Consider the following 72,089-nt stretch of genomic DNA (forward strand, 5'->3'; position numbering starts at 1 on the left):
TATATTAATTGCTAGTTTGCCCTCAGAGTGTATTTTCTCTCTCTTTTTATGGAGACACCTCTTGTTGGATTTTAAAACTTCCCAAATCCTCTCCCTTACCATTAAATATTAGTGCATTATGTGCTCTTCTTTCTTTTCCCAGATGGCCACTCCTGGCACCTTGTGATATTTAATACCTCTACCAGGTGCTGAGTGAGGGTTGCTCGAGGTATTTTCTTCCATCCACCACCCCATGTCTTATGAATGGAGGTTACACTATCTTAGAGTGTCTACAGAAAAGACACTAATCATAGATAAGGAGAAAATTTATTGCAAAATAGCATGAAATATAACTGTATTTGGTCAGGAACAGTTACTAGGACCTTAGGGAGCTGGTACAGCTAAAAGCAAGAGTTAGAAGTCCATGTCTAATTACTGTTGTAATATTGGTAGAGTGGATGCAGCCAATGTAACATCACCATTAAATCTTCAGAAGTGGTAGTTTGACAAAGGCAGGATCAGGGTGTCCATGGGTTAGGCCGTGACTTCATGACTGCATATTAGCAGCTACGTCAAGCTAGCTTTCTTTACCGAGTAAAAGTCTACTTCTTAAAAGTTCTATGTATGACTAGTCAATGAGTTTACATCTGCTTTTATAATGGTATATGTCATATAGCATATTTCCATGTCAATATATATAAAATCACTCTCAGAAATTTTAAGAGGATAATTTTGAATGCTTGAAGCAAATTTGTACTCACTGTCTACGTCATTACTTCATTACAGGAGTCTAAGATCCCCGATAGAACGAACCACTTCTTCACATCGATCCCAGTCCATGGGTTTAATTTCATCAGCACAAAAAATGTTTCATGTTAAACAAGGTAGTTTAAATCATGCAAACATCTCCTAAATAACATGCCCTGTGTTTTGTGGTGATGATACAAGAGTTAGGGTAAAGGATTCCCTTCAGGTTAATAATTTCCCCACAATCATGGTGTGTGGATTAGGCTCATCCCTGAGTGCCTGAAGCTGTAACAGTGAAGCCCAGCACTGAATAACACAGAGGAAAAAAGAAGGCAAAGGAAAATTGAAAATTATATCATAGAACACGAAGCACCAAAACAAGCTACACAACTTGTTTGATTGATGCTAGCTTTTAAGCTCTGCATGAGCTGCCTCCCATCTCTTTTCATCTCACCCAACATGAATAATCTAGACTAGAAACTCAGATCCTCAGACTAATGTTCTGGGACATGGGTTTAATCTCACCATGTCAGATAATGAAATTGTCAAGAAGGACAACTGGAATTTCGTTCTTTTTTTAAAAGAAATAGTTAATGTAATGTTGACCATGTAACCACTGTCAATTGTCACAAAAATCCATTTGTTTAACTAACATCTTTTAGGGAAGGCAATCCGTTGTTCTTAACCTGATCAAGCTTACATGCGACTCCAGACCCATAATGATGTAGTTGACTCATAACTTCCTTATGCGCAATAAATCTTGGCCTAGTCAGTGACATACATACATCCCACAAACGATTAAAAAATATATTCCTTTTGCCATGAGGTAGGACAAATTTACGGGTTTTTTCCCATCATCTATCCTCTGTAGGTAATAGGTGCCACATTCTAACCCATTTTTAAGTAAGGAAGTTTCTCCCAAATTCCCCATTGGACTTATTAGCAATTTTCTGATATTTATGGCCTCTGGTCTTCATCTCTTCATAACAGAGATCTCATCTTCAAAGCTATCCTTGCAAACCCTTTCATCATCTTTCTTCAAGAGAAAACAGCCTCAGCCTGTTCAATCTTTCATCAAAGATATATCCTCTCCATTGTTACAACATCTTTGTAAGTCTTTTTTGTGGTTTTATCCTAGACCACTTCCTTACTGTCAGTTCCTCCCATAACTTATTACACAGAATCACAAAACACTGTTTTAGCTAAGTTTCTGGTTTAGATGTGGCTTTACTTCTTGGTGTTTCCACAGTATCATTGCCGTGGCGATTGTAAGGGTCCATCATGCTCAATCTTTCCTTGGTGCTGCAAACTACAGAACCTATCCTTTCCACCCACAAGAATTAACTTGACTGAAAACCTTAACCCGTTAAAATTGCCCGTGTGTGTCCAATTGCGATATCAAAGGTCTAATCATCATCCCCTTCTTCCGCTACACTAAGGTATCTGTTATAGATTATGAAAAGTATAGCTTTTAACAATATACTTCCACATTTCCTTTGAACTCAGGTTACAAATGTGCTCACTCTGTATTTCTCATTTTTTGTATCATATGTAATTTCTCCATTATGTACACGCTACTTTAAAGTTTGCTTTCTCAAAAATTACGTTTAACAGAATTTCTCTGATGTAGTAGCGTCAATCAGACTTGTTTACGTTTTTACAGAATAAAATCACAAGTCTACACAGTTCCTAAAAATATCCATTCTGTCAAAACAAACAAAAAGTTCAGTTATTGAAAATCTGGGAACACACAGCAGGTCAATTAGCAGCTGAGAGAGAACAAACAAGAAATGCCAAATTTAATATGTTAAATGAGGGCTCTTTTCTCTCCAGCCCTTTCTTGAATGCTCCCTGAATTTTCTGATATTGTTCCAATTTACCACTCCTGATCACAATGGCTGCCTTCACTCTCGTACTGCCACATTATAAGGTTGTGGTTTCAAACCAGGCCCCAGACGCTGAAACATCAGTTGAGTATTGAGGGCTATAATGCAAGGGGTGTCATTTTGACAATGAAATGTGAAACAAAAGCCTATCTGTTCTTTCGGAGGACATCTTCCTGGTATTGAAGCTAACATTCACACCAAACTAAAATCACTGAAAGAAAAAGTAAATTATTTCATTACTTGCTGTATATAATTTGACCATTCTGTTTGACTATATTACAGCAATGAATGCACATCAAAGCTATCTGATTGGCTGTGAAACACTTCGGTACATCCACACACAATGAAAAATGTTTTATAAGTGCATGGTGTTTCTATGCTATTACAACCAACCTGTCATTCACCTTCATACAAAAGAACCTTTAATAATAACCTTTTCCTCCTTTTGTACTTTCATTATATTCAATTATTCCTTAAGACTTATCTCTGAACTTTCTCCCTGACTTTTTGGCACTGTCCATATCATAACATTTTTTCAATAACTTGCCTAATGAAAGAAAAATCAATTCTGGATGAGGTGGAGGAATCTGACTTGATGGTGCCCGTTCTTTGGCTTTAATTATTGCAGCTAAGAATCAGAAATACTGTCCACCATCTGCCTATGCAAGTCTCGAGCACAAAGTGTGCTGGATGTAATCTTAGTAAAAGGTTGACACCTTCCTGATGGAGGGCTTTTTTGCCTGAAACATCAACTTCCCTGCCCCTCGGATGCTGCCTGACCTGCTGTGCTTTTCCAGCACCACGCTCTCAACTCTAATCTCCAGCATCTGCAATCCTCACTTTCTTCTATAATATAATGGTTGTGTTCTTGTGCAAGCCCATGTTATAGAAAAATCAGGCTTTACATATAGCACTTAAAGTGTTGGCGATGTAATCGTGTTACAGCCAACACACGGTTTAAAAGTTCATGCCTGAGAAACAACGTCCCCAGTACATCAACCGCATTACAGTGAATTTGCAATGATGAAACACACATCATAACAGAATGAGCTGCAGCATGCACACCGATTATACCCACTGGAAGTATATGGACTGAGCAGATCATGCAAACCACTGACTTGATGCCAGCACTGCCAAACTGGAGCTCCATGCAGCAAGCAAAGCAATACCTTCACATAGCCAAAGTCAGATTAATCAACAGGAAGGAACACCATCAATTCTATTCAAAGGGATCATCAACCTTCAAGTTAATTTATTATGGATTTCTTTTGGCTGATGTGCCATTCTCCAGGTTTTCAGGTGCTTTGCATAGTTGTTTCAAGCTTCAAAGCTTATGCTGGGGGAGGAACTCAAAGAGTTTTTCCTGTTTTTCAGCTTCTGCACAAATCAGTTGCCCTCAGAACTAGAAGTTCAGTGTGGCTATGATACTTCATCGAGGCAGTGCAAATAAGGGCAAGCTTCTGGAATACAAAGGAGATGAAGGCAAAAAAGCACTTTCAGTGGAAGGCCATATCCGCTCAGGGTGTTCAGGGAGAAATTGCCCAATCTAAATATCAGTTGACAATCAATGTTTGAGGCTTTTGTAAGAAGGTTTTTTTAACTGAAATCACTCAACTGTTGGAACTGAGAAGCTGAGGAGGATTCTTTATTCTGTCATGAGGTGTGGGCATCACTGGCTTGCCTCATCCCTAATTGCCCTTGAGAAGGTGTTGGTGAGCTGCTTTCTTGAACCCCTGTAACCCATGTGCTTTAGCTTGACCCACAATGCTCTTAGGGAGGGAATTCCAGGACAGTCTTCCAAGAAAGGCACTAGATTTCCAAGTCAGGATAGTGAGTGGCTTGGAGGAGAACTTGCAAGTGTGGTGTTCACATGTATCTGCTGCTGTTGTCCTTCTTGATGGAAGTGGTCATGGGTTTGGAAGGTGCTGTCTAAGGATCTTTGGTGAATTTTTTCAGTGCATCTTATTGATAGTACACACTGTTGCTACTGAGCAACTGTGGTGAAGCGAGTGGATGTTTGTGGATGTGGTGCAAATTAGCAGCTGCTTTGTCCTGGATGGCATCAAATTTCCTGAATGTTGTGGAAGTTGCAAACATCCAGGGAAGTAGGTAGTATTCCATCACACTCTTGACTTGTGCCTTGCAGATAGTAAATCAGGTTTGGGGAGTCAGGAGGTGAGTTCTCACTATAGTAATCCTAGAATCTAAGTTGCTCTTATAGCCACAGTATTTATATGGCTAGTCCAGTTGACTTTCTGGAAATGGTAATCTCCAGGGTGTTGAAAGTGGGGGATTCATGTGATGTAAACACCATTGAATGTCAAGGGTCAGAGGTTAGGTTGTCTCTTATTGGCAATAGACATTACCTGACATTCGTATGGCGCAAATGTTTCTTGACATATCAAGCCTAAATATTATCCAGGTCTTGATCCATCTGAACATAGACTGCTTCATTATTTGAGGAGTCTTGAACAATACTGGACATTGTGCACTCATCAGCGGACATCCCCACTTCTGACCATAAGATGGTCAGAAGGTCAGAGAAGTTAAAAGAAGTGACATTTCAACTTAGGGTCTCCAAATCTGCTTAGGCTGCATGTGAAAAGTTAATTCAGGTGCAATCCCAGTCATTCAATCACTAATTTCACATTTTTAAGCCCCATGAGAAGCATAAAGATGCAATTCAATCTGTCATACATTGAATAGGTGTAGGTTAATTGCACACAGCCAATTCTCCAAATTAGGCCCCAACCACTGACTCTCTGCTCCTAAGCAGAACATTGCTAACACTTCGTTGGTAAAATTGTTTATCTAATTCCAGTTGTGGTAACTTTGAAATATATTTTTCTTTAAATTGTGAGGGAAATGAAACATTTCAACAAAAATAGTTTGTCAGCTCTGAGTGTAAGGCACATTATGAACTGAGATGCAGAATATTTGCTTGAAATTGCAAATGTTTCATTAATTCTTGGACTGAGAATGATAATGAATTTAAGATGCTATTATAAACAGTGAATATTATTATAACTTACGAAATGAACTCAGAAGCAGTAATTGAATAATGCATGTGACCAATGATCTTAATTCATGCCGTAACTTATTTGTTTTCATCAATAAAGTAATGAAAGGAGAACTACATAGAGTTGTACAGACATACAGCATGAAAACAGACCCTTTGGTCCAACTAGTCCATGCCAACCAGATATCCCAACCTAATCTAGTTCCATTTGCCAGCACTTGGCCTATATCCCTCCAAACCTTTCCTATTCATATGCCCATCCAAATGCCTTTTAAATGCTAAAATTGTCCCAACCTCTACCACTTCCTCTGGCAGCTCATTCAATACACACACCACCCTCTCTGTGAAAAAAATGCCTCTTAGGTCTCTTTTAGATCTTTCTCCTCTCACCCTAAACCTATGCCCTCTAGTTCAGGTCTCCCCCACCTCAGGGAAAAGACCTTGTGTATTTATCCTATCCATGCCCTTCATGATTTTATAAACTTCTGTAACATCACCCCTCAGCCTCTAACGCTAAATGGAAGACAGCCCCAGCTTATTCAGCCTCTCCCAATAGCTCAAATCTTCCATCCCTGGCAACATTCTTGTAAATCTTTTCTGAATCTTTTCAAGTTTCGTAACTTCCTTCCAGTAGGAAGGAGACCAGAATTGCATGCAACATTCCAAAAGTGGCCGAACCAATGTCCTATACAGACATTACAGATTTGATTAGATTTCCTGCAGTGTGGAAATGGGCCTTCGGCCCAATAGGTCCACACTGATCCTCCGAAGAGTAACTCACCCAGATGTATTTCCCTCTAACTAATGCACCTGACAAATGACCAATTCACCTGACTTGTACATCTTTGGACTGTGGGAGGAAACCGGAGCACTGGAAGGAAGCCCGCTCAGACACAGAGAGAATGTGCAAACTCCACACACAGTCGCCCAAAGTCCCTGGTGCTGTGAGACAACAATGCTAACCACTCAGCCACTGTGCCGCCCCACGGTTACATAACTTTCCAACTCCTATACTCTGTGCTCTGACCAATAAAGGAAAGCTTACCAAATGCCTTCTTCACTATCCTATCTACCTGCAACTCTACTTTCAAGGGACTATGAACCTGCACCCCAAGGTCTCTTTGTTCAGCAACAGTCCCCAGGACCTTACCATTAAATGTGTAAATTCTGCTTTGATTTGCTTTTCCAAAATGCAGCACCTCACATTTATTTAAATTAAACTCCATCTGCCACTCCTCTGCCCATCTGATCAAGATTTTATTGTAGTCTACATTATAGTAGAAAAATCCAATCCATCTAAAAATGAAAGTTAAAGGTAAAGTCATCATTTTCATGGAGGACAACTCTCTCATTGGAGAAAGAGACTAATGGTGATGAATTTAACCTGTGGGTCACCACACCACACATGAGGCCAAGACGGTGGGATACTCATGATAACCTCAGCTAATGGAGAAGTTGAACTGTACTGTTGGTATCGCCTTGCATCACTGTCCAGCCAACAGAGCTAAATGACGTAGTCTGTGCAAAACTCTTTTTTTAATAGCCAATACTAATTGCAAAGATTCTGCTTTTCACTTGACTATTCAGCTAGAGTCTATCCATAAACTGGAACTATCATCAATGTTTCCATGTTTAAATACAGGTTTAAACCAATGAGAGAAGTACATTGACAGGTTTAGATTTAAATTTCATTGCTTTGATAGATTTAGAAATGCTTATATGTTGCATATTTCTCCATTGACATTATCATCTATTATTATTACGAATATTATCATGCATCTTACGGGTAGCATTGACAGGCAAAGAGCTACCCTAGTCTTAGTACAACTACCAAATCTCAGTCAACTCAAGGCTTTTTCAAATGTTTTGCTTTAATAAACTGATTTCATGATCCTAAGTAATTTGCTAAGTTTCTATCATGCAGCATTTGTGGTATTTTCCCAGGTGACCACTCCTGTTACCTTGTGTTATTTGTCACCTCTACCAGCATATAATATCAGATATAGACTGGTTTGAGGAAGTTATCTGCCATAAATCCTCCTTTTTCTTTGACTTGTCTTGGGGCTATTCAGTGATTAGTGGTAAAAGATATTTCTACAGTATTTAAACCACATACACTGTTCTTAGATAACAAAGACATTTACCGCATAATATTACAACTACAGTCGGTCGGATACAATTGCCTTAGGGATATTAGGATTTGATCAGTCTGAAAGAGAGTATGACTCATTGTCACCACTCACAGATTGCATGTGATATGAGTAGAATGGGTGGAGGCAATGTAACCTGATACATTTTGTAGTTTTCTATGTGAGTCAACAATCGCAGAGTTTCAAGTTCTTGTTGAGACAAATGTCTTGAATTTTGTTTACAATACTGTTTGCAGGGTTACAGCTTACAATTACAGTCTGAGTTCTGTACTTTCTCATGTTGCTGTACATTATATGAATATATCTGAAGACACTACACTGATTCCATGACACAGAGACAGCGACTGAAGGTGAGGTGAGCATCCCTTACACTGGCACCCCTTACACTGAAACCTCATATGCCATGATGTCACATAACCTTCTTAAAGCTGTATAGCTGTCTGGTCTGGAATTTTTGCCATGATACAACATGATCCACACTGTAAATCTAATCTTAATCTAATGGCAGCACGGTGGCTCAGTGGTTAGCACTGCTACCTCACAGCGTCAGGGACCTGAGTTCAATTCCTGCCTCAGGTGACTGTTTGTGTGGAGTTTGCACATTCTCCCCGTGTCTGCGTGGGTTTCCACCATGTGCTCTGGTTTCCTCTCACAGTCCAAAGATGTGCAAGTTAGGTAGATTGGCCATGCTAAATTGCCTGTAGTGTCCAAGGATGTGCAGGCTAGATGGATTAGCCACAGGGACAGGGGAGAGGGTCTGGGTAGGTTGGTCTTCAGTGAGGTGGGGTGGGGTGGACTCGATGGGCTGAATGGCTGTAGGGATTCTATGATAATATCAACATTAACTCCTTCAGAACCATCACCTTATCCATCAACACTTCGTATTTTATATCCTTAACATAATACCACATATGTCATAGAAATATCATAATACTAAATTTAACACTTAGCTACATAAGGCAACATTAGGTCAGCTACCCAAAAGGTGGTCAAAGAGATATGCTTTAAGGAGCATGTTAAACCTACTTACCCACCATCCCTGTGCTCTCTGGTCTGCATTGACTCCCAGTTAGGCAACATCTGAACTTTAAAGTTTTCGTTTTGACATGGAAAGTGAGCTGGAGATGCAAAGAGCTAGAGAGGGGGTATTCCATAGTTCCATGACTGGAAAGTTGAAGACATGGCAAAAAAAGTGGAGTGATTGAAATTGGAGATACTCCAGAGGTCAGAGTGAGAAAAGCACACAATTTTCAAAGGGTTATGGGGTTGGAGGAAATGACAGCGATTGTGTGCATTGAGTTCTTTGAGGGATTTCAAAATGAGGATGGTTAAGCAGAATTTGGTCGAAGTCAGGACTTGAGCAACAGAATACACCCAAAACTATTTAATTTCAGTTCACATGCCAGGCAGAATCCAAAAACAAAATTTCACAAAATAAATCTCACTTCTAATAGATTAAAAGATCTGATGCTCAATTTTAGATTGATATACTGGTAGCATGATTTAGAAGTGTTAACAGCATTTTGCAAAGCAATGTCAGGAAGCTAGTGGCCATACTTAACCTTGATAGATTTAAGCATTCATTGGAATAAGCAATATGAAGTAGCAATGATTGAGTCAGGATTTTGAAATGGTTTGAATTATCATTGATCGATTGCACATCTAACAGGATGAATATTCTGATATAGTGCTGTTAGATTGAAAGAACTGCTAGGATTGAGTGTTTCGAACTGGTAGGATCTATCATGAACTGAGCGGTCTAATTTAATGCTGGTATAGTCTGGGATGCGAGGTGTGCTGTGTTTAAAAGGAGCTCTAGAATCTGATGAGATGGATGCATTGTTTGGGAGCTGACTACTGGGTGAAATGTAATTCGCTTTTTTTCTGAGCTGGAATCTGCTGTGCTAATGGTAGATTACATCTTCTAAGCAGATGAGAAGGAAATGCAAGTCTGTACAAAATGTGGCAGCTACTGACTAACCTAACTGAAACAGTTATTTAAAACAAATCAATGAATTAAACAATCATGAGGCAGGCATATTTCTGTCAAACTTTGCATCTGCTTTAGATATTCTTTCAGGTGCAGAAGTCCTAGGCATTAAAGTCAAAGTATAAAAGAAATCTGAGTGCCACCTTCTCAGGACTGCACTGAGTTATTTAGTATTTAATTAGTATGATGGAATAACATGGATGTGGTACTAGACTTCCATGTAAACAGAGAGTAAGCACTTGCTTGTGTTGTAATGATGACTTCATATTTAATATTGTTTTGTGAACTTGAATGTGAAGGATACCTGGAATCTTTTTCATAAAAGGTCAGCGAAAGGACTGTTGAATGTCTTTTTATTTAAACAAAGCATTCTTGATAATTCCATGTTTTATGATAATTACTTGTTGGATGAGGGTCCCTGCCTGTGTTTATAACCGTTAGGTTACAGTTTATGATTCAGATACTGTTTAGAGTAGCTGGTGACCAGCCTGCTGGAGGAAATGAGCTCCAGGCTCAGATCTTCAAATTTAAGGGAATCTTGTTGTTCAGCTGATTCTCCTTTTGAAGAGCGATTGGTCACTTTCTCGATACTGTGCTCCTGATCAAGCTGCAGGGTCCCAGAAATAACTAGTTATGTTTGGTGATACTATCTACACCTGTCAGATGAACAGCCACATGGAATTCTTAAACATTCTCCTTTTTGACTTTGAAAACCAAGATTTATTCATAGAATCCGTCCAATATGAACACAACCCACTGAGTTCACAGCACCCCTCTAAAGATCATCTCATCCAGACCCATCGCCCTACCCTATCCCTGTAATCCTCATTTCCCATGGCCAATCCACCCAACCTGCACACCTTTGGAGTGTGGGAGCATCCAGAGGAAACTCATATAGACACTGGGAGAATATCCATGTGGGCAGTCACCCAAGGATGGAATTGAACTCAGCTCTCTGGTGCTGTGAGGCAGCAGTCCAAACCACTGAGGTACCAGGTCACCCCAACCACGCACCCTCCCCTCTCCCACTCCCCCCAGCCTCCATCCCCACCACCACCAACTTATTGTTTACCTCAGTGGATCTCTGCATACAAAAAAAATCAGGTGTGTGCGCATGTGTGTGTATTTGTGGTTATTTAAAAGAATAAAACATTTATATTTTAATAAGACAAACAAAGTGTGTTAGCTAATTTTCCATCTTCACTAAATAAAATTTTGTTTGATAAAAATCTGTAGTGCTTATTAAAGAAACCTGGTTGATCAATTTTTTTAATTTAAATCTAAGATAGAGAACAAATGGTATTGTCTATATTAGGAACCAGGTAAAATAACTACATTTATGTTGTGCCCCACAGAGCAGAGACACTAAAAAAAGACTCCTATCACTGTTGTAACAGTCTCCTGAAATTGTGTTCTATCTTTCCAAAGGTATGCTGAGCATCTCTTAAAGGACACACATAAGCCATTAAGTTGCATTTATCTTGCAGACAGGAAATGTACAATGACAAACATAATTAGGTCTCATCTTATTTCAACTGACGCATTTTGAGAATAGAACTAAATAATAAAAAGCATACATCACATTGTCTCTATTTGCAAGACTGGATCATTTCCATGGTTAACCTACTGCTGTTAGGTTAGATTCCCTACAGTGTGAAAACAGGTGGTTCAACCCAACAAGACCATACCAACCCTCTAAAGAGTAACCCACCCAGACCAATTTCCTTCTGAGTAAAAAGTGAGGTCTGCAGATGCTGGAGATCAGAGCTGAAAATGTGTTGCTGGTTAAAGCACAGCAGGTCAGGCAGCGTCCAAGGAACAGGAAATTCGACATTTCGGGCCAGAGCCCTTCATCCTGATGAAGGGCTCTGGCCCGAAACGTCGAATTTCCTGTTCCTTGGATGCTGCCTGACCTGCTGTGCTTTAACCAGCAACACATTTTCAGCAATTTCCTTCTGACTAATGCACCTAACATTAGGGGCAATTTAGCATTGCCAATTCACCTGATCTGCATATCTTTGGACCATGGGAGGAAACCCACACAGACAGTTACCTAAGGCTGGAATTGAACCTGGGTTCCTATTGCTGAGAGGCAGCAGTGCTAACCACCAAGCCACAGTTTCCTCCTTTGGAGAGGTGGTGTAGACTAGATGGATCAAATGGCCTCCTTTTGAGCTGTAACTCTGATTGCATGCAAAGAGCACAACAGAATGTACTTCAACAACAAAAAAATGTCGTGCTTATAATTCCTGCAATCTATTTCATAATCTGGCAGTAAGTTTACATGATCGAGCAGTGCTGAGTTCATTAAAGTGGAGCTGTTGCAGCCAAAGCCAAATGACCAGTCAACCACAGATTTCATCTGCATCATTCCCTTGACATCCATCTCCTCATTACTGCCCTCCATCTCTGCAAAAGATTTGTCCAAGATATTTATAGAATAAGAGCTAATCTGCAAAAACAGACGGAGTACTCAATACAACTAAAATGCCTCATTGCTTCAGGGACCTAGACAGTTTGTGCTTGGTTATACCAGAATGTAAACTATGTCACAGAACAGGATTACACTGCCATTGATGGTATCAGTGCCACAATATGTTCTCACCAAAACAGATACCATCAAGGGTAATTAGATCATTACAGTCCATAAAAGATCCCAGTCATCTCCCCATGACAGATGACTGATTATGTACAGCTTGAGGCGTATCACTATGCAAGCATAGGGAGAGGATAGGAGGCAGGTCTGTATGAATTATTGTGGAGGTAATGGAACAGAACTTGCACCATTGGCATCATTCTATATTAGACTATAGCCAACAGAGGTAAATGACAACCAAAATGGAGGAAAGCATGAACAGCACCTGGCCACAGTATCCAATGCTGCATTTACTGCCAATAAAGCAGATACCTTTTCAATAAAATAAAGCCAACGGAATATCAATTTCACTCACTCTAACCTGGGTCAGTCACAACAAAGACACAAAGACGGGAATAATGCTGGTTAAAAAGATAGCAGTTTGAAAGGATACAAGCATTGGTGATAGAAATGTCACACTGAATATCAGAAGTAACTGTAACGATAGAGTTGAGATCACATTGGCTTACGGTCATGCAGAACTCAACTGTTGAAGAGAAATCAGCAATGTATCTCCAATGATGTCTGTAACCAAACTAATCTCACATATGCAGTCTGCGTGAAACAGTTACAACCCAAATCAAACCTCCACAATGTTCCAGCTGATGAGCAAAACGTCGACATCTGTTAAATATCTAGGAAAGGAAACAAACTTTCATTAAAATAATTCACTTCAGTCTTTTCTTGGGCAGCCCCGCAAGATAGAGGGAAAAACTTTCTTCCACCCTAGGCTGGTGGGTCCTGAGGCAGCCAAACAATTCAATGCTTTCCCTCACACCGTACCACAGAGTGGGATGGATGACATTTGAGGTGGTGGCTGGGTGGGATAGTTATTGATTGGCTTTGAGCTTAATATCATGTATTGACTTTCACTGGACTAGGCTTCCTCAGACGAATTTACTTTTTGCATCTTTTTCTTTCTATGAAGTTATGGAATATTAAAAAGCCCCAACATTAATTTATCTGTGCTTCCCTCTGCTGTATAATGCAAGTTGAATCTCCATTACAGCTTATGGAGTCAGACAGCATTGGAACACACCAATTGGTCCAACCCGTCCACGCCAACCATAATCCCAAGCTAAACTAGTCTCACGTGCCTGCACAAGTCCCATATTCTTCCAAACTATTCTATTCAGGAATGTATCCAAATGTATTTTAAATGTTGTAATTGTCTCTGCATCCATCATTTTCTCTGGCAGTTCATTTCACACACAAACAACTCTCTCTGTGTAGAAAAGTTGCCTCTCATATCCTTTTTTAAATAATTCACCTGTCACCTTAAAAATATGCCCTCTTGTTTTGAACTCACCCATCCTAGGGAAAAGACCCTTGTTATTCACCTTATCTATACTCCTCATGATTTAATAAACCTCAATAAAGTCATCCCTCAATCTCCTACACTCCAGTGAAAATGCCCCAGTCTTTCCAGTTTATTTTCATATTTCAAACCTTCCATCCCCAGTAACATCCTGGTAAATCATCTCTGAACCCTCTCCAGTTTAATAATATCCTTCCTGTAACACCCAACCAGAACGGCACAACATCCTGTTCATCCTCAACATGACATCCTAGCTCATCCTAGTGTAAGATACTTCCGGAAGCTTTCCAACCACCATTTCTCTTTCCTCCTGTATGGATCTGAAGAGACTGCATGATCTGATGTAATAGGGGAAAACCCCCTTGAGACAAACAAGAACAGGTTCTTAATTATTAAAACAAATGTAGGTCAGGGGAGCTGGGTTGAAGTCCCATCTGTTCCAGAGATGTGTCCCAGCAGTTTGATTGGAAGTATTTGGGATTCATATGGCACAGTGGTGGTATCTGAACCAGGAGGTCTGGCTTTAATTCCCACCTGTTCCAGAGGTGTGTAAGAGCAGGTTGATTAGAAAATACCTACTACCTGATGGTAAATAGGTACAAGTATGATAGTTGTTGTTAATAAGATTTTCAAGGAGACCACTATGTGAGATCTTACTCCTGTGAGATACAAAGCTGTTCTCCCATCCAAGTCCATGGGACATCATCATATTGGGCAGTTCTTAATGTGCTCCTCAGCATTAGCCCTTTCAGACTCTGACACCCTTTTTACAATATTGTGGACCTCAAGATACTTTTTCTACAATTCTGTCAATAGACATGGTTCTCTTGGCTTAAAGGGTGTGGAATAGAATGATAGGCTTTCATTGTCTCTGAAGTAGACTGAGAAACGAAACAGTCCACACACTGGCACTTCTAGCTTTAATGCCATCTTCAGTTTTTAAGTCAGCATGAATTCGCAGAAGATATCATTTCAACTTCTGCAGAGCCCAAGTCTCAAACCCTTTCGTGTGAACAGGCTGGTTGCTTATCAAAGGAATAGAATCACATAACACAAAATTTATTTAGGTTACTAAATTGACAGGGAATTAATTTTAGTCTGGGTTCTCTTTGCAGGTTTAAACTCATGTCGATTGAAGATTCTACATTAAACTGTGGGTAAAAGATTTGAATGTTCCTTAATGCTGTTTCCAGCAGCTCTTCTGCTGACATTATGATGGATAAACAGAGAACACCCACCCTCCTGCCTGGATTCACCCCCAACATTGCAACTTTTCTTTGATGTACACCTTTAATATGCTCACAACAACAACTGGAGTGTTTGAAGGCTTCTGGAGGATAGGACAGAAAGCAAACTTAAATAAATCAGGGAATCGTAAAACATTATGGGGTTACAAAAACCTCATAATACCCTGTAAGAAACAACAAGCTCACATGAAGTAACTGTACAGTTCTGTTTTATGGCAAAATATTTGTATCGCATCAATCTTTCAGTCCTGTTGTGCTTTATACTGAGTACTAAAACCCCTGCAATTACTGATCTCCGAGAAGGCTGCGCGCAGAGTTTCAGTGGATTTTATTTTCTCCATGCTCATTTGAATCTAGCACTGAGTCAAAGAAATCTCCAGGAATCCCATTCTAGGGATTCGTATTGGTCAGAATCAACCCCCAAACGCATTACTGTATTCTCACAGACAGCAAATCAGAAAGCAAACCACACTATATCTCATGATTAAATTAAATTTTAAAGGGAGTGAAATAAATGATTGGGATTTACACATGGGATTAAATATAACAAACAAACTTCATGTAAAATGAATTATAAGAATTAGCCTTTTAAATGTTGATGGAGAAATGTGACATTCTGTAAATATAAACTTCTTTCCTCAAGTAAAGTGAGGCTGTTTACTAGTTATTATGAAGTTAGTAAGACATTAAAACACGGAATTATTTTGTCAACTATTTATTATTATGAGGTTAGTCAAAAAAGAAAACTGTTTGTTCAGTGATTTCTGTTTTTTTTTTGACTTCGTTCACAGGATTAGGGAATCATTGGCTAAGCGAGCATTTATTACCCATCCCTAATTGCTAGAGGGCAGTTAAGACTCAAGCTTATTGCTGTGGGTCTAGGGTCACATGTAAGTAAGACCAGGTATGGTTGTCAGTTTCCTCTACTAAAGTGAACCAGATGTTTTTTTTTCCGACAATCGGCAATGGGTTTCTGGCCATCACTAGATTCCTAAATCAAGATTTTTAAAAATTTCAAATTCCACCATTTGCCATGGCTGGATTTAAACCCAAGTCCCCAGACCATTCCCTGGCAGTCTGGAGTTACAGAAAAGAAAGTGAGGACTGATGAAAGGTTTATATCTGAAACATCGCCTCTCCTGCTTCCCCACATTCCTGATGAAGGGCTTATGCCCAAAATGTCGACTCTCCTGCTCCTCGGATGCTGCTTGACCTGCTGTGCTTTTCCAGTGCCACACTTTCCATCTCTGGATTAACTGTCCAGCCATTTCCCCTTAACTGATTGCCATCTACCTAGACTTCAATCGCACACCCTCCACAAATACATAGAATCACTGACAGCAGCTTCTGGGTTTTCACATTTTACTGTGCGTGTGCAGACTAAAGTCTGCATTGTTGGCAGTATCAGTGCTCTAATGATCACCAGTGTTGACAGTTTCACTGTTGTTATTACTGTAATATTCCTGCCATGACCTTTCCACAAGGCTAAGGCTCCAAGGGTTCTGGGAGTCTGCTAAAACCTTAATGAAGAGGTCATTATTCATGTATAAGGTTTGGCAGAGAGGAAATGTTACCTTTTTGATTAGTTGTCTCCTCATTATGAGTTCAGCTCTGGCTAACACACATTTCATATAGATTACTGACAGGCAGAGCAACTGGCTTGATTTTCCTCTCTGTAACACAAGGGTCTTCAACCTGAGACTTCAGCAGGAGCTGCATATGCCTCTTCAACATTTCACTTGTGGCTCCTAACCTTTACTTGCCAGTGCAACATTGAGGGCCGAAGGGCCTGCACTGAGCTGTAATGTTCTATGTTTACTTGTAGCAATGCATGAACATGAGAATGTCAATAGAAAATTCGATTAAATTCCCTACAGTATAGAAACAGGCTCTTTGATACAACAAGTCCACTTCAACTCTCTGAAGAGTAACCCATCCCATATTTACCCTCAACTAACGCACCTAACACTATGGGCAATTTAGCATGGCCAATTCATCTGGCCGACACATCTTTGGATTGTGGGAGGAAACCCACGCAGACACGGGGAGAATGTGCAAACTCCACCCAGGCAGGAATTGAACCCAGGTCCCTGGTATTGTGAGGCAGCATTTCTAACCAATGGTGCATTCCCAGCCACCAACACAAGTATGTTGGTACTTTGCTATTGATGTAGGTTAAGTAAAACAGAAAGTATTGGAAAAACTCAGCAAGCCCAACAAAATCAGTGGACAGTGAAACAGGTTTAACATTTTGAGTCTAGTGTGATTTTTCTTCTTCCAAAGAAGATTCAAATCTGACTCAAAATATTAATTCTATTTTTGTCTCCAGAGATGCTCCAGTATTCCTCCAGTACTTTCTGCTTTTGTTTTAGATTTCTGGCATCCGTAATATGTTGCTTTTACTGAAGAAGGTGGTGCTGATATCATTGTTCTGCGACAGGAACAGAAAGTTGGCATCCATTTGTGTAATGATGTATAATGACCATCACATTTGGCTGTAAATTTACAAGCCTAAACATTATACTAGGCTGGAAGAACCTGTGTATTAGAGCTGTAGTGATTGTAACAAAGTCACCCAAGTGGACCTCATAGAACATCAGTTCACTAATTGGGGCTATTAAACTGTTCCAATCAGGGAACCCTGGCTGACAGATAAAAAGAGGCATTTCTCCTTTGATGTGAAGGGCACTGCTTGTCACTGGCCACTCACGTGTTTCCTTTCTTCCTGGTGGTGGAAATTTGAATTAAGTTTCGTGCACTTTGTATCCCTCACTGTGTCTCACACCTGCACATGCACAACATGGGTGCTGGTGAAAAAATAAGCACTACTGCAGTTAGGCAGTAGTAGAAACTTTTTTTAAAATTAAAAAAGTAAACAGGAGTGCCATAGTTTCTGTTCACTCATAAAAAAATAAAAAAAAAGAACAGCAGTGTCAGAGGGAAAAAAAGAGGCATTTCCCCTTTGATGTGAAGGGCACTGCTTGTCACTGGCCACTTGGGTGTTTCCTTTCTTCCTGGTGGTGGAAGCTGAATAAAGATTCGTGCACCTTGTGTCTCTCACTGTGTCTCACACCTGCACACACACAACGTGCTGGCTCTAGGGAAGCTGGATCAGGGTCAAGGACTCTCCATTAAAAAAGTTTTAAAGAAGGCATTTCAGACATTCTGTTCACTCTGAGAGCTGGCTCTGAGGGAGCAGGATTAGAGCCAAGGGCTGTCGCTATAAAAATAAAAGGTGAATTGGTGATGGGATACCGGCCTCAATGGAGTTATTTCAAGTGAAATATTTGAAAAATAGCATGTTTGATTAGTTCTACAGTTGGTCAAATTTCAACCATTCAAAGGTATAGATGGACTTAACCTTTGACTCAGGACATCACAGACACTGCCACTGCCTGGGTGGTGAGGGTGCCCCCTATAGTTGTGACAGCGGCAAATGCAGCCAGAAGAAGGTAGATCAAGAAACGTAGGAGCTGTCTTTTTAGCTTGAGGTTAAAAGGCTGCATTTTATGGTTTCAAATGATCATTATGACGAAAAATATCATGATGGTCTAAATATTTGAGGCATACAGTTCCACCATTGCTATTGATTATGCCTTGAGAAACAGCTTTACAGTTACAAGCATTATGGTTTCTAACATAACTGAGACAATACATTATCCAAAAAATGCTATAAGTGGCTATCTTACATTATGAGTATCAATAGTTGAAACATCTTAAGTTAAAGTTTTTTTTTAAATGACGTTACTGACAGAATTATAGCAAGTAAAACAAAAACACATAATTCAGAATTGGAACTATTCTAATTTGGCTGTTTTTATTGATACATAAACTTATAAATATTTTATTTATTTACTGTACGCTGAGTCTACCAGTGATACGTGACAATTTGGTTTGGAAATGCTGTTGTAGCCCTCAATAGCTTGTTATTTCAGCTGATTTTATTTGAAAAAAAGCTTTTCAGATGAAAAGATTGTCCATTTACCCGAATCTAAGGCTACTGAGGCTAAATAAGTTCTCATATCTTAACTTCGATTCGGAGGACCTAATATAAGTTTCCCAGCTTCAGAAATCTGTCAGGCCTGTGGGATTCAGCTATTCATTAGTTCAAGCATATTTTATAGGCAATATTTGGTTACAAGGGAAAGTTTAATTGAAAACCTTGCTAGGTTTATCAAAACTCAACAAATTTATTTGCATGTCATACAAAATATTTTATGCATTTTAAATCACTGGATTAACACATTGTGTAAGCCACTAAGGTTTACTATTCATTCCAAATATGCAGAGTTGTCAGAATTTTCAGCAGGAAAATTTTAAGTGACATGGAAAAAGATCAAACTTCATTTTAAAATGTTAATTGCTAAAAGAAAGAGTGACCTGGAGGAGTTGTGCTAGGGTTGTTAAACATGTGCTATGAATTGGATATCAATAAAGAATTCAAATAAAATCCGCATTTCTCAAACACTAGGAAAGAGTTGAAGGATAGATATGAAACAGAATCTGGAATGGATCTGACTACTGAAATTTTGGCACATGACCAGAAATACACAACTTATAATGAATAATTCAATTGGAACTTTTGAGTCGATCTCTCCTGCAGATTTGTTTTTCACCAGTATTCTTGCCTGTCCAATTCATTGGATAATTTCAGACTCGGGCACAGTTTCCTATGCACTCTGCACCTCCAATACCTTGACCAAATGAACACAAGTCTGAGCAGAAGAATGTGGTCGGGTTTGCAATGTTAGTGCTTTACAGGCAAGTCTGTACCTACCTTTCTAATTCCTGTCAATGTTCAGTTTCAATAGAGCTAACTGGATATTAATCAGAGGTATTGCAAGTTATATATGCATAGAACAAAGACTCTTGAACTGATTGGGAAAATGATCCTCCTTTTCCTATCCATTAACTCCACCCCTTGTGCAACTATGTGCTAACTTCCCCTTGAATATATCAATGCATTTGACTACAAGTACCCCCTGTGGTAGCAAATCCAGCACTCTGGCTAAATGAAGTAGAAACATCTTCTCTACGTTTCAAGCATCAAACCCATTTATTATTTTTAAGACCTTTATCAGAGCACGTCTCAGCCTTCGAAAGAGAACTGTGGGATCAAAGCATGCTGCACATGTTCAGTCTTTTCAAATAGCTATAATCCAACACAGTTGTCCCCACTAAAACTGGGGGTCACGGAAAGCAATTACTGTAAATTCATTAAGGTGCAATCACCTGAAAGTTGAATTGCTCCTTTTCCCTGCTTTGTAATGTTTGGTTATCAAAGCTTTAGTAAGGTGAGGGATTGAAAGAGTTTATAAATATCAAGTAAATTGATTATTATTCAAAGCTATCTGTTGATAAAAGTATGGTTTGCTTTATCGGAGCAGCCTAAATGTATATGTGCTAGGTGAATTGATGCATGGATAGAGCATCTATGAGTAACAAAGGCTGATTGTATGATGAACTCACATTGACAACAAGGCTGCAATTTGGGTGGATTAAGAAGATTCTTGGGTTTGCTTTCACATACCTTAACAGTTTGCTCACCCAGTAAGGAAAATTGACATTAGGATAGTACAGTAACCTGAAAGAATACTTTTATGTCCACATATCATAGTGATGTCGCAGAGATGCACAGTATGGAAACAGGCCCTTCAGTCCAACTTGTCCATGCTGACCAGGTATCCTAACCTAATCTAGTGTCATTTTCCAGCACTTGGCCCATATCTAGATGCCTGTTAAATGCTGTAATTGTACCAGCCTCCACCACTTCCTCTGGCAGCTCATTCTGTACACACATCACCCTTTGCATGAAAAAATTGCCTCTTCGGTCCCTTTAAAATTATTTCCCTCTCACCCTAAGCCTATGCACGCTAGTTCTGGACTACTCCACCCCATGGAAAAGATGTTATCTATTTAACCTATCTATGCCCTTCATGATTTTATAAACCATTATAAGGTCATCCCTCAGCTTCCAATGCTCCAGGGAAAATAGTCTCAGCCTGATTAGATTAGATTACTTACAGTGTGAACACAGGCCCTTCAGCCCAACAAGTACACACCGACCCGCTGAAGAGCAACCCATTCCCCTACATTTACCCCTTCACCTAACACTACGGGTAATTTAGCATTGCCAATTCACCTAACCTGCACATTTTTGGACTGTGGGAGGAAACCCACGCAGACACAGGGAGAATGTACAAACTCTACAGACAGTTGCCTGAGGTGAGATTTGAACACAAGTCTCTGGTGCTGTGAGGCAGCAGTGCTAACCACTGTGTCACCGTGCCACCCATAATCTATTCAGAATCTATTCAGCCTCTTCCTATAACTCAAATCCTCCAACCCTGACAACAGCTTTGTAAATCTTTTCTGAACTCTTTCAAGTTTCACAACATCCTTCTAATAGGAGGGAGACCGGTGCTGCACACAATATTCCAAAAGTGGCTTAACCAATGTCCTGTACAAGCACAACATGACCTCCCAACTCCTATACTCAATACTCTGACCAATAAAGGAAAGCATGCCAAATGCCTTCTTCACTATCCTATCTACCTGCAACTCTACTTTCAAGGAACTATGAACCTGCACTCCAAGGTCTCTTTGTTCAGCAACATTCCCCAGGACCTTACCATTAATTGTGTAAGTCCTCCTCTGATTTGCTTTTCCAAAATGCAGCATTTCACATCTGCCCATCTGATCAAGATCCATTGTACCCTAAGGTAACCTTCTTTGCTATCCACTACACCTCCAATTTTGGTGTCATCTGCAAATTTGCTAACTACATCTCCAAAGTTCACATCCAAATCATTTATATAAATAACAAAAAGCAGTGGACCCAGCACCGATCTTTATGGCACACCACTGGTCACAGGTTTCCAGTCTGAAGAGCAACCCTCCACCACCACCCTCTGTCTTCTACCTTCAAGCCAGTTCTATATCCAAATTATGAGCGCACACTGATGCTAATTGCACTGGATGACCAGAGTGGAGCAGTTTTTCATTCTAGAGAATGGCAATAAGAATTCCTTTCAGTCAGAAAGGCCTTTAGTGGTGCAAATGCATATCAAACAGTGCCACGGCTTGATACCAACATAGGGAGATCACTGCTTTCATCCATATACTGCATTTAAAATAGCATCTAAAAGTGAGTCTACTAAGTTACTAATTATTAGTATATATGAGTAGAAGTTTTAGTCCTAATAGCTCATCTCTTTAGGGAACCAAAGCAAGTGGCAATTTTCCTAAAATATCTGTAGCAATTGGCCATGTATGACATTATATTAAAGTCAAGTATTTCAATGTCTAAAGTAAGAATTATCTTTGTTTGCTGCAGACATGTTGTTTTTAACCTCACCAAATAAAAATAAAGACTGTACTAGTTCCTCAAGGCAAGCAAAGATGGATAATAAATGGCCACCGTACCATCACCATATTTATCTTCATAGAGATAGGAAATATCAGCCAGATGAGGCAGGCTGTGAAAGAGATGCGATATGTCCACCCATAAATGACATACCTCAGATGTTAATATCAGGCTCTTTTCTTCCCAGTGAGGGATACACCAGAAAATGCTGTTTGTGACAAATGGTGATGCTGGAATGTCCTTCAGACATCTCAATCACGCTATAACATGTTTTACATTGCTAATGGATGGAAGAAGATCTGCCAGCTCGTTCAGGAAAGCAAGCTGCTTGTTTGGCTAGACCTGTGGAGATAGGAGGAATGCTTTCTGCAGGCACAGGAAAACCTATCTGGGAATGACCGTAGAAACCTAACTTGTCATGATCTGGATCGATAAACAAACACCTGCTGAGCTTTAGCATCCACTGCCATGACTCCTACAGTGTCCAAGCAGCATACAGTCTACCTGCATACAAAGAAAATGATAGCCTGTAATTGTCAGTACATTCTTGCCAGAACTCTGCAGTCAATGAATTGGAGTGTTTATTAGTGTTTTTCAGAGGTTGTCAGATTTTTTATTCTCCTCATCTTTTTGTCACTCTGTTTTAATTGTCCCATCCCTTTAAATTTTGTTTATAAACTGCTTGTTCTTCTAGAAATGATGTAATCTCTAAGCTCCCTCTGAGTTTGCACAGGAGTAGTGTTTAATTAGGCAAATGAGGTTAGACTATCAATGGAGTGCATTTAGCACTTCAGATTCAGGTGGGTCTTAATGCAATACAGAACAAATTAGAATAAATTTACATTGAAGTAGTAATGTACTGCAGAAAGTTATTGTTAAATCTTCAAATCTTGGGATGGAATTATATTACCGCTGCGAAGACTTTGTATTTTGCTTTGATGCACAAGTGATGGAGTAACTCTGCAAAGTAATTGTGTGAGTCCTCAAGAGTTCATTTTCCAACTGTTTGTTTTTGATGGCAATTGAAGTAGAAATCCAGTGCAGTGTCAAATAGAATTATTAAAGGTGCTCAGGAGCTCTTTGGACTGACTAATCATTTTTTAAACACTTTGAATCAATCATGCTTGTTGAAAAACATTTCTGGCACAAGTGGAACTTGAGCCCAGACCTTCTGGCCTAGAGGTGTGGATACCACCATTATGCCACAAGACTGCCTGTAGTCTTTGTATCACCTTGCACAGACTTGAGAGATAGGTTTTAAGGGTTTAGCTGTGCCTACCTCTACTTATAAACAAGCAGAAGTAAAATCTGACTTCAAGCCAGTCAATACTTGCAAGGTATGCAAAGGATTAGTTCTATAACTGAGGGAATGCACAAACACATCCTAATTAATGATAAAAAGATTTCAACACTTAGCTTCATTCAAATCCTTTACTTAACCCCTACTTGCTAGCTTTAAATAAATAACATGGCTCTTTACTTTTACTCAAAGAAAATGCATGACTTGGAAACAAGACAGCAAACAGGCTTTTTCTGAAATGGGATTTTAGCGTGTTCTCCTCTGTATGCCCATCAAGTGTGTTAAGGAGCATTTCAAGTTTCACATGCCAATGTACCACAAGGATTCAGGCAACTGCCATTTCTGCCAGTGTTATTTAAAGTGGATGGAATTCAGAGAATTCTTCCTGAGTATGCCATCTGTATCTCAAAATGTATGTTAAATAGACCAATCATCCCTCTCTGCTGGAATATGTCCAGAGGAACATTCGCTTGGCCTTGGTAGCACTCCCACTTCAGGGTCAAAACTTCAAATTCAAACATCAATCTAAGTCTGGAGGAAAACAATCAACAGAGACGGTCCTGGACAGTGTGCACACAGTCATTCATCTCTTGGAGCAGACCTGAAATCCCAAATCAAGATGAGAGTGGGGCTATAAAAGCACAGCAGGTCAGGCAGCATCCGAGGAGCAGGTAAATCAACAATTCAGGCAAAAACCTGATGAAGGACTTTTGCCCGAAACGTCAATTTTCCTGCTCCTCAGATGCTGCCTGACCTGCTGTGCTTTTATAGCACCACACTAACCTTGACTTTAATCTCCAGCATCTGCAGCACCCACTTCGGCCTGCCTGACATCCCATATGCATGGTTAGATGGATGTAAACACCATATAGGCTTATTTTGGAGATGTTCAGGTGAGTTATCACCAGTGCCATGGTCAATATTTGTTTCTGAATCAGAATTGTGATTTCTGGTCATGATCACATGGATGGTTATTGCAGCTGGCTGTGTGCAAATTGGCTGCTGTAGTTTTTACAGTATAACAGAGACTACACATCAAAAAAAAAATTGATTGGCTGTAAAGTGTTTTGAGAAATTGGTGGTTGTCAAAGCATTAGATAAATGCATTTGAACAAAGACTCGCACACATTTCGTGACCGCAGACGACAATATCTCAAGTGAACTCTCTTGCAGATTTCCTCAACATGATCTGATTTGCCACAATGAAAGTAAGCGGGAGTTGCTCCTTGGTTACTTTCCAGGCATCCCCTTTGAAAGGTGGGCATTGTTCTGCTCGCTTTTCCTATTCTCCTCTCCTCTGGAGTTTCTTGTCATCCCCTCATATCCTTCTTTTTAATCTTTCTCTTGCTGAAAAGAGTTTCTGTGCCCGTATTTGCTGCAACTTGGAGGTTTCTGGGTCAAGGCATGATTGATGCAAGTCTGGCTATGAAAATGTTTTGTTCATCTGTGTGAGTTTTTCAGGCTGTGGAGAGACTGTTTAAACTCCTCCAGTAGTACCAACTCACTCAAACCAAAAAGTTGTGATCTAACTTTAAAGCTCAGAACCTCCTTGCTGAAGGCCATTTGTTTGAATCTTTTGAATTCCAGATATGCCCATTTGTCTCCAGTATAAAAATTCTGATTTGGAGATGCTGGTTTTGGACTGGGGTATACAAAGTTAAAAATTCACACAACACCAAGCTATAGTCCAACAGGCTTATTTGGAAGCATTATTTTTCAGAGCGCTGCTCCTTCATCAGGTAGTTGTGGAGTATAAATTGTAGGACACAGAATTTATAACAAAAGTTTACAGAGTGATGTAACTGAAATTAAAAATTGACAAAAACCTGGATTGTTTGTTGAGTCTCTCATCTTTTAGAACGGGCATGTTGGTTTCGGTTCTTTCATATGTAAATTCCAGAACTTTCTTAAAGTTACATTCTCAAGTGAACTTTAACCACAGGTGCTATGTTGGCCCAGGTAATGCATTGAAAGTGTGAGGTGCCCCGTGTGAGGCTGTCCATGCTCCAATGTTCAGACTGATTCTAATCTAAAAGAAGGATTGACAGAATCTTACATGGATTCATGCAGTTTTTGAGCAAAATAAAATGTAATTCTGCCAGCACAAATTCACCCCACAAACGCGTGTGCGTGTGTGTGTGTGTGCGTGTGTGTGCGTTGCAATGGGGTCACCTGTAGTGTGATATGAACCTAAGGTAAGGGTTGAGGCCAACCTCATTGGTACCAAACTCAGCTATCAGCCTCTGGCATGCCTCCAGAACTAGCTCATGGGCATTGATGAATTACAGCTATTTATGGTTGTCAGCCCATTCATGTGTAGATATGAGAAATAGTGCAGGAAATTGTCATTGAGACAGATGACCAGCCGTGATCCAGAATGACGCAACAGGCTTGAGGGGCTGAATAGCCCATAGTGCTGTGTAACTGGCAGACAATGTGGACTAAACGTCTCAAGCTTTCCCTATCTATTGAACTTGTACTGTGGCTGTCAAAAATTCTGCTGGCTAAAGTCATAAAGGATATCTCCACATCTTCCTTTGCAAACTTTAAGACAATGCATAAATATTTCAGGACATGGAAATTTGTCTCCAGGTTAAGGGAACCTGAATTATCATTTGGTAGAATTATAGTTCCCTTGCTATTACAATCTGCCTCAGTTGTAGAATTGAAAAGTATGGCACTGAAAAAACACGGCAGGCTTTTGTAGGTGGGAGGTGATTGTGATGGTTGATGGGGATGGTGGAACAGATAGACAGGAAGGAAGATGGAAAAGTAGGACAGGTCAAGAGGGAGATGCCAAGTTGGAAGGTTTGATCTAGGATGAGGTGGTGGGGAGGGAATGTTTTGAAACTGGTGAAGTCGATGTTGATGCCTTGTGGTTGAAGGATCCCAAGGTGAAAGGTGAGACATTCTTCCTCCAGTAATCAGGAGTCTTGCTATTACAATCTGTTGATGGAGGAGGCCCAGGACTTGTACATCCTTGGTGGAGTTGAATGGGGAGTTGAAGTGGTCGGCCACAGAGTGGTTGGTTGTTTGGTGCGTGTGTTGCCTTCCCAGCTACCTTCCCCCCACACCCACACCCCACCCTCCTATTTATCTCTGAACCCCCTTCTCCCCACACATTCCTGATGAAGGACTTATTCTCAAAATGTCGATTTTCCTGCTCCATGGATGCTGACTGACCTGCTGTGCTTTTCCAGGACCACATTTTCAACTCTGATCTCCAGTTTCTGCAGTCTTTACTTTCTCCTTGCCTGTTATAGAGTCATAGAGTCATGGAGATGTGCAGTATGGAAACAGACCCTTTGGTCCAACTCGTCCATACCGACCAGATATCCCAACCCAGTCTAGTCTCAATTGCCAGCACCCAGCCCATAATTCTCTAAACCCTTCCAATTCATATACCCATTCAGATGACATTTAAATGTTGTAATTGTACCAGCCTCCACCACTTCGTTTGCCAGCTCATTCCATACATCTGCCACCCTCTGCATGAGAAAGTTATCCCTTAGATCCCTTTTAAATTTAACCCCTCTCACCTTAAACCTATGCCCTTCAGTTTTGAATCCCCCACTCCAGGAAAAAGACCTTATTTATTTACCTTATTAATGCCGCTCATGATTTTATAAACCTCTATAAGGGCATCCCTCAGCCTCCGACGCTTCAGCGAAATTAACCCCAGCCCGTTCAGCCTGTCCTTATAGCTCAAACTCTTCAACCCTGGCAACATCCTTGTAAACCTTTTCTGAACCCTTTTGAGCTTCACAACATGTCTACCTTTCAATGCTGTTAACCTCATCTCAAGCTCTGCTGCTCTCTTTCACTTTGATTCGCTTAATCTTCCTTTTCTTTCATTCTTTCTATTCTTTCAAACTCTAGGTTCTGCTCTTCTAGACTAATTTTCGCTCGGCCAACATGTTCTGTTTCAGCTCCCGCTTCTTCCAGCATTCTAACTCTGTAGTAAGTTTCAAATGCATGGCCGGAATCCTTAGAGTTTCTGATCTCATTGTGTTATTGTTTGTTTTAAGCTATAACTGTTATAGCTATAGCTTTTGCTGTTGTATGTTTAGGGGTGTTAATTCTTGCCAAGTCCTACTGTTCTACACCAAACTAGACATTTTATTTTTTTAAGTATTCGTACCTGGAAGCCTGCTGTGGTAGTTGTCTATGTGAAAGACAATATCAGCATCTGGACTCTCCCCTCTTTTGGCTAACAACGAACAAGGGAAGTAAAGCACAGGAACAGGCCCTTTGGCCTACAAACACTGCACTAAACTTGAAACCTTTTGCTTCTATGCTGTCTGCATCCCTTCATTCTCTTCAACCCCAGGGCATCAATGTGGACTTCACCAGTTTCCTCATTTCCCCTCCCCCCACCTTACCTCAGTTCCAACTTTCCAGCTCAGCACTGTCCTCATGACCTGTCCTTCCTGCCAATCTCCCTTCTCACCTATCCGCTCCAACCTCCCTTTTGACCTATCATCTCCATCCCCACCCCAATTCACCTATTGTACTCTTTGCTACCTTCTTCCAGCCCCACCCCACCCCTCCCCACCCCCAACCCCCTTACCCCCACCCCCATTTATCTCTCCATCCTGGAGGCTTCCTGCCCCTATTCATGATGAATGGCGTTTGCCCGAAACGTCAAATTTCTTGCTCCTTGGATGTTGCCTGAACTGCTGTGCTTTTCCAGCACAATTCTGATCTAGACTTTGGTTTCCAGCATCTGCAGTCCTCACTTTTGCCTAGTCCCTTTATTCTCTGAGTAAAAAGTGAGGTCTGCAGATGCTGGAGATCAGAGCTGAAAATGTGTTGCTGGTTAAAGCGCAGCAGGTCAGGCAGCATCCAAGGAACAGGAAATTCGACATTTCAGGCATAAGCCCTTCATCAGCTTATGCCAGAAACGTCGAATTTCCTGTTCCTTGGATGCTGCCTGACCTGCTGCGCTTTAACCAGCAACATATTTTCAACCTTTATTCTCTGCCCATTCACATATCTGTGAAGATGGCACTTAAGTAATGTTACTGTATCCACTTCGACCACCTCTTCTGGCAACACATTCCAGGCACTTACCACCCACTGTGTAATAAAAGTTTCCTCTCATATCTCATTTAAATTTACTCTCTATTACGTTAAACCTATGTCCCCTGGTAACTAGCATTTCCATTCTGGGAAAAAAAGAGCCTGACTATCCATTCTATCCAGGTTTATTCTTTTTAAGTGAGATTTGGTTTGTTTCTGTCCAATTAATTCAATGCCTGAATACGTTTTCAATCTCACTTGTGGATATGAGAGAGGCACCAAATGAAACCCATGAATCCCTTCTAATTCAGTTCATGATCAGCCTGGATTATTTTTGAAAAGAGTGATGTGTATGCCCCCATATTCCTGTTAATGTGTGGCCAGTTTAAAACTAACCAGCAGCACACTTCCATGGATTTAAGCAAAGAGGATTGTCTTATTAGACACTCATCTGAGAAGTCTCATCCTAAATCAATCGACATCACACACCCATGATATAATTAAAGAAGAGATCCCCCTTTAGATGTCGAAAAACTGAACAGAGTAGTTGGCAGTGCACATGCCTTTAAGAGTTCAGTAAAGAAGGGAGCTTAACCTATTTTGCAATTGTGGATCTGTGTGGTTCATATAGCTGGGGTCAAGTCTGGATAAGCTACATGGTTCCTTCAAAGTAAAGATTGTTCAGCAGGTCATGTAGACAGGCTCTGGTGGCCATTATAACCAGTTAGGCGAAAGTGAGTACTGCAGATGCTGGAGATTAGAGTCAAGAGTGTGGTACTGGAAAAGCACAGCAGGTTAGGCAGCATCAAAGGAGCAGGAAAATCGACATTTCCAGCAAAAGCCCTTCATTACAACCAGATATCCAATTCTTTACAGATGTGATATGAGTCCTTTGGAAAGAGTCTGAAGAAAGCTATCAAAAGATTTTCAAACCTTCCAATTCACAAAAGGCTAGGTGGGACAGCATTTCTCAGTAACAATAGCAGTGTAAATTATTAAAATCCTGTCTCATGGTCAAACCTATTAATATTCATTGGAAGGCAAATGGTGGTCGTTGACAGTTCACTTATAGATAACTGCTCTTGATGGGTCTTCTTTGTTACATTGCAAACCTGGAATCATGGAGCTGATTTTCTCTAGTTTTGGAATTTGACCTGTGGAAATGCCCTCAAAGAGTGTTGTTTAGGAGCTTCCATTCAAGGGTGAGGCCATACCTCTTATAATACAATTTGGAAACTTCTAGAATCTAGGCAGTCTGTTTAAATTTGAAAAAGTTACCCGACTCCTTGGCAGCCACTTAAATAATTCACCAGGGTCCATGTCAAAGGAATATATTTGAAAAACAAATTGTAGTATTTGCATGTTTCTATGAGCATGGCACTGTTAAAATCTGGCATCCACTGTCTCATTTTGAAAATGGGGCAAGTGGGTAGGATGACATATCCTTTGTGCAAGAAAGTGTTTGCACACTGGCACTGAAAGGGGACAAAGTGGTTCAGAGCCCCCAACTCTTGTGCAGAGGTTCTTATGGTATGAGGGTTGAACAAAAGAACAAAGACAGCAAAACAGAGACAAAAACAAACCATGATCTAAGCTACAATCAGTGGGTGTTTGTGGAAACTGTTAATGAGATTGATTCAAAGCAGCACACCCGCAGAAATGTCTGAACAATGGAGCCATGTGGTTTAGGATGGCAGGATTGACAATGAGCTATTCTGAGACTTTGAGAGGCAGGAAGAAACTTTACAGAAGCTTTTTTTCAAGGACTTGAATGAAAATCTGTATGAGTCATAAACTCTCTGCTAGGCTATTGAAACAGACAATGCTGAAAACACGGATCCATCAGCAACAGTAATGAAAAGATATGTTATTTCAGACTCTTTCATGGAGCTTTGCTGGTGAAGAGTCTACATCTGAAAAGTCGGCCTGCCTTTTGCTTTTATGGAAGCTGATTGGCCTCCTGAGAAAGCTCAGCCTTTCTGATTTTATATCTGATTGCTGGCAAATGTGGTTGTTTTTCTTATCTACACAAGGTCCATGCAATTAGGGATGCAGTGGTTGGTCCGAATCATATTTGCTCATCTCATTTCTTATCATTTTTATTTTATGTTTTCTCTTGTCTATTAAATGGGGTTCATTTTGGCACTGGAATAGTGCTGGAAGATCCACACAGCATATTTGTCACAATGACACGCCAGACAAGCGCAGAGACAATCTTTTCTCGACATAAATGAAGTTCTATTGAAAAGAAATAATCTTGCATTCTAGTGATAAATCGAGTGAAAATTGTCTACATTTATAACGGTAATAACACGATTTAAATATATTTTATATATCAAAGACTGTAATAGTATAGAACTTGAAATAAGATTGTTTGAAAATGACAGCTGCATCTGATATGATAGGAGATGCTACATACTTGAAATTGCATATTATCTGATGAAAGATTGGGAATAATAAGTCCTCACAAAGGACAATGAATGAGGAGAAACAGAACTTCAATGTAAAGTTACTGTTAATGTTGTTTATTAGTTCTTTCTCTATAATAAACCATCTTTAATGGGAGAGGTAAAGAGAAACAGATGCTGCTGGTTAAGAAAATGTACATAATCCTAAATGTGTAACAGTCTAGTGCCAGACTGAAATAGCAAGTGAGCATATAATTCGCATTGCTAAATTCAGTAACAGGAAATCTGATGTGAAGCACCAGTCTGCAACTGTGGTAGAATTGTATGAATTGAAGGGTTAATGAGCATTCAATTAGATCTTGTGAATTGGAGCCTATAAAGTTATAAACTAAACTAAACACCATAATAAACAAAGACCCTAACCAGTCTGGGAAACCTTTCAGATTATGAAATCTCCTGACAGAATGAAACAAAAATATACAAGGCTGTTTCCATCATCAATTGTTCTTTCTACCCTTAAGTGTTCCAAAGTGATTTCTAACTCTTTCCTATCTGGCATGCCCCTTCCATCTCATTGACAATCACAGAATTACAAAGAGGCCATTTGACCCATTTTATCTGCACCGCCCTCCAACTGAGCAACGTGACTTAATGACATTCTCCTGTATTTTCCCCATAAGCTTGAACATTATCTCCATTGAAATAATCATCCAATGCCCTCTTGAATATGTCACTTCTTGAGTGCTGGTTACCTCCACTTCATGTCCAAGTAAAGCACTTCAGATCCAAAGTACTAGTTTTGTGAAAATTGTGTTGTCTGCATTGTTTTCTTTTGGCTAATCACTTTCAATCTGTACAGTCTCACTCTTGATCCTTTTATGATTGGGAACAGTTTTTCCTCATATGCACTATCCAGTGCCCTGTAACTTTGGAAACTCTACCAGATTTTCTCTTAACCTTCTTATCTCCAAGGAAAACAGTCCCAACCTCTCCAGTTGTCTTCGTTACTGAAGTTTCTATTCCCTGGAACCATTCTTGTCAATCTCTACTGTCCTCCCTCCAATGTATTCACATCCACCATATAGTGTGACACATAGGTATACAGTTACTTTTTACTCAGCTGAGGTCCAACAAGTGTCTTATATAAGTTCAACGTCACTTCCTTTCTCTTGTACTCTATGACCCTATAATGAAGATATTGTTTGCTTTATTAATTGCTCTCTATACCTGTTCATGCACCTTCAGTGATCTGTGAACATATATACCCAGGTCCCTCTGCTTCTGCAGCACCTGTAGAATTATACCCTTGTTGTGGTTCTGCTCGCCGAGCTGGAAGTTTTTGCTGCAAACGTTTCGTTCCCTGGCTAGGGAACATCATCAGTGCTGTTGGAGCCTCGTGTGAAGCGCTGCTTTGATGTTTCTTCCGGTATTTATATTGGTTTGTTCTTGCTGCTTCCGGGTGTCAGTTTCAGCTGTAGTGGTTTGTATATGGGGTCCAGGTCAATGTGTCTGTTGATGGAGTTTGGGGATGAATGCCATGCCTCTAGGAATTCTCTGGCTGTTCTCTGTCTGGCTTGTCCTATGATAGTGGTGTTTTCCCAGTCAAATTCATGTTGCTGGTTGTCTGAGTGTATGGCTACTAGACACTACTGCGACCCTTAGGACTCATAACAGCACACAAGCCAACATCCACGCTCAGACAACAACTCACTAGAACAAAGGACCCAATGCCCAGCATGAGCCAAACTAACGTAGTTTACAAAATACCATGCAAGGACTGCACAAAACACTATATAGGACAAACAGGAAGACAGCTAACAATCCGCATCCATGAGCATCAGCTAGCCACAAAACGAGACGACCAGCTATCTCTAGTAGTCATACACTCAGACAACCAGCAACATGAATTTGACTGGGAAAACACCACTATCATAGGACAAGCCAGACAGAGAACAGCCAGAGAATTCCTAGAAGCATGGCATTCATCCCCAAACTCCATCAACAGACACATTGACCTGGACCCCATATACAAACCACTACAGCTGAAACTGACACCCGGAAGCAGCAAGAACAAACCAATATAAATACCGGAAGAAACATCAAAGCAGCGCTTCACACGAGGCTCCAACAGCACTGATGATGTTCCCTAGCCAGGGAACGATACGTTTGCAGCAAAAACTTCCAGCTCGGCGAGCAGAACCACAACAACGGATACCCGAGCTACAAATCTTCAATCAGACTTTAATTATACCCTTTACATTAAATTGTCGAATTGAATCATCTGAACTTTCTGAATTGAGATAGATTAAAGCTTAATTTGTGTGTTCTTCCAGTTTGGCATAAGTTGAGTAGAAGTTGTGGATCAGTGGCAGCACTGTCACCCCTAAAACAGAAGAAAGTTCTAGACCAGAGACTTGAGCATACATTCTAGGCTGACGATTCAGTGCAGCACCACAGAAATGCTGCACTGTTGAAGTTGCTGCCTTTTTCCTTCAATATTACACTGACTTTCCAGCTGGATGTGAACGTTTCCACAATACTTTTCAAATAAAAGAATATGACAACATTTTTTCCCTTACTACATTTCAAGAATGTGTATACATCAAAACAAACGTATTTGACCTCAAAACCTCTTCAGATATCCTGGGGCTTTGGAAGGCGATATATGTTGAAAGGTGATATATGAAAGTTGTTTTTCTCTAAACCATTCAGATCTCTATATGTTAAATGTCTGACACCTCTCCTGTTTCAAATTTCTTGCCATTGCCCTTATCATACAGCTACTGTGAAAATTCTGTGACTTGTCCCTGCTAGAGTGTATAGTATTCAAGGGGGTAAAACACTTTTCTTTTAAAATAATATCTGTGATTGGTCGAAGGTGGAAAAGGGAGGAATTATTCGACTATCTCCCCGCTGTCTGCAACAATGCCGACTAATATTCTTCTCAACTCATTGAGTAAATGTTGTCAGTGAGACAGCAGTTACTCCTTTGTTTACAAAAACAGAAATTGCTGGAAAAGTTCAGCAAGTCTGGCAGCATCTGTGAAGAGAAATCAGAGTCAACGTTGCAAGTCCCCATGAGCCTTCCTTGAAGGGGGTCACCCGACCTGAAACATTAACTCTGATTTCTCTTCAGAGATGCTGCCAGACCTGCTGAGTTTTTGCAACAATTTCTGGTTGTGTTTCTAATTTACAGCATCCGCAGTTCTTTCAGTTTTTACTCCTTTGTTTACTGCTACTGCCAGTTATCCCTTATTGATTAATTTCAATATATGTTTGAGTTCTGCAGACTCAAGTGAAACACAATTTAATGCAAAATTGGCTTAATGTGATGACTTTCATTAGGGCTAAAATGTGTTAGCACAGAAACCTATCTAATAGCTGCATGCTTGTGGAACTTTTGGTCTAACGTTAAACAGTGCTAGCCTCCTGGCAGTTCAATTTGGAGTGAAAATCTATGAAAGCAGCTCAGCGTATGATCCTGGTATGTCATATTGAACAAGTTAAATGTAAGAACGAGAGGTCAAACAACAGAAAGAAAGCTTAGTTCCCATTCCCATCCAAGTGTAGTATTGATGAATAAATGACCAGTCTCCTTACTTTTCCCTTTATGGCATTTATGTTTTGGTTTTTATTGCTATACTTACCAATAAAAAGAATAGTTGACAAATTAAAATGGTTATTGCTTGAATTTAATATAGTCTAAAATTAAATTTGAAGAATAATATTTTGCAGGCAGAGAGATATTGATATACATTAATGGTAAATCAGTTCAAATAGATTCCGTTTATTTAAATTCTGTTCTGTTTACTTTTTTGCCTCATTATTCATTCAGATCCCAGCAATAATACATTGCCACCCTCACAATGCAATGGCTGCCAAACAATTGACTCCAATATCTCTGCCAAGGGAGAGACAGCTGAGAGTAAGTGTTAACTCACTTCCCCAATGGAACAACCTTTTTATACATGAGCAACTGAAAAGATAACCCTTACTCTATTACACTTGTGTTGCAGCAAACAAGTGAACCAATAAACCAGACCATCTTCCATCAGCCTCTGTTTCACATTTAGGCTTCTTCATGGGCTCAGGATAATTAAACCTGCTTCACAGGTCAATTATAATACAAGATCTTTCAAAGAGAAAATAAATGAACAAACCGGTTAATTTTGTTTAATGGAGTTGATTGATGAATAAATATCAGACATCGATGTTTGGTTTGTCTGCAGGTAATGTCAGTTAAGTCAATTCTGAAGAAAAGCCTTTGGATTTGAAATATTGGGCTGAATATTGTACATTTTTGTTTAGTCATGAATGAGTTCTCACATGATTTTTGGAGGGTTTTTTCACAATGATGTCTAGCAAGTCATATCTTATCACACCTGTCTCATTATCTATTTGGGAGAAAGTGAGGACTGCAGATGCTGGAGATCAGAGCTGAAAATGTGTTGCTGGAAAAGCGCAGCAGGTCAGGCCTGACCTGCTGCGCTTTTCCAGCAACACATTTTCTGCTCATCACCCTATCTACCACACCTCAGTGGTGCTCTTCATGTACAATCGCAACCCCATGTTACCATGCACTGTTCCCAGAACCGTTCACCATTGCTGGAAGGTGCTGAAATAGCCTGACATCCTTTTTGTCCATGTCCTTTTTAAAAACCCATGTGCTACCAGACAAGCACTGTCAGTCCTGAGCTGCCCTGTACGGTTCCCAGCATTTAGCCTGGAAATGACAGATGGGGACATCAGTGTCCTGTTTCGTGGGCAGGGTCCTGGTGTTGTTGATCGATAGGGTGGCACAAAGGTGGGACTTCCTCTTCCCCCAGAACCAGTAGTCGAGGCCATGACCCTATAGAGCTGACATCCTCCAACTCTGGCAACATACTTGTAAATCTTTTCTGAACCATTTCAAGGTTCTCCACATCTTTCCAATAGGAAGGAGACCAGAATTGTACACAATATTCCAACAGCAGCCTAACCAATATTCTATACAGCCACAGCATGACCTCCCCACTCTGTACTCAATACTCTGACCAGTATGATCTGAAACGTTCTGACTTAGCAGCAAGCATGTTAACAACAAACTCATTAAGTACCATTTGGAGCTTTTGTAGACCAGAAAAACAATAGAAAGTCAAATGGTAAGGAGTTATTCATGGAGTTAGGCTGAAATATGATGACCCATTTTAAGGTTATTTAATTCACAAATGACTCTTCATGGAGAATTAGGTGAGAAGAATGATGGATAGACAGTACTATAATATAATTTCAGACTGCACTTGGAAATTAAAAAGCTATCACAGTTTGACATCATTAACATGCATGGGCTTAATTGCTGCAGTCATTAATGAGTCACATATTTCAATGAGTTTGGATCCTTTCAACCCACAAACAGAACAACAAATTAAAGAAGCAGTCGAAAACGTTTTCCGAAACTATGTCAATTCTTACCTAAAGCCCTAATTTCTGTCTTACTGCACTGCACCAGAATTCCACTCAGTGAGAATTTCCACCTGATCAAGATGGTGCCTCATCAGAATGATACCAACCCAAATAAAATACTATTTTCCTTTATTTTACAGAGCAAAATTCAGGAAAATTGGTTTTACAGGTCAACAAATCAGGGCTGATTTAGTTGTCGCGTGTTTTGGTCTCCAAATTGAAGCTGAACAATATTTTGACATTTCCTGTGGTCTATCTACTTGAGCCCCTGGTTATCCAATTTAAATATATTTCAATAGGCCCTGGAGACTCCAGTTTCCAGGTTTTACTCCATACAATCCACAAGTGATAAATAGCAACAGGGATTTAAGGCACTACTGATAGCAGGATATTGTCCAGGTCTTGATGCATTTGAACATGGACTGCTTTAGTGTCCAAGCAGTCGTGAATGGTGCTGAATATTGTGTAATCATCAGAGAACATCCCCACTTCTGACCTTATGGTAGAGAGTAGATAATTGATGAAGCAGCTGAAGATGGATGAGCTAGGACACTGCCCTGAAGAATTCCTGCAGAGGGTTCCTGGAGCTGAGATGGCCAACCTCCAAGAACTACAACCATCTTCCTATGTGACTGGTATGACTCCAATCAGCAGAGAGTTTGCCTCTAATACCCATTGATTTCAGTTTTGCTAGTGTTCCTTGATGCCACACTCGGGAGATGCAGCTTTGATGTCAAGACCTGTCACTCACCCCACTCCCGCCGCCCTCCCCCCCCCATCCCTCCCCACCACCCACGTAATTCAACTCTTTTGTCCATGTTTGAACCAAGGCTGTAATGAAGTCAGGAGGTGAGTGGCCCTGGCAGAACTCTAACTGAGCAGGTTATTGCTGAGCAGGTCCTACTTGATAGCACTGTTGAAGACACCTTCCATCACTTTTTTGATGATCGGGAATAGACTGATGGGGCAGTATTGACCAGGTTGGATTTGTCCTGCTTTTTGTGTTTAGTACATACCTGGGAAAGTTTCCACATTATCCGGTTGATGACAGTGTTGTAACTGTACAGGAAGAGTGAGGCTAGGGGAGCAGCAAGTTCTGGAGTACAAGTCCTCGGTATTATTGCTGGAATGTTGTCAGGGTCCATAGCCTTTCCAGTACTCAGTGTCTCCAATTAGTTCTTGGTGTCATGTGGAGTGAATTGATTTGGCTTAAATCAGCTAACTGTGATGCCAGGGATTACTAGAGGTAAGGCCAAGGATCATCCACTTGTCACTTCTGTCTGAAGATTACTGCACATGATGTGTTGGGCTCTTCCAATTTTGGAGATGGGGATATTTGTAAATATTTGTTTAATTGTCCACCATCATTCACAACTGGATTTGGCAGGATGCAGAGCTTAGATCTGATAAGTTGTATGTGGGATCGCTTACCCCTATTCAGTTCTTGTTGTTTATGCTGTTTGGCATGCAGATAGTCCTGTTTGGTAGCTGCACCAGGTTGACACCTCAATTTTAGGTGTGCCTGCTGCTGCAATCTCCATTGAATGAAGGTTGCTCTCTTGGCTTGATCCTAATGGTTGAGTGGGTGATATGCCAAGTCGTAAGGTTGAAGAATGTGCTGGTGTACAATTCTGCTGCTGCTATTGATGGCCCACAGTGCCTTATGGATGCCCAGTCTTCAGTTGTTAGTTTGATTTGAAGTCTGTCCCATTTAGCACGGTGATCATGCTACATAACACAATGGAGGTTATTTGTAATGTGAAAGTGGGACTCTAACTCCACAAGGACTGTGCCGTGCTCACTCTTACTGATACTGCTATGGGCAGATGCATCTGCAGTCACGATGAGGTCAAGTATGTTTTTTCCTCTTGTTGGTTGCCTCACTAACAGTATGTTCATCAGGACCCACCCAGCTTGATCAGTAGTACTGCTGTTGGGTCACTCTTGTTGATGGATATTAAAATCCCCCATCCAGAGTACATTTCGCACCCTTGCCATCCTCAGTGAATCCTCCAAGTTTTGTTCATCATTGTGCAAAGACTATTCATCAGCAGAAAGAGTACATAGCAGTTAGCAGGAGATTTCTTACCCACATTTAACCTGCAGCCATGAGATTTCATGAGGTCCAGAGTCAATGTTGATGACTCCCAGGGCAACTCACTCTCTGCTAGAGCAATTCACTTATTGCCACTCCTTCTCAAAGTAGCTGTCAAATCTTTTCCTTTTGAGATAACAATCCAAATTCCCTTAGAATGCCATGTTTGATCATGCTTCCACCACACTCTCAAGCATTGCATTGCAGGTACTAGCTACTCACTGTGTAAAAAAGGATTTCCTCCTGTCACCACAGCTTCTTCTGCAAAGTAACTTCAATCTGTTCCCTCAGAGCAGCCTTCCACATCCATCAAAGTTTTACCTGCACATCCACTAATATCATTCATTGTATCCGTTGCTCCTGTTGCGGTCTCCTCTACATTGGGGAGACTGGATGCCTCCTAGCAGAGCACTTTAGGGAACATCTCCGAGACACCTGCACCAATCAACCACACCGCCCCGTGGCCCAACATTTCAACTCCCCCTCCCACTCTGCCGAGGACATGGAGGTCCAGGGCCTCCTTCACCGCCGCTCCCTCACCACCAGACGCCTGGAGGAAGAAAGCCTCATCTTCCGCCTCGGAACTCTTCAACCCCAGGGCATCAATGTGGACTTCAAACTGTTTCCTCATTTCCCCTTCCCCTACCTCACCCTAGTTTCAAACTTCCAGCTCAGCACTGTCCCCTGACTTGCCCGGATTTGTCCAACCTGCCTAGCTCCTTTTCCACCTATCCACTCCACCCTCTCCTCCCTGACCTATCACCTTCATCTCCTCCCCCACTCACCCATTGTACTCTATGCTACTCTCTCCTCACCCCCACCCTCCCCTAGCTTATCTCTCCACACTTCAGTCTCTCTGCCTTTATTCCTGATGAAGGGCTTTTGCCCGAAATGTCGATTTCGCTGCTCGTTGGATACTGCCTGAACTGCTGTGCTCTTCCACCACCACTGATCCAGAATCTGGTTTCCAGCATCTGCAGTCATTGTTTTTACCTTGTTCCCTCAGATACTTGTTCTCTTCACCAATGGGAACAATATCTCCTGAATAACTCTATCGGGTTCCTTCATGTTTTTGAAAATCTATATCAATTTTTTCATTAACCTTGTCTGAGTACAACAGTGCCAGCATCTTTAATAGTCCCAATAACTCAGGTTCCTCATCCCTGAAACCATTCGAATTAATCCCACCGCACTCTCTCTAAATCCTTCATATTCTTACAGCATGGTGTCCAGAACTGGATGCAATCCTTCACTTAAGGTATTTTGTTGATGTTTATTATATCTCCTCTGCAGTCGGACATTATTAACTGTTTGCTAACAGCTCACTTGCCACATAACCGGAAGAAATTCAGAAAAACGATGAAGAGGAAACATTTTTGGTGTAAACTGTGAATGAAAATCCCTTGGATGTATTTGGATTTTATTCTGTGACATTGTATTCTCTTGCTGTATTTCATCGCACTGAGAGTAAAGTTTATTTGAGAAGTTTTTAAACAAAAAATACCACAAATATAGAAGAACTAGTCAACATGACAGCGGATGAATAATATGCCTGGATTAAACAGCTCATTGAGCCTGAATGTGGGGAATCCATGGTTGTTTAAATGGTCCCAGAGAGTACAGAGGTCTGAAATTCACTTCAATTACAGAATGTTTCCCGATCTCTACTTTTTTGGTTCAAAAGCCCTGTCTTACTATATTACAGGCATAATGTTTCAGTCAGGATTAAAGCAACTAAATCTTTTATATGTCTCATTCACACTGTCTGTAAATTAATTGAATTGGATGCAAGCTTGTAGAGTTGATGTCAAAGATGACATGGTACTATTTTGAAAGAAGCCACAGGAGATTTTCCCATTGTTTTGCCCAATATGTATCCTTTAATCAACATCAAAAAAAGAGATCTTATCACAGAGGTTATTATCACATTGATGTTTGGAGGAAGATTGCTTTAAGTTGACCATCGAGTTTCCAAATTGCAACAGTGAGTGCACTTCAGAATGCACTTCATTGGCTGTAGAGTGCTTTATGAAGTCTTGCGGTCAGGAAAGGTGTAATATTGATGCACATTATTCTTCACTTTCAACCCACAGTCTGTGCTTCCTGAAGCTAGCAGTAAATGGGCCAGACTTAACTGCATTGAAGCACTAACAGAAGACTGATTTGAATACTACTCAAATTAGTATGGAATAAGCCAACAGTTAACAATAGAAATAATAAGGCAAGTCTTTTTTGATTAGGAAAGAGTTGTGACTTGGAAATATACCCATATTTCCTTGTGGTAAATTCATGACATGTTTCAGTAAACGTTTACAGGTTAGAGATTTTATTTGTATTCTCTCCCCAATGGTAGCTGATAACAAAACCCCAGAGAATTTCCAGTAAATGGCAAAAGAGTGAAAGGTTAAAATTTGAAGTTGCAACACAATCCTATTTCAAAATAGCTTTTGCATGAATCTTATCTAATCAAGGAAAGTTCGCAGTAAATGGCAGGAGAAAAAAGTATGCAAGACCCTAAGGAGTATTGATATACAGTGGGATTTGGGATACAGGTCCACAGTTTCTTCAAAGTAGCAACACAAATGGATAAGATAGTAAAGCAAGCATTACCAGAATGTTTCCTGGATTGGAACGTATTAATTATAAGGATAGGTTAGACAAGCTTGGATTGTTTTTGCTGGAGTGTCAGAGGCTGAGGGTCGCTATGACAAAAGTATATAAAATTATCAAAAGCATGGGCAGGGTGGATAGTCAGAGTCTTTATACTAGGATGGGGATGTCAAATATCAGGGAGCAAAAGTTTAAAGTGAGAGAGGCAAGTTTAAAGGAGATGTGCGAGGCAAGTCTTTTACAGAGGTGCCTGGAACTCACTGCCAAAGAAAGTGGTCAAAGCAAATATGATAACAACATTTAAGAGGCATTTATATGATACATGAATAGGCAGGGAATAGAGGGATATGGCTGAAGGGATTAGTTTAGAATCAACATGATCAATGCAGACAGGGACTATTCCAATGTTGTACTGTTGTATGTTCTAAGTGGTTTGTCATTCTTACATCTGCCAGTGTTCAACTTATTTTGGACTGACTTCAGTGAAATTGTAAACCAACTAATGAATGAATGTGGGCTTAATAGGGACATAGGAATTAGGGGAATATTTCATTTTAGGGAAACTTGCACTTATTTGCAATTTCAGGGTTGAACAATATCAGTGGTAATTGGGAAGTGTTTGAAATTAACAGAGTTAGTAAAGTCAAATCAATCCAGGTAAGTAATAAAGTTAAAGGTAAATATAGCAAACAAAAATATGAGCTGAAGAACTGAGCTGTGCAAGAGATTAAGAGACTGTGTCATTGAGAAGTTGAAGAAAACAAACCTTATTGCCCAAGGTAGGACATGAAGGAGATCAGTCCCAGTGATTTTGTCAGTGGTCTATTAAAAAGCAAGGCTGCAAGATATTGGGATGAGGTGACAAAAAAGAAACAACATGGGAATTAGGATGAAACCCCCAGGAACCTTCAGTAAATGGCAAAAGAGGGAAAGGTCGAAATTTGAAACTGCAGCAAAATCCAATGTAGTTTTGCTACAAAATAGTTTTTGCAACCTTGTGACCGTGAATGCAGGATTAATGATCCACTCAGACCAGGCTGATTACCTAACTCTAATTATGTCACATCAGTAAGCACCCCAAAATAATTAGATATATATTAACAACCGAGCCCATTGTCTGCTGATGTGATGCCTTTCCATTAGCTGCTTCCTTGTGTGTAACCACTGTTTGATATTAATGATCAGATATTAATATGCAGGAGTTTAAAAGGAAAATAAGATGCAGCAATGTGCTCTGTTTGAATGTTAATTATACCACAATTAATGACGATATGAAATATTTAATGACAATTAAGCATTAATAACCATATCTATATATCAATATCTTTATATTAAATGTAAAATATTCAATTTAAATTAAATATAATTATTTTATTAAATTATAAAAACATATAATAAATTATTATAAAGAATTATCATAAATGAAGAGTTCTCCTATACTATTTTTCAAGGGGTCAGAGCACAGTTGCGTTATGCAAGTGCAAGGTTTTACTATTGCTTCAATATTCATGTTGAATATCTAAGTACCAACAAATGAGGGTGGATAATGATCAGTAACACAATTGGAGATTTTTGATCAGTGGGATGGTTTCTTTAATTTTTCTGAATTATTTTATAATTGTAACTGACTATGCAATGAAGATATAGACAAGTAAATGATACAAAAAATATGTATTATTGGTGTTTATCTACCTCAAAATTTTATGAAATCTTTAGCAGTCTGTTGGGAAACTCAGAGAAATTTAGGAATACATTTACCAAGTGTTTTTGCAATTTTACTCTGTGAACTGGTGATATCGCAACAGAATTTTAAGTAGCGCTGAGTTTGTATGCTTCCTGTTGTAAAATCCAAACCATAAAAGGTCACTTATGTTGCACATAGTTAGGAACAACAATGCAAGGTACATTAGCAATGAAAAGTTTAAGGTTGGTCAGATTTACAGGTTAATGCTTTCTGTATTCTAAGAGTTAGTTATGCAGGAAAAATAAATGCTGTTTGTATTTCTAGCTGCAAACATTGTTACTGCCACAATTATGAAAGGAATGATTGCTACTATACTTTCCCATTATTTTCAAGGTTGCAAAGAGATCCCCAAAAGCAGAAAAAGAGAACAAGAGACCATTGATTTTCATTACCATCTTTGCAATATTCTTCAATGTAGTGGAATGCCACAAGGATTAGTGCTGGGTCCACTACTTTTCACTACGTACATAAATGATTTGGATGTAAGCATAAGAGATATAGTGAGTAAGTTTGCAGATGACACCAAAATTGGAGGTGTAGTGGACAGCAAAGAAGATTACTTCAAATTACAATGGGATCTTGATGAGATGGGCCAATGGTCTGAGAATTGGCAGATGAGTTTAATTTAGATAAATGTGAGATGCTGCATTTTGGGAAAGCAAATCTTAGCAGGACTTATACACTTAATGGTAAGGTCCTAGGGAGTGTTGCTGAATATAGAGACCTTGGAGTGCAGGTTCATAGCTCCTTGAAAGTGAAGTCGTAGGTGGATAGGATAGTGAGGAAGGCGTTTGGTATGTTTTCCTTTATTGGTCAGAGTATTATATGCAGGGGTTGGGAGGTCATGTTGCTGCTGTACAGGACTTTGGTTAGGCCACTGTTGGAATATTGCGTGCAATTCTGGTCTCCTTCATATTGGAAAGATGTTGTGAAACTTGAAAGGGTTCAGAAAAGACTTACAAGGATGTTGCCAGGGTTGGAGGATTTGAGCTACAGGGAGAGGTTGGATAGGCTAGCGTTGTTTTCCTTGGAGCGTTGGAGGCTGAGGGGTGCCTCGATAAACCTTATAGAGGTTTAAAAAATTATAATGGGCCTGGATAGGATAAATAGACAATGTTCTTTCCCTGAAGTGGGGGAGTCCAGAACTAGAGGGCATAGGTTTAGGGTGAGAGGGGAAAGATATAAAAGAGACCTAAGGGGCAACTTTTTCACACAGAGGGTGGTACGTGTATGAAATGAACTGCCAGAGAAAGTGGTGGAGACTGGTACAATTGCAACATTTAAAAGACATCTGGATGGGTATATGGATAGGAAGGGTTTGGAGGGATATGGACCAGGTGCTGGCAGGTGGGACTAGATTGGGTTGGAATATCTAATTGCATGGACAAGTTGGACTGAAGTGTCTGATTCCGGGCTGTACATCTTTACGATTCTATGACTCTATTGCAATGGAGAGTAAAAGTGACTCGAATGAAGTTAGTAAAGTTTTCGCTAAAAAAACATTCCTCTTCTTCCAGTTCTTCTGCTAAACTCTTGCGTAAATTAATCAAACGTAAAATAATAAAAGTTCATTTAGTTTGGTAAAGCATTGGTAAAACAAAAGAGTCCCTCATCGAAAACTTGCACAACTTTGGGCTGTGAATCACATTCTATGCATACTTCTTAACTCACATGTGTTGTGTGATTAGCAACAAGATATTGGTGGAGCTGTGAATAAAGCAGCTGCCGCAAGGCTGGAGTTAGAACATCAAAGCAATAACCTGCAATTACTTTAATATTTTAAGGGGAAATAAATCTCAAGATTCCTCACAGAAATGCAAAGAGAAACAGATGCCATGCCATAGTAGCAGAAATTAGGAGGTGTGGCCAAATATGTTCGGATCAAGAAATGGGCTTTTAAAAGATGGAGCCTGGCAGATGTTTCCTGTGGTGAGGGCCAGTCTAGTGCATGGAGGTTTGGAAGCCAAGGGAAGCTTGACAGAGGAAGGTGGAAGGAAGGATTGATGCACAAGTGTCAACAGAACAGATTTCCTGAGGAGCTTTGAAGACTGAGAAGACAGGTGAAGTAAAAGGATTGGAACACCAAGGAGGAACTTTTCCAATTTGAGACACTGGAGTAAATGGACACTGGAAATTAAGTAGCTCAGGAAGGATAGGGGTGATGATCAAACAACAACTTAAAGCAGAATAGAGTATGGCAGAAACTCTTGCCGAGTATTGCAGACGGTTGACAATGGAAGCCAGGACAAGACTAATATAATTGTCTGGAGGTAAGATTTCGAGAAACATATAGACAGATGCAGCGATGAAAGTGAGTGACATGACAGAGGTGGAATTTAGCAATGTTTGTGAAAGAGCATGCCAAGATACAAAATTAATTCAGATCAGGCAGAAAACCTGACAGTGCATGGCAATGTGAAATGATATGCCTTCATGAACTTTTATGAGGCATATCAAAAACACTGTCAGTCACTACCACCAACACAGGATAGTGATGTAATTGTCCCATAACTCTAAATTCAGAATGTAACAGGAGTCAGACAGCATTGGACAGGTTCCAATTAATATTGTATGTACTTAGTCTTATCTTCAAATAAAGAACCAAAATTGTTGCTTTACAAATCCTTGTGATATGACTGATATATTATGATTAATAGAAGAATATAAGGTAAAATCACCATAGTTTGAGGCCATAGTGCTATCCTCCCAATGAAGAGAGATAATTGGTGATAGTTTATCTTAAGGGTCACTACACCTCAGGGAGGGGAGAGACTGAAAGGGACAGTCCTTCATGGTCACCTCAGCCAGTGTGAGAATTGAATATTATTGGCACCACTGTGCATTTCAAACCAGCTGTCCAGTCAACTGAGTTAACTGATCTCCAAATCAATCAAAGTGTATAATATGAAGTGTGGAAGACTCAGTAGTAAACGAGGATACACCAGTTTTACTGAGAAACCAAAGTAGCTTCAATTTTCCCAGTGCTAGAATGGCGGAGATTGTAGCTGATTTAAAATGGGATGTTGAATGGGTTGGGTGGGTTGCTTTTCAGAGGATTGGTGTGGACTTGTTGGGCTGAAGGACCTGTTTCCACACTGTAGGGATTCTATGAATAGGCAGCCAGATATCATTAAAGGATTAACGAATCCAGAACAATATGGGACAGTTAGGATTATGGAATCACAGTCTTCTGAACTGGCAGCAAGAAGCAGTGAGCAATGATTGTGACAGACCAGAACAAGCTGCATCCTGTGCACTGAATATCACCCACCAGAGTGAGCTTATAGGCATTTTTCAGGATCAGTGAGGAACATTGAATATAGGGACTTGGGATGTCATGTTGCTGCTGTACAAGACATTGGTGAGGCCACTTCTAAATTATTGCATACAATTCTGATCACTGTTCTATAGGAAGGATATTGTTCAACTTAAGAGGAAAAGATTTATAGGGATGTTGCTGGGACTGGAGGATTTGAGTTATAGGGAGAGGCTGAATAGGCTGGCCCTTTCTCCCCTGGAGTGTCGAAGCCTGAGGGGTGACATTGTAGAGGTTTATAAAATCATGAGGGACATAGATAGAGTGAACAGCCAAGGTATTTCCCCAGGTTAGGGGTGTCCGAACTAGAGGACATAGGTTTAAGGTGAGAGGTGAAGGATTTAAAAAGGACCTGAGGGGTAATTTTTTCACACAGAAGATGGTGCATGTATCGATTGAGCTGCCAGAGGAAGCGGTGGAGACTGGTACACTTAAGGCATTTAAAAGGCATCGGGATGGGTATATGAATAGGAAGGGTTTAGAGGGATATAGGCCAAATGCTGACAAATGGGATTAGGTCAGATTGAGATGTCTGGTCCACGCAGATGAGTTGGACTGCAGGGTCTGTTTCTATGCTCTATGACTCGATGATTCTGTAAGACATTTAGTCTTTACCTGACATATGCTTCCTTCTTTTTCTTAACCAAAACCTCAATTTCTTTAGTCATCCAGCATTCCCTGTACCTACCAGCCTTTCCTTTCACCCTAACAGGAAAATACTTTTTCTGGACTCTCGTTATCTCATTTCAGAAGGCTTCCTATTTTCCAGCCGTCCCTTTACCTGCGAACATCTGTGCCCAATCAGTTTTTGGAAGTTCTTGCCTAATACCATCAACATTGGCTTCCTCACAATTTAGAACTTCAACTTTTAGATCCGGTCTATTCTTTTCCATCACTATTTTAAAACTAATAGAATTATGGTCACTGGCCCCAAAGTGCTCCCCCACTGACACCTCAGTCACCTGCCCTGCCTTATTTCTCAAGTTTTGCACATTCTCTAGTAGGTACATCCACATAGTGAATCAGAAAATGTTCTTGTACATACTTAACAAACTCCTCTCCATCTAAACTCTTACCACTATGGCAGTCCCAGTCTATGTTTGGAAAGCTAAAATCCCCTACCATAACCACCCTATTGTAGATAACTGAGATCTTGTTACAAAGAGGTGCACACAAGAAAACCACTGCTTGATAGACTTTATTTTCTCAGATCTATTTTACCAATGGCTGAATGTTTATTTATAATGTTTGGGTTTTTTTTGCAACAAGTGTCAAGTGTTTATACTTTCTGCAATTGATAATTTAAACGTGTGGTAAGTTGACATCCTTGAGGTTGTGATACCAGTAGTCTCTTAAAATGAGTTATGATTAGCTCTTTTTTTAATGTTTTCCATCATTACCATAAGTTTTAATTGGTTTGTCCAGAATATATAGGGCGTTGGTTTAGCTCAGACGGCTAGTTTGCAAAGCAGTGTGATGCCAACAGTGTGATTATCATGAAGGACTCTCCTTCTCACTGTCTCCCCTTGCCTGAGGTGTGATGGTCCTCAGGTTTAATCACCACAAATTGTCTCTCTCTAATGAGAGAGCTGCCCCATGGTCTGGTAAGACCAAGGCGACTTGACTGAACACATAGTGGGTGAATGGACATGGTAGTGATATAACTTGGAGTTGATGAGGGGTCTTTAGGATAGATAAGGAGTATGAGTTTGGATGATTAAATACTTTTGAAGAAGTTATTTTCCAAAGGTACCCAATGCAAATTATGGTTCACAACTCAATTAACGGGTCATGAAACTCAAGTTCTGGAGAAACCGACTCAACACCCCAAATATTGCATGAGGATCACTACCCACACTCTTCTCCCACATGCATTCAAGGAAAGAGGTTGAGAATCTCAGAATTGCATCCTTCCTGTCATTTTTAAAGGTCTATGAAATCTCCACAATTATTCAAAACTCTAACACAATTAGTTTTTTTCGCTAAGCACTGTACTTAGCCATTAAGACAGTCACCGCCAGTGAAAGATTATTAACTTGGACCTAATTGATCAATAATCCATCATCACCTCCCTCAGTTATGACTATACTATGGTCTCAGTATTTACTAGCTGCAGTATGCACAGTAGTAATTTGCAAATATGTTTTTAATAGCACCTTTCAAACCTAGGGACTTTGCCACCAAAAAGGACAAGGCAATAGGTGCATCGTAACATCATTCCTTCCATCTTTCCTTGTAAATCTCACAGTGTCCTGACTTGGACAGAAGTGTGGAATTCCCCATCTAACTGCAAAGTGAGAGAACCTTCACTATGCAGGCTGCAGCACTTCAAGAAGAAGATACAACTGCAATTTCACTGCAGCAATTAGAAATGGGCAATAATCATTGTATTGCCAGTGTTGCCCATGCATATTTTTATAAATGGTTTTGTACTGTTATCTGTACATGCTTTGTTACAATTCCAAGATCTGGTGACTCCTTTACAGTAGAAGCAGTCATTAAATACAAGGCATTGTTTCTCTTTGAACACAATCATTGCTTGTATCATTTACACCATATGCTCTGCTACTGTGTCCTTCACTAAGCAACCTCTGGAATGGCCTGGGTTGGAACAGTCCAACAGCAGTGTTCTTATTAAAGGTTGGCAATGAGGTGTTCAGCTACAGGAGATCAGACATTGGTAATGAATGGTGCCTATGCAAATGAAGCGCAGTCAATACAAAGTACTAGCATGAATGTGTTATGTAGTGATTACAACAAGGTCAACCAACTAGCCTCAAAGAATTGAGTTCCTTGGTTGAGGCTGTTAATCTGGTCCAATCTGGGAGCCCTGGCTGACAAATAAAAAGTGTGAGTGTCAGAGATACCGATACTCTCGTGCCTGACTCTGAATGAGGCAGTACTAAAGTCAAGAATGTTCATGTGTAAATAAAGGGTGATTGGTGATGGTATATTAGCCTCTGTGGAGTTATTTCATGTTGAATGAGAGATTTATTTTCACGTTTTATGATATTCAATCGGAATATCATGATGCCAGGATGAACAGATTTAAATTTTAATCATTTTTGATCTGATAATTCATTATCAATTAACACCATATTTTTTGTATCCAATCCAGTTGACAATATAGCAATCATCTTCCAAGACTTCATAGTTGACACAAAGTACTTAGCATAGCACTTAACAATATTTCTTACTTGGTGCTGGGACCAGGAGGTTTTATTGTGTGAGCAGTCAGGGTCCTGTCCTGCTCAGACAAGGATCCTCTCTCGATTCCTAACATTTAAAGAGACAGATGTCACATATAAATGCCACAGTGTAGCGATAAATGGGCTTAGAGACTGTTCAATGCTGAGAATCCAGTCCAGGCTCACACACGTAACTATTGCTTCAATTAATGTTTGTACTCAAAGTGCATTTTTTGACAGAATTGTGAAGCCGTGGATGAATGGAAGAACATGGCATTAACTTTCAGTATCCAGATGGCATTTTAAACCCAATAAAGTATTCTCGAGACCCAGTCAGTATTACTGTGCATGAACTACAGTGACCAATTTATTCCACTGAAAGGTGCCATAAATTGCAGTGTGATAATCATCAAATAATCAGTTCCTTTTGTTACTGATTGTATGGTAGCCATTGGTTATGTCACCAAGGAGAAGCCCCTACTTCCTTCATAATAGTGCCATAAGATCTTTTACACTAAAATGAGAAAGAAGACTAGCTTTCAACTTAAGGCCTCATCTGAAAGATATAAACAGTGATGATGTCTGTGACAGTGAATAGTGTTGATTTGTAGATGCCGGTGTTGGACTGGGGTGTACACAGTTAAAAATCACACAACACCAGGTTATAGTCCAACAGGTTTTATGGAAGCACTAGCTTTCTGAACGCCGCTCTTTCATCAGATGGTTCCACCTGATGGACAACCAACTAATGAAGGAGCAGCGCTCTGAATGCTAGTGCTTCCAAATAAACCCATTGGACTATAACCTGGTGTTGTGCAATTTTTAACAGTGAATAGTGCATTAGAGAATAAAATTAAAATATTATCCACACATGGAGCTTCCAAAATCTACCAAGGAGGGCAAAATCACTGAATTTTGATCACATTTCTCCCCTGCTGGCACTTCAAACATGAATCACCAGATCATGATCAGGCATAAATCTCTGAATAAGTTCCCATTCCAAAACCGAAAACACTGAGTGCAATTTGATGCTTCTTTTGCCACAGCTACTCAGCTCAAATTACTCAGCTTGGAAAGTTAGAACCTTCCAAGTCTGTATGACTCTAGCTCCTAACAGGGCGGCACGGTGGCACAGTGGTTAGCACTGCTGCCTCACAGCGCCAGGGACCTGGGTTCAATTCCCGCCTCAGGCGGCTGACTGTGTGGAGTTTGCACGTTCTCCCCGTGTCTGCGTGGGTTTCCTCCGGGTGCTCCGGTTTCCTCCCACAGTCCAAAGATGTGCGGGTTAGGTGAATTGGCCATGCTAAATTGCCTGTAGTGTTAGGTAAGGGGTATATGTATGGGTGGGTTGCGGATCGGTGTGGACTTGTTGGGCCGAAGGGCCTGTTTCCACACTGTAAGTAATCTAATCTAATCTAATTGTATGAACTTGTTGGAATGTTCGTTTTATACTTACTTTGGCTGATAGTATTTCCCAATAATCCAATCTAACGACATCTCCTTCCTTTTATCTAACGCTTGCTTGCAGCAGAGAATGTGCAGTGGAAAAGCAATGAAAAGAGAATAAACATTTTAAATATTGATATTGCACTTCTGAGAATATGCCCAACCAGTATTTCTTTATCAGGTAAGGGTCTCACTCTCTCAAAAGTATGACTTTGTGACAGGAAATGAACCATGTGGAATTATATCTGAATGACTGAAAAGCTGAAACATCTGCCTTTGTACATCATTTGACAATGTTAATGATATGGAGTTAAAGAATTAACATAATTAAACCTTTTATGTAAATTTCAGCAAAACTTATCATACTAATTGCAGGTGTCTTGTGCCATCTGGATAACACTGGGAAGTCATTTATGGGAACCAAGTCTTTAAACACATTTCCTTAGCCTGTTTGTTTCAGTGCAGTTTCTTTCATCAGAAGTACATTGATCAGTTACATCTTGAGAAGGGATGGCAACATATGTGCCAAATACCCAAATATTTTCTCCTAGACTCATCAAAATATTTTGGTATGAATTTTTCAAATGAAACAATATTGTTTGGGAATCCCATGCAGAGAAAACATATAACACGTCAGTGGCTGCACAGTCTGGGTGGTCTGACATGACATTTCCTTGTCATGTATTCCATTAAACATTGGTGCTGTTACAGTACCTTCATACAGGGTCTGACCCGGCAATGCAAAGCAGAACACTCTTCAGACAAAATGTCATCCCATAATGAGCAAATCCAAGTATCAGATAGAGGGCAGTATAGTGATAGGCCCGAGTGCGATCATTAACTGAATCTTCATTTTTGTTTACTTGACGATAAACAATGACACTTTACAGATTTGTACCATCAGGCAACAGAGTAAGTGGAATAAAAATATTTCAAAAGTCAAATTTCAGAGTCTGTCTCTCATTTTAGAATTTTTTTTAAATGAACCTTTTAAAAGCCCCAAACCTCCCAACTATAAAAAAATTCTTTAGTAGGTTCTGAATCACAAACATTCCCACTTAAATTGGGAAGAGGAATGGAGCTGAGAAAAAAACATGTCACTGGCATGAGTCAAACAGTAACCGAAGCACATTTTACTATGGAACGAAAAGGATAACCATATCCAGAATACAACTTATTAGTCCTGTACTATATCTTTAGAATACCTCCCTGACTCTGGAAACTTTTATCATTAAATTCATGGTTTATGTGGAAATTTGTTTAAAAACAAATCATAGTTCTATTCCAATGAGAGGCTCTGTCATGGGTTACAATCAGTTCCAGGGGAGATTCCCCAGATTGTTATAGCTCCAGACCTGATACCGTTCAGCTCCTGGGTAAGGAGAGGTGAAGTGGCTCCCCTTGCTTACTGACCAAACCCCTCAGCTGGTCCAAACAAGGCTCATTTCAAAAGGATCCCTGCCCTTATAGATACCTTTGCCCCAAATCCAAAATAACTTGTTTTAAAGTGAAACAATTTCACCAAGTTTTCTTTAATTAACAAAAAGTAATTGTTAAACCCAAGAATAAATGGCAAAGCAACATAAAGCTTTAAAATGCGAAGTCAGTACAAATAAAGATTTTTTTTTAAAATGTGGTGCAGTCTCTGATTCATTTGTGAAGAGTGAATAATGGACCTTTGCAGACATTACAGTGGACCATACCAGTAAGCATTGACATTGATAGCTCAACAGTCAATTTCAAGATTCCTTTCTATGTCGGTTGATTGAAACTCTTTTGTCCAAATTCCTTTCAGCAGATGCTGACTGAAAGCACTCAGAATGAGGGAGAATGTTTTCCAGGGGTGTTTAAATGGCTGTTCTCAGACCCTCGGAGCACATCACTCCATGTTCACCTCACTATCAGCAGCAATAGCTAAAATTACCCAGACTAAAGCTCTGAAATTCACTTTGTACATCTCTATTTTTCTTCACCTCAATTTCTTCCCATAAGACTCTCCTTAAAACCTACCTCTTTGAATAAGCTTTTGATTATCTATTATCTCCCTCAGATGTTTGGTGGCCTCACTTACTTTACAATGTCTCCATGAATCACCTCGAGTGTACAAATTAATGAGAGGAATAGGTAGAGTCAATAGCCAGAGACTTTTCCCCAGGGCAGGATTGACTGGTACAAGGAGTCATAGTTTGAAGATATTAGGAGGAAGGTACAAAGGAGACGTCAGAGGTAGGTTCTTTACGCAGAGAGTTGTGAATGCATGGAATGCATTACCAGCTGTGGTGGTGGAAGCAGAGTCATTGGGGACATTTAAGCGACTGCTGGATATGTACATGGATAGCAGTGAGTTGAGGGGTGCGTAGGTTAAGTTACTATAGTTTACATTAGGATTAAATCTCAGCACAACATCGTGGGCCTAAGGGCCTGTTCTGTGCTGTATTTTTCTATATTCTTTGTTCTATATTCATTTCACTAAAGGTGTTATATAAATTTAATTTGTTGCTGCTATTGTTCTTTTTTTCCCTTTTTCCTTCATCTTATCAATATTTTAACTCACCCATATTTTGGCATAGCTATGGCCAGAACACTAGATAGTTCTATGGTCCGTATCAGTACCAGTACCACTATAAGATGACCCATTTATCTTCTACCTTCCTGCTACTACGCACAAAGATACTGGATTGGAGCTTCTCTAGGCTGTGGATATCTGCGTATACCATAAAGCATCTCACTTCTTATCACTTAGAAAGGCTCTTCAGTTCCTGAGGTATGGTAACACTTTTTGTTATTTACATTTGAACATTGTAGATTATGAAACACAACCCTCCAATGTACTGTCTAAGACCTGTCCCCTCACGTGCTCTTCCTAAACGTTTGTTTTCCCTCCCACGAGTGTCAGCATCATGTGATCAGTTACAACATCATAAATAATAAATAACAATTGACAGAAAGACTTAACTGATGAGTGGCACAAAAACAAATGTTGAGTTCATAAATTTACTGGAAAATCCCAAACTATTGGTAGATGAACATTAAGGCTGTTCCCATTTATGAAGTCTCTGTTTCCCAAGGTATATCACATAAATCCAGGCATATTGCATCCTGCTTTAGCACAGAAGCAGAGAATACAAGAAAGCTTTCTATAAATAATGTATTTATAAACTCAATTTGAACAACTTTATTTAAATAGAAATCGTTGATTATCTTGTAACTTCCTCGGCTCTTAACATTAGCATAATGTTGCAGATCCTGCATTATGCATGACACAATATGTAGTGTGAAAGCTTTAATTGAAATAGACTTATTTTGGATTGAAGTTCTCATGCCTTGGTTCATTTATGGTTCAAAGTCAAAGGAGTGTTAATTTTTTCCCACTGGCACAGAAATGGATTCAAGTGCATTAACTCGTAACCTTTGCCCTTAAGTATTTTCTTCAGTTCTTTCAACATCAAAGTGCATGTCAGGGCAACCAACACTCTATCTTTCGTCCTGTGTCCAATCTATATGTACCTTGCATGCACAGATCCTTTTATTTTGAAGATTAATGTTCTACTTTTTACAATCATCTGCTCTATTTAACCCATATTAAATGAACACTATTGCATAGTAGAGTTTGCTCTGTGTCTACTGCCATCATTATGTTGATCTACTCACCAACAGCTTTGAAGATGGGGGTGGATTTTCTCCCTACAGAACGTGTAATTTTTGAAATGATAAAGCTTCTCATTGTAAACAGAGCTGTAAAATGGGGTGGGGGGGCACTAATTCAAATAGCCTCTCAATATAGTTGCAGGATTGCGATGTGCAATTAAACCACTGCCGTTGATTGTAAAGCAGGCAGTTCATCAACTTCATGCTGCTTGCTCATTTTCATCCATTCAGCCAGAGCTAACCACCCTGTTTATTAACTGTGCACATCAGCAGGGGGAGTGCAATATCACGCCTGGCTAGCACCAGTTAAAGATAGCCTGCATCTCTTAAAGGGAGGTGCATTGTGGCTGCTGCAGTTACTGGGACTGGTGGCTGAAGAGAAGTGTGAGCACTGGAACAACACTAGCTCCAAGGCTTTTAGACACCATAGAGCATGTGGGATTCATGGAGGAGATGGAAGAAAGATGCCCTGGATCCTGTATCAGAGTAGACATTGAGGGCAGAGAAGGGTCTTCAAACACATAGTCCAAAGGATATCTGTGTAGATAAACAATGAAGACAGTGCCCCAGAAGCAGGGCCATAAGAAGTTCAATGACTTTACTAGAGTTGCCAAGGTAAGTGAACACATTTTGAAAATGCCAACTGCACCACAGGCCCAACAGAGAGGGGCTTTCAGATCGTCAGAGCAGTCCAGCAGCAATCTGTTCTCCATTAAATCACCAGGATTGCTGAGGTGTTGCCTTGGGAGTGGCTCCATGGAGCACAAACCCATTGTCCTTACTCAGGAGGACAGTATTCATCCTCTCTCTGTTGCCAATTTCTCAGTATCCCTGTTATTGCTGATCAACTAGCCTGCCCAGACTGCTGCTACCGCTCATGATGAAACGGTGCAATCCACAGTCCGAGCTGCTCCAGGGATTCCTGCGGAGTCATTTGCAACCTTCTCCATTGAAAGCCAATTGCCTTTCTGTCATCCTGCACCTACAAGGAGCACAAGACAAAGACTCATAGAAGACCAAGGAGTTAGGAGTTAGTGGGGAGCAGACAGGAAAAGACAGTTGAGGCCACGCGCAGGTCAGCTATGATCTTATCAATTAGCAAAGCAGGCTTGAGCAGCTAGGTAGTCCACTCCTGCTCATAAGTCTTGTGTCCTTGTGTGTAAGACAGACAAGAGTGTAGTGCTGGAAAAGCACTGCAAGTCAGGCAGCATCCAAGGAGCAGGAGAAACAATGTTTCGGGCTTAAACCCTCCTGATGAAGAGCTTATGCCTGAAATGTCGATTCTCCTGCTCCTCGGATGTTGCCTTACCTGCAGTGCTTTTCCAGCGTCACACTCTCGACTCTGATTTCCAGCATCTGCAGTCTTCACTTTCTCCTCCCTGTAAAACAGCCAGTACAGGTGATTAGTCAATGTCTGTATGCAACATGCTATGTATCCATTTATAAGTCTGATTTTCAAAGTTTATTTTAGGCTGCCTCATCTTTTTGTAATGTCAGCAAATGCACGCTGATAGTCTGTGACAGATGTAGGAGATGTGAGTGGAGAATTGTGCTGTGGTTATGCAGTAAGACTCAGATGAATTGTTCATATACAGGCAGAATGGGGTGGTTTAGGTTACCTACGCTCTGCCTAACTTTCATTGTCACTGAATTCTACTCCCTGCTGCAGCAGCACATGAACAGAGTAAGGATTATGTTGGCAGTTTCGGTGACGGTGACTGCGCAATGAACTTCCATGTGGTTAACTCTTACCTGGAGACATTTACAATGTTTTTCAATAAACATTGTATAAGGGACACTGATTTGACACTCATTTCAAAGAGAGCTAACCGCGGTAGGTTTCATGAAAATCTCTTAGTTGAGTACAGAACTGTATTTCATTAATCTTCATTGAGGTTCAGGAAGGAGAATTCATCCTGAATGCTCTGGGGAGATATAGTCTCCAACTGAACATCCTTGGACTCAACCTCCTGCTTCCTCTTCAAGCCTTTCCCACTCTGTTTGAGCTGAAAATGTGTTGCTGGAAATGCGCAGCAGGTCAGGCAGCGTCCAAGGAGAACAGGAGAAGCAACGTTTTGGACATAAGCCCTTCTTCAGGAATGAAGAAGGGCTTATGCCTGAAATGTCGATTCTCCTGTTCCTTGGATGCTGTCTGGTCTGCTGTGCATTTCCAGCAACACATTTTCAGCTCTGATCTCCAGCATCTGCAGTCCTCACTTTCTCCTCCACTCTGTTTGACCTCTGTTCATTCTCCAAGTCAGACTGTATTCCAAGGGAAACGTCAGCTAAACTATTTTATCCACATCTGGGACCAACTGGTTTGCATAGAAGCCACAAGTTTCTGCTCTTTAAAGCACCTGCCCCAACATTCCCTGGAGATTTGGGCTACTTGAAACAACCAGAGGACGGTTCAGCTCTTTGTAGCGTACTGTAAGCAGAAATCAACCAACATGGCACAGTGGCACAGTGGTTAGCACTGCTGCCTCACAGCGCCAGGGACCTGGGTTCAATTCCCACCTCAGGCGACTGACTGTGTGGAGTTTGCATGTTCGCCCCATGTCTGCGTGGGTTTGCTCTGGTTTCCTCCCACAGTCCAAAGATGTGCAGGTCAGGTGAATTGGCTGTGCTAAATTGCCCGTAGTGTTAGGTAGGGGTATGGGTGGGTGGCGGGTCAGTGTGGACTTGTTGGGCCGAAGGGCCTGTTTCCACACTGTAAGTATCTGATGATCTTTTCGGATACTACCAGTTAGGAGTCTTTCTGTTTCTGTTGGAACATCAGTTGTGTGAGTTTAAGAGATTTTTTTGGTTGGAGCGTAGAGCTGCAAAATTTCACCAGTGGCATTAAACCAGTGTGTTTGTTGACATTATGATCTGTAATTAGCATAGTTCCAGCAGACGTTCATCATGTGAAGGAAACAGTGGGACATCAGGCTCTGTTCATCCACAAATATATTCATGCAGCACAGATAAAGCTTGAAACCTGAAGGGTATTCATTATACCCCAAAATTAGATGCTTATGAGCATAAACCTTGTGCATATCTATGCACTGACTCTCTCTGCTTATGTTAATCTCACAGGAGTAGGAATGAGGAAATCAAGTAAAACTTATGGATGTTACCTGCTGCCAACTTTTTAATGCACCTGGAAGTACTCAGTGTCAATGCTGTGTGTAATTACATTGCAAATTTCAAGACAACTATTGTTTTAACCACAAAGAATGTTTTTGCCAACTGAGGAATAAGAATGAAAGGCAACAAGATATGGTTTTGTCAGAAGCTTTGTTTTCGAAATCCATTTGCAAAAGTACAGGGAGTTAAGGGAATCATTTAAAAGAAAAGAGTGGCACACCTGTGGAATTCTTCACCACAGAAGGTTTTGGAAGTGAGGTCACTGAATATATTTAAGAAAGAAATAGATTTTCATAAGCTAGAGGTGTCAAAGGGGCATGGGGAGAGAACAAGAGTATGGCCACGAGATGGAGGATTAACCCTGATCATATTGAATGCTAGTGCAAGCTTGTTGAGCTAAATGGCCGACATGTCTATCTCCCTACAACTAATGAATGCTCCATAACCTTTAGATTATCCAAAACTCTGCTGCCCATATTCTAATGTATGCCATATGTTGTTCACATCACCCATCATTGTCCTAAATTAGCTCCTGATCAATTGATACATTGATTTTGCAGTTCTCATCCTCGTTTTGAAATCCCTCAATGACCTTGCCTCTTCCCTATCTGTGCAACCTCCTGCAATTCTGTAGTTCTTTGAGATTTCCACATTCATCCAACTCTGGAATTTGGGTTCCCCAATTTTCTATGCACCTATGCTGATTGTGCATCCAGTTGCAGAAGCCCTAAGGTCTAAAGTTCCCTCCTTCAACCAATCTGCTTCCATATATCTCCCCCTGCTTTCAACACAATCCCTAAAACTTAATGTTTCAATCCAGCTTTCATTTAATTCTTATTCTGTCTCATTGTGAGGCTCAGTGTGAAATTTTACTTGATAACTAATCCTGCCAAACACATTTGAATGCTTTACTACATTAAGTGCACTATGTAAATGCAAGTTGTTTTTGTTCAGCTATAATTAGGCAGCAGGTTAACAAATGGTACAATTACAGTCATAAATTTGCAGAATGCAGGCAGCTGTAGAAATCATTGGCAAATCTAGTATTTATTAGCTGTGCCTGAGAGGGTGTTTTGAAACCTTTTTAAAATCATAAAATAGGGAAACACTGTTGCCAGGGTTGGAGGATTTGAGCTATAGGGAGAGGCTGAACAGGCTGGGGCTGTTTTCCCTGGAGCGTCAGAGGCTGAGGGATGACCTTATAGAGGTTTACAAAATTATGAGGGGCATGGATAGGATAAATAAAAAGTCTTTTCCCTGAGGTCAGGGAGTCCAGAACTAAAGGGCATAGGTATAGGGTGAGAGGGTAAAGATATAAAAGAGACCTAAGGGGCAACTTTTTCACGCAGAGGGTGGTACATGTATGGAATGAGCCGCCAGAAGGTGTGGTGGAGGCTGGTACAATTGCAACATTAAGAGGCATTTGGATGGGTATATGAATAGGAAGGATTTGGAGGGATATGGTCCGGGTGCTGGCAGGTGGGACTAGATTGGGTTGAGATATCTGGTTGGCATGGACAGGTTGGACCGAAGGGTCTGTTTCCGTGCTGTACATCTCTATGACTCTATGGCCAATTCTGTTCACCGAGTCTGGGCTTGATAGTGCAAACCCATTAATTGTCCCAATGTACTGTTCCCAATGTCAGAATCCTTGTGTAAAAGAAGCAAAATGTATCAAACACAAATGTAGATGCTCTACTCATCATCACAAGGTAGAATCTAAGACATCATAAGCCTACCTTGTCTCGTCAACCAACTCCTACCCCGTCCTCTTTATCCCACCCAAGTACTGTTTGTCCTGCCCAAACTCTGCCTCCCTCTCTATCCCACCATTGCCTATTCCTCCTCAATCTCATCCTTAACTCTACACAACTCCATCTTGTCTTGTCCTTGGATTTTGCAAGGCCCAGGAACACACCTCACTGTATTTCCTATATTTCCAATGCATAGATTTTGTAATCAATTGAGAATTGGAGATTTTTGTTTTGTTGTGTTCCTTTTTAACAACCTAATGCAATAACTTTTCAATAAAGAAAAGAAGTCATGTTTTAGCTAATCACAGGGTTTGCGAGGCTTTGTAGAAAGGTTTAAGGAATTGACCTGCGCTGGGCGGTATTAGCAGCGCTGTAGATAACAGGAATACAGTGAGGTGTGTTCCTGGGCCTTGCAAAATCCAGGGACAAGACAAGATGGAGTAGTGTAGGGTTAAGGATGAGATTGAGGACGAGTAGGCAATGGTGGGATAGACAGGGAGGCAGAGGTTGGGCGGGACAAACATTATTTGGGTGGGATAAAGGGAACAGGGTAGGAGTTGGTTGACGAGACAAGGTAGGCTTATGATGTCTTAGATTCTACCTTGTGATGATGAGTAGAGCATCTACATTTGTATTTGATACATTTTGCTTCTTTTACACAAGGATTCTGACATTGGGAACAGTACATTGGGGCAATTAATGGGTTTGCAATATCAAGCCCAGACTCGATGAACAGAATTGGCCATAGAGTCATAGAGATGTACAGCATGGAAACTGACCCTTCAGTCCAACCTGTCAATGCTGACCAGATATCCCAACCCAATCTAGTCCCACCTGCCAGCACCCAGCCCATTTTATTATCTCACCATCAGCTTAAGGAATGCCTTGGGTGGATCTGAAGAAGCAGAGGCAAAATGAATCAACACTGTATCCATCCCTTGATGGGAAGCTCTTTGGCAAGCAACGTCAGGAGGTTTCCATTCTAATTGCTCTCCACATAATAAGGGAAGACTATTCCCTCCATGCATTGTTTAGGAAATGAAGATACGTTTAAGTGGGTTGAGAAGTTAACATATCAATATTTGTATTGTTTACACTTATTTGGTTCTTCTATCGCATAGCATAGAAAATAATCTTTCTGGAACATTTAATGGTTATTATGGAAACAAAGGCTACAAAAGAAGTTCTTAAGGGTACTACAAGATGCAGTCTTCTAGTTGACATCAGTTAAGTCCATATATTTTTGCTAAGTCACTAAAATCTGATGATAGATGTGTCTCCAAGCCCCTCATAGTGCTCAATTCCCAGTCCATTTCACCTTCTCCTATTGCGGCTAAAGCAATTTCATGCCATGATTGTACAACTATTAGGTTTGGAACATCAACAAAAGGACATAAAATAGCCCCTGGAGATGGAAGTGAATAAGAAAGGAGATACTAAAGAAAAACCTCCAGTTCCTGCCAAAATCCCTCCATAAATTACCCTGTTGAAATATTCTTTGGATGAAAGTCCTCACTGTTCTCTTTTTGGGCTTAATGAATGGGATATCAGGATGGCCCTTAATTTGGAGCTCCCAATTTTTGCAGATAAATCCATCTGAATGGAAATATTGCAAAGTCATTGCAATCAAACTCAATCTGTTTGGATTAGAATGGGGGAAGTTCAGTCTGACAGGAAAGTGCCCACCACTGATTGAACTTCCAGTCCTCATGTTTGACAGATGCCCTCTATGGTTTCTTGCCTTGAAATTGCTCAATGTCAACATTTAGATGAATGATGGACACTTTGACAAAGTGCCAAAAGTGACCAGCACCATAAAGAAATCAATGTCTTCTGGAGAGAAGTGTAAGGAGAAAATCAATGGAGAAAGATTGGCGATGATAAAACTGAAGACATTAATACCAATAGAATGACTTATGAGCCAAAAACAGAGACCAAAATGTACTTTAGATATCTGTTACATTTTGGAAAATCTACCATTTGTACAAATGTAATAAGAACCCTAAAGTTTTCAGTATGAATTCCTACCACAAAAATATTTCTCACATGAGGAAGAATGGTAAACTAATTTCGCAATCTCTAACTGACTCGATAATCAAAATTCGCATAAAGACAAGTAATGTTACTCCACAAATACTTTGTGTCATCATAAAATGCCATTTCTTTCAGACCTAGAAACTATGCCATTGTTTGTGCCTTAAGAATGAATCTGGTGTTGCATTGGGAATCTGAATTTACTTATGTGCTGGGAATCTGATGCCTTTTATTGTAGATCCAAGTCAGCTAGCTGCTATCTTACTAATGTATTTATACCTGATGAGGATGTAAATCAGGGCAGAAAGAAGCTCATTTTCCATTCAATGTTCACATAATGCTGTCAGCTTAGTCGGTAATGCAAGTAATGAAGCAAAATGTAAAATACCTCTTGCAATGCCTCAAACCTAATCATAACATAACCCCTATTACTGAGATACATCATCTCCCACGTTAGCAATTACAATGGTCAGTGACACTGCTCAATTCACCCAAAAGTTCTCTCAGCTTTGAGCCACAGACCAATATGGATGGGTTTAATTGGTTTATGTTGCCCAAAGCTCAGTTCATCAATTCATCATATTTTCCTCCTCACTAATGCTGGCCAAACACAACTTATTTAAACTATATAATAAAGCATGAATGGGTAATTTTGTCATGTGGATTTTGATCTGAGCTTTCTTTTCCTCTACAAATAATTCAACGTAAAGCAGCAAAAAACTTTATATGTTTTCTACTGCTCAGTGAAACCAAACAAGATTTTTTTTCATGTTTGCACATTGCTGAGTTTAATGAATGGAAAGGTTTTGCTCCATTAGAATTGTCAAAGAATCATTATTTCAAAGTACTTATAATTGACTGTTTTTCTTTGTTCTTGCAAGCATTGTAACATTAGGACCCAGAATACATTTTGCAACTGTCCCACCATTTCATTTGGAATAAAAATGTTCTTTCCTGCCAACGTTTTTCTCAGAATTGTTTACAGTGCAGTCAAAAGAAAAGGTCCTCATCCAATTGTTTTTGACTTGCTCTGCATCCAAACTTCAAAAGTTGTGGTTCTGTTCGCCGAGATGGGAATTTGTGTTGCAGATACTTCGTCCCCTGTCTGGGTGACATCCTCAGTGCTTGGGAGCCTCCTGTGAAGTGTTTCTGCGATCTTTCCTCCGGCATTTATAGTGGTTTGTGCCTGCCGCTTCCAGTTGTCAGTTCCAGCTGTCCGCTGCAGTGGCCGGTATATTGGGTCTGGGTCGATGTGCTTAATGATTGAATCTATGGATAAGTGCCATGCTTCTAGATTCCCTGGCTGTTCTGTTTGGCTTGACCTATAATAGTAGTGTTGTCCCAGTCAAACTCATGTTGCTTGTCATCTGAGTGTGTGGCTACTAAGATAGCTGGTCGTGTCATTTCGTGGCTAGTTGGTGTTCATGGATGCAGACCGTTAGCTGTCTTCCTGTTTGTCCTATGTAGTGTTTTGTGCAGTCCTTACATGGGTCTTTGTACACTACATTGGTTTTGCCCATGCTGGGTATCGGGTCCATCGTCCTGGTGAGTTGTTGTCTGAGAGTGGCTGTTGGTTTGTGTGCTGTTATGAGTCCTAGTTGTCGCAGTAGTCTGGCTGTCAGTTCAGAAATGTTTTTGATGTATGGTAGTGTGGCTAGTCCTTTGGGTTGTGGCATGTCCTCATTCCGTTGTCTTTCCCATAGGCATCTGTTGTTGAAATTGCACGGGTATCCGTTTTTGGCAAATACATTGTATAGGTGTTCTTCTTCTTCTTTTTGCAGTTCAGTGTACTGCAGTGTGTTGTGGCCCTTTTGAACAGTGTCTTGATGCAACTTCTATTGTGTGTGCTGGGGTGGTTGTTTTTGTAGTTTAGGACTTGGCCTGTGTGTGTGGCTTTCCTGTATACTTTTGTGGTGAATTCTCCGTTCAGTGCTCTCTGTACCATCACGTTTAGGAATGGGAGTTGGTTGTCCTTTTCTTCCTATCTAGTGAATCAGATTCCTGTCAGTGTGGCGTTGATGATCCGGTGTGTGTTCTCTATTTCTGTGTTTTTAATTATTACAAAGGTATTATCTACATATCTGACCCAGAGTTTGGGTTGAATTTGCAGTAAGACTGTTTGTTCTAACCTTTGCATTACCACTTCTGCTATGAGTCCAGAGATGGGTAAGCCCATGGGTGTGCCATTCATTTGTTCATATATTTGGTTGTTGAATGTGAAGTGTGTTGTGAGGCCGTCTTTGTTGATAGGTTCCCCGTCTTGTTGTCTGTTCTGTATGTCCAGCAGGTTGGCTATTGTTTCTCTGGCTAGGGTTTTGTCTATAGAGGTGAACAGTGCCGTTACATTGAATGAGACCATAGTTTCTTCCTTGTCTATGTGTATATTCCTGTGTTGACTGTATAGAGTGTCTGGATCCGCTGATCAGGTGCTTCAGTTTCTGCTGTAGTTCTTTTGCCAATTTGTGTGATGAAGACCCTGGTAGTGATACTATGGGTCTGAGTGGGATATTTGGTTTGTGCACGTTAGGTAGTCCAAATAATCTGGGGGTGGTGTTGCTTTCAGGTTTCATTCTCTGTAGGTCAAACCTGGTTATCTGTCCTATTTTTGGTAGGTTCCTCAGTGTGTTGTTTATCCTATTGGTGAGCTGTGGGGTGGGATCAAACTCCCTCTTTTGGTAGGTGTTGGTATCTACAAGTAGTTGTTGTGCTGTTTGGATGCAGTCTGCTTTGCCCAGGATGACCGTCATTCTGCTTTTGTCTGCTGGTAGTATAATTATGTTCTTATCGTTTCTTAGTGCTTTTAGTGCTTCCTCTCCTTGGTGTTGAGGTTATGTGTTTGTCTTTTCCTTGTTATCAGGGGTACGATACTTTGTCTCACTGTTTGTTGTGTCTCTTCTGTCAGTCCATTGTTTCTGAGTGTGTATTCTAGCACTGCTAGGAAGTCTGTTGTCTTAGCGTCCCTGTGGTTGTAGTTGAGTCCTTGGCCAGTATTGTTCTTTCTGTGTCTGTGAGCTATCTGTGGGAGAGGTTTCTAATCCAGGAGTGTGTTGTGGTGTCTTCTCTGTTGTATGTTAGTTTGGCCATTTTTTTCTTTTAGTGCCGTTGTTTTGCGGTGTGTGGTCCTGTTCTGTATTATGGTGATGGCCTGTTCTATGGTCCGGGTCCATTACTGATTGGTGGTTTTTGAAATTAACGATTTTTGGCGCGCAATTTCTTGTCTGTATTTGTGTAGTCTGTTGTGTGCGTCTGTAATCATTACCTGGATCTTCCTGGTATTGACTGGTGGTCTGTATCTGACACATGGAGGATGTCACCTAGACAGGGGATGAAACATCTGCAACACAAATTCCCAGCTCGGTGAACAGAACCACAACAACGAGCACCCGAGCTACAAATCTTCTCCCAAACTTTAAAATTCAAAAGTGTGAGCTTCCAAACTACCATGCCATATAAACAGGAATAAGCTATTCAGCATCTCAAGTTAGCCCTTCCATTCAATTAGACAAAGTCAAAAGTCACACAGCACCAGGTTATAGTCAACAGGTTTATTTGCAATCACAAGCTTTCAGAGCGCTGCTTCTTCGCCAGGTGAAGTGAAGGACCAGCGCTCGGAAAGCTTACTATTTCAAATAAACCTGTTGGACTATAACCAGGTGTCGTGTGACTTCTGACTTGTCCATCCCAATCCCAGACTGGCGCTTCCTCATCAATTGGACATTGAACTCAGTCCCATTTACCCACTTTGCTTCAGATCCATTGATTCCCTCAATTTCCAAAGTTCTAGCAATCTAAAGCTCCCGGAATGTTATGGTGTAGTGATAGTGTCTCTACCTCTGAGCCAGAGGACCTGCTCCTGATATACATTATATCACATCTGAGCATGTTGATTAAAAATAACTAAGATTTAAATTCCATCCAATTTTGGATAGAGAGGATCAGGGTTTGTGTAGCAAGGTGGTAATGTCCCTATTTCTCAGCCAAGAGGCCTGGGTTCAACTCACACTTGATTCAGGGGCTTGTCAAAACATATCGGAACAGATTGATTAAAAATATCTACCCAATTACCACGATGTTTTGTGCTAAAAATGCAGATGCTGATTTCACTCTGAAATGAGCCAGCTTTAATTTAATGACATTACTGTGAATTGCTACATGACAGAACACAGCTACTCTGTATATAAGATTTTTAATCCTTCTCTATACACTTCAATGTGATCACTTCTAAACTATCTAAACTTTATGGAATATTTAGGAATCTATGACTATTTGGATTCCTTTGCAATAAAGACAACATTTCATGTGAGCCATGATTATTGTTATATCTGCACTGGCTTTTAGTAACATTGTGTACATAGGGTCGTATAGCCATGCAGCATGGAAACAGACCCCATGGTCCAATTCATCCATGCCAACCAGATATCCTAAACTGATCTAGTTCCATGTGCCAGCACTTGGCCCACATCCTGCTCAACCCTTTCCTATTTGTGTTCCCATCCAGATGCCTTTTGAATGTTATAATTTTACCAGGCTCCACCACTTCCTCTGGCTCCTTATTCCAAACACATACCACTCTCTGCTTGAAAAAGTTGCCCCTTAGGTCACCAATATTTCTACAAGTCTCTTGTCATCAAGAAAGCATGAATACTCAATACAGAACACATCATTTCAACTTTTTCCACAGTGATATCCAATGGCTACAGCTTTGTCCATTCACTTAGTCTGTCTATGTCCCACCCAGCAAGGGTGAAATTTTAAGGTTATTTTAATATTTCCTTTTCCAATCTTGTCATGGTATAATTTCACTGAGTGACTGCATCCTCCCAGATTCACCAGTTGACTGAAGGATATTTCCAATTAGCCATCTCAAAAAAATTCAACTAGATGACATAGTGGCTCAGTGGTTGGCACTGCTGCATCACAGCACCAGGCACCTGGGTTCAATTCCAACCATGGGCAACTGTCTGTGTGGAGTTTGCACATTCTCCTCGTGTCAGCTTGGGTTTCCTCTGGGTGCTCCAGTTTCTCCCACAGTCCAAAGATGTGCAGGTTAGGTGAATTGTTCATGCTACATTACCCATAGTGTTCAAGGATGTTAGGTGTGTTAGTTGGGGTAAATATAGGGGAATGGGTTTGGTTGGGTTACACTTCAGGGGGTTGGCGTGGACTTGTTGGGCCGAAGGGCCTGTTTCCACACTGTAGGGATTCTATTTTTGAAGAAAAAAAAGTTTGTATTTGCTGAAGGATTTTTTTTTCTGTTTCAAGTTATACATTCCATGTCTTCTCTGACACCTTAGGCATTTTCAAACCATGATTAAAATGTTGCTATATTTTGTAATTAATTGTATTTAAGTTACGTCTTACATTTTATTAGTTGCAGTCTACATTCCCATTTATAACTCAGCAGTTCCCCAAATTATTGCTCTGGAAGAACAATATTTGCTGTGTTGCTCAATTAGCAAAACAAACTACTACTTTTGAAAATAACCAGCAATGCATGTGGTCCTTACAGAGGTGTGGAAATGGTGAAGGGAGACATTGTTCTGCACTGTTACCTGGATAAACAATTGGGTAGCTGAAAGACAAGTGCAGCCCAAGGGAATCTCACAAGCTGCCTGACAATTAACAGTGATGAGCCTGTGGTCCTCAAGCAGTGTGACAGACAGATGAAGTTAGCTTGAAGAAAAATAACTCCCTGACCCCGATCTACTTCTGCACCAGAGGTGGAGGAGTAATTGATGTCAAGTTGCAAAATAATTCCACGGCATAATAAGAGCAATAAAAAAAATATAATTATACCATAACTGTGGTGACAAAGGATTAAAGCTGAATCTTGACTCTCGGGTTAACCTCTAGTTTTAGTATTCTATAGCAAAGTGCCTGCATAGAAAGCCAAGACACTTTTTTAAATAGGAGGCCATAAAGATTTTAAGTAGTTAATAAGCCACACTTGAATCAAGACCTACGTGATCCTGAAATCCTCTGGAGAATGTATCCTCCTCAATCAGATAAATGAAATAAAGCCTGCTATTGGACTACTAATGAGATATGCCCTGATTTGAAAGTGCATAGGCTTTGAACAGTTCAAAGCTGTACTTGAAATTTCAGTGAAGGCACATCTTAGAGGGATTTGTGGTGCAGTGGTAAGGTCCCTGCCTCTGAACCAGGTAGTCCATTAAAATAGTTTTGGAAGCATTGTCTTGCCTTGATTTTTAGTCTTAGAGATGTACAGCCCAGAAACAGACACTTCATCCACGCCGATCTGATATCCCAAATTAATCTAGCCCCATTTCCCCACTTGGCCCATACTCATCTAAACCCTTCCTAGTCATGTACTCATCCAGATGCCTTTTAAATGCTGTAATTGTATGAACCTCCACCACTTCCTCTGGCAGCTCATTCCATACACGCACCACCCTTTGCATGAAAATGTTGCCCCTTTTAACTCTTTCCCGTCTCACCCTAACCTATACTCTCTAGTCCAGGACTTCCCCACCCCAGGGAAAAGACTTTGTCTATTTACCCTATCCATGCCCCTCGTGATTTTATAAACCACTCTAAGGTCATCCCTCAGCCTTCAATGCTTCAGGGAAATTAACTCCAACCAATTCAGGCTCTCCCTGTAGCTCAAGCCCTCCAACTCTAACAACATCCATGTAAATCTTTTCTGAACCCTTTCCCTGAACCTATTTATTGCCTTTCCCTTAAAATGATTTGGGGTTTTTTTGTTTGCATGGTTTAAAGAACACATAAAATCAGCTTAGTTTTGCAAATGATTTTGAATCTTGCCAATGATGCAGCACATTCACTCAACAGCTGATGTCTCCCGACCTAATCATTGTAGTTCTCATACATTTCCACAAGTTGACGGATTGAAAATAAACATTTTCCAAGCCCACCTTCCCCACAGCCAACTCACAACAAATGGAACCCATAACAAAAAATTTAAATGATCAATAGTGCTGTGAATACTTTGAAAAACGAGCCCTAATGTTTTGGCTATGGTTCAATTATACAGAACCAGTGTAGAATGTACATATTGCTGTCATAATTGCATGCAGGCAGGTTCATCAGCCTGTTCAAACCGGCATTGACAGTGTAATTTGTAAGGACTCAATATTCTCAATCCAAGGTGTTTCTGTGGGAAACTGTGACTAATTTTGGTCTCACACCCATCAGTGTCTCCATTGTTGATAGCCATTGAAAGGTCTCCGTCTCCATATGGATCACTACAGAAGTGAAATGCCCATGCGGTGCCATTGAGAGGTCAGAGGTTCACTGTACCACATTGCCAAGCAACTCCAACTCAATCGCCAAACATTTTATGAAAGCCTTTTTTTTAAGCAATCAACTCTCTTCTAAAGATGTGCAGATGAGGCACAGTGGCCATGCTAAGTTGCCTATAGTGTGCAGGGATGTGCAAGGTAGGTGAGTTAGCCACGGGAAATGCAGGGTTACAGGGATTGGGTGAGGGCGAGTTGTAGGTCTGAGTAGGATGCTCTTCAGAAGGTCAGTGTGGAATTGACGGGCCAAATAGTCTGCCTCCACACTGTAGGAATTCCATGATTCTATGATAAAAGCAAAGCTCATTAGGACCAATCTGTTGTCGGTTCATCAGAGAAATGCCTGAGGTACACACCCTGGGTGATTGCTTCTGTCAGAGGCAAGGAGTGGAGGGAGGTGAATTGAATAATGTGTATAATTCTCCTTTGCTCTCTGAAACAATAGTGGTTTTTAATTTGATTTGTTATTTTTTCCCTGGTGTTTCTCCGAGCCATTTCTGTGAAGTCCAGTTTAAAACTGACCCACGGCAATATTCTTTAGGTGAAAGGAAAGAAAAAGTTACTAACACTTGCAAGGTCTGGGGGAATAGGCTAGCAGCGCATATTCAGTATGTAAGTTAGCTCGTTGAGCTTGAAGCTGAGCAAACTAAATTACATATTTATCATCAAACTGAGCTATAAATCGTCTCAAAAATCATTAGCACATATTCATGCACACACACACACACACACACACACATCCAAGGAAGAAAGGAAGAGAAAAAGAAGGAAAAGAAATTGTAAATTATAAAATTAAAAGTGATTAATAATGGGTGGCACGGTGGCTCATAGCGCCAGGGACTAGGTTCGATTCCTGCCCTGTGTAACTGACTGTGTGGAGTTTGCACATTCTCTCCGTATTTGTCTGGGTTTCCTCCGGGTGCTCCGGTTTCCTCTCACAGTCCGAAGATGTGCAGGTTAGGTGAATTGGTCATGCTAAATTGCCCATAGTCAGGGGTGAGTATGAGGAACGAGTCTGGGTGGGTTACTTTTCCGATGGTTGGTATGGACTCGTTGGACCAAAAGGCCTGTTTCCATATTGTAGGGAATGTAATCTAATCTAAATCCACAACACCAGGTTATAGTCCAACAGGTTTATTTGGAAGCAGTAGCTTTCGGAGCACTGCTCCTTCATCAGGTAGTTGATTAAGGAGTACCTGTTGAAGGAGCAGCACTCCAAAAACTAGTGCTTCCAAATAAGCCTGTTGACCATAACCTGGTGTTGTGTGATTCTTAAGATTGTACACCCCAGTCCAACACCAGCACCTCCACATCGTAAATAATAAAGTACTTGAAATGAAATACATTGGTGTTAATTCACGTGAATTGGAGAACCCAGTAAGGTAATGTTGAGCAGAACAGGAGCTACAGAGAATTGCTGGTGATGGGGACATAGTTGTAAATTAGGAATTGGTTCCCTTCATGGGCAAAATCATGGTTCTTTTCAGAAATCAGTGCAAAGACTGTGCCTTTTTATTTTTGTGCTTGTTTTTCAAAGTTGTGGACTGAAATGGGGACGAACTATTTTAATTAAGATGTTTTTGAGAGTAAGTAACCTAAGATTCATGGCAAGAATTGTAAATAACTGTTTGAAAAAACAGTACTTGAAGTGGTTGCAGATGAACTGGGCCTGAGGGATTCTGTATTCAGATGAAACTGAAGTTGGCACAAGAACTTGACAGAAATGTTGGCATGACAACACATGGGAACACAAATTTGAGCACAGCTGACAGCAGATTGCCATGACCCTTCCCTTCCTTATCAGCATTCTGCAGCGACCATTCCTTCTGGGACACGCTGGTCCACTCTCCTGTCACTCTCAACATCTCCCCACATTCCCACAGCACCATCTCATAATTGCAGTAGGTGTCATGTTTGTCCATTTACTTCCTCCCTCCTCACTTTCCAAGACCCTGGGCACACCTCCCAGGCGAAACAGCACATCATTCAGTCTGATCTACTGTATTGGCTGCTCACAATGTAGTGTGCTGTACAATGGAGAAATGAATCATTGCATCAAACACCTACCACTGCGTTCCCTGGCCAACATTTCTGTCTCAGGCTTGCTGCAGTGCTCCAGTGAGGACCAATACATGCTACAGGAACAACACCTCACCTTTGCTCATGTTCGTTACAACACTCAGAAGTCTACATTGAGATTTCAGAACATGATCACCCTTCTCCATGTCAGTTACTCCCAATTATATCTCTAGGTCCTTTCTCTTTTATCCACTCACAGGATAAGGGCGTTGCTGGCTAGGTTAGCATTTATTGCCCATTGCAGAGGGTATTTAAGAGTCAACCACATGGCAGTTTCCTTGTGATGGCTTTTTTTGACGATCAACAATAGTTTAATGGTCATCATCAGACTCTTAACAGCAGATTTTTATTGAATTCAAATTCCACGATCTGCCATGGTGAGATTCGAACCCAGGTCCCCAGATCATGACCTGGATAATTGGATTAATGGTCCACTAGGCATTGTCTTCTCACTCCTTGCACGGACAACCTATTTTCAACTATTCACACTTCTCATTAGTACTTTATCTGGCATTTATCTCTCTATTGGCTTATCATCAGCTCTCACTTTGTTTGCCTATCCCCTTCTTCTCTCTCAGATCTGTCTCCATGCACTCAATTCACTGCCATCCACTGCCCCCCACCTTGTATCAGTATAAATGTCACTTTTTCCGAGGTATCTTCAGTTCATCAAAGGGTAATTGGATCTGAAACATTAATTCTGTTTTTCTCCCTATAGATGCTGCCAAACCTATTGTGTTTCTTCAGCACTCCATGTTTTTGTTTGTGTTAGTGAATCTTGATGCTGTTGTGCAATGTTCATCCATCTGTTACAAAGTGAGAGTGTAAGTAAGGCTAGTAATATCTACATCAGAAAGAAAATTATTGTCACCAACGTAGGACCCAAAGGCTTTCTGAGTAAAAGGGCAAGTCCCTAATTACACAAAATGTTTATTTTGTACCCTTGACACTTGCACGTTCTCAAGAAAAAGCAGTAATTAATAATATCAAACATGCCTTCATATAGAGACCTAATGGTTGACTGGGTTACCCTCTTCCAACCAGTTAACCATCTAGGTTGTTTATATATCCTGTGGTTATATGAAATTTAAGAGGGGACCATTAAATTCAGACAGGTACTAGAGTAGGCCCAGCTCCAATTTGCCTTCATCATTAAGTCTGCAGTTCAATATATTCCACAGTAATCTTGTGACATACTGTACGTGTCTCAACAGATGTCATGAGGTAAACATTATTGCCTTCATTGTGTTGCAGAAA

This window comes from Hemiscyllium ocellatum, chromosome 29, assembly GCF_020745735.1.
Source record: "Hemiscyllium ocellatum isolate sHemOce1 chromosome 29, sHemOce1.pat.X.cur, whole genome shotgun sequence".
In the NCBI taxonomy this organism is placed as follows: domain Eukaryota; kingdom Metazoa; phylum Chordata; class Chondrichthyes; order Orectolobiformes; family Hemiscylliidae; genus Hemiscyllium; species Hemiscyllium ocellatum.